Source organism: Mirounga angustirostris, unplaced genomic scaffold, assembly GCF_029215605.1.
Source record: "Mirounga angustirostris isolate CCGP_5_RB_7025 unplaced genomic scaffold, mMirAng1.0.hap1 SCAF_4, whole genome shotgun sequence".
NCBI lineage: Eukaryota > Metazoa > Chordata > Mammalia > Carnivora > Phocidae > Mirounga > Mirounga angustirostris.
Genome location: NW_026991712.1, coordinates 143230633 through 143302721, shown reverse-complemented (window position 1 = coordinate 143302721; position 72089 = coordinate 143230633). Strand labels below are relative to the sequence as shown.

Sequence of the window (72089 nt, the reverse complement as noted above, 5' to 3'; positions counted from 1 at the left end):
GATGGATGAGCATGTCGGAGCACCTCCCTCCCCCAGCTTGCAGTGATAAGAAGACCCAGGAAGTAGAGTGCTAACACCACAGGAGCCTCAGAACTATCCAGCTGACGGCGCACTTTTGATTAGAAAGCGCCACTACGTCATAGCGTTCCCGTGCCACCTGCCTTGGTGATTTTGAGGAAACAGCAGAACACATCTTCTGGAGCAAGCTGCCCTCGCTCACCAGTTGAGTAAGTACCAGAAGCTCGCACTGCTCTTTCCCTAATGAAGACCTGCTGCTTCTCCCAGGCTCTCCGCTGTTGCCCTAACTCGGGGGCTGGTTTTTCCGAAGAGAGTCCTGCTGAAGTTCTCTCCTCCTTTTGGTAGGAAACGAGAAAATCTGGCGTCCGAGTGTAATACAACTGGCCTTCCCCCAAAGGATCTGTCTTCTGTTCTTTTTGTTTTCTGTCATTCATTCAATGATCACACTGCCATTAAATGCCTTCTTAACCTACGCTAGGTATACTGTTAGGCACTGGGGATATACAGTTTTAAACGGCAGGATCCATGCTATTCAGAAGTTCATAGTCCAGTGAAGGCAGCAGAAACATAAAGAGACAAGGAAAAGCCAGTGTGCCCGGGGCCGCAACGGAGGGCTCAGCTGAAGGGATCTAACCCAGTCTGGAGTGGAGAGTCAAGGCAAGCTTCTAGGTGGGAGGGAGGCTTGAATTTTGAAGGTCACACAGAAGACAAGGGTGGAACTAGGGGACGTGTTCCATGCAAAAGCAGAGGAGTGTATAAGCCTGCTGGGCGGAGCTATGTGTGTTAGGAGTCACCAAATAGTTCAGTATGATTAGAGCAAAGAGTGCATGTGTGTGCATGTGTGTATGTTGGAAGGGGAGGAGGACTAGCAAGAGGTGAGACTAGAGAACGGATGAGACACATCCTAAGAGTCTTCTAAGCATCTGTGTTGGATCTGGTGCAGAAAGCTTGGCGAGCCTTTGGAGAATCTTCAGCAGAGTACTTAGATGCTCAGATTTGTGCTCCGTATAGCAAACAAAACAAAACAAAAAACACCCACATCTGGCTGCAGTGTAGAGGGTGGAAGGAGACCTATTGGAAGCAGAGAGATTACTTTTGAAAATGCAAGGTGTTCTTCCTACGAATTCAGTTCTTGGCTTGGTCATAATGGGAAAGACAGAGAACCACGTTGAAGCAAAATTTCTATCTGTAGGTCCATTTCTTCTGTCTAGGTAATAGACTAATAATCCCATGGCTTCACCTACTGTGTTGGGGTATAGCATGGTGCAGGATCTATGAGCACAGGAGTTTTTGGGGTTTCCCAGAGAAGGCAGGGATTCCCATGAGGTGTGATCCAGGAGCACGGGCAATGGGAAGATGGTGATCTTCCCATTCTGGCCTTGACTGAGTCTGTGACTTAGACAAGTCACTTCTCATCTCTGAGTATCAGTTTTCTCGTCCAAAAATGAGGAGATTTGAACTAAATTGTCTCTTAGGTTCTTTCCAGCTTGAAACCAATACTATGATACTTTGGTGAGCTGATTTTAGAATCCTATGGATCTCAGTCTGAATTCTGTATCTGTCACTGCTGGCTGCATGACCTTGGATTAGTTACTTAAACACTCTGAGGCTAAGTTTAAAATGGGGATAATACACTTCTTGCCGGGCTCTTGTGGGGATCAAATGTGATACTGTACATAAAGTGTTTAGCACTGTATTTATCTATAAATGGATGGATGCTATTAGGATAAAATACCTTCACGAATGGAAATGGCCGACCCGGAGAGACCATGAAACAAGGAAACTCACCCCTAGACCACACAACATCAAGGAACTAGACAACAGAATGTTTCACAACGTTCACAAATTCATCTATCTGGGCAGTGTTTTCTGATGGTTGGGCCGGTCAACCTTACAGGGCTGAGATCATCGTGCTCATACACTGTGACAGAGCGCCCTCTGGTGGTCTCGGAGTTAACATTTTCATTAAGATGACTGAAGAGCAACTGTAGTTTTGTGGATTTATAAAGCACACAGCAAGGATTTGGGGGTTCGTTAATTTTAGATCGAGCTAATATAGCTAATCTTAGATAAAGCTAGTAAAGTACCATTAATTATATCCCTTCTAATAGTAATTGTTTAGTCAACTTTTCCATAAAAGTCATGTTCCAGGCGTTTATTAGATCTTGCAGTTCTAAAAGACAAAATTACATTTTAAATTAAAACATAAATTACATCGAACATTTGAATCTCACATAAAATCTTCACAGTAGTTCTTTGTGCCATGAAATTAAAAATAATTTGGCATCACTCAAAAGGATGGTGCAGTAGCCAAACTGGCGTTGGCTCGGGGTAGTCTCGCTACAAAATGGGCTGTGTGACTTTGGGCAAGGTGCTTCATTTCTGGGGACCTGTTTCCTTATATTAGGATATAGGACTCTAAGCTCAAACATTTCCAAGGTCCTTTCCGGCTCTCAGATTCTTTGATTTGAGGAAGATATGTTTTCCAATTTCTTTTACTATTAGGGCTCTGGCTTCAAACAAACCTGATGTCAATTTTTCTTTATGAACTGGTGGGGGGTCTCAAGGTCTCAAGCCCTAGTTTAGGGCCCATTTGAAGATGAGTTTGTAACATTTTATAAAATCAGCTCTAGCTAACTGTAGCAGAAATGGCTGGTCATTAGCCAAGATTCATGTTCTCCTTCCATCGGGTAGAATTTTGTGCAGAAGCAGCTGCCCCATCAGGACTCCGCCGAGCAGTCCCTCTTTGCATCCAGGTGGGACCATATGATTAGTTCTTGACCAAGAAATTATGAGCAAAAATGATGTGTGTCCTCCAAGCTAAGGTAGTTAAATATCAAGTGTGTTCCCCCATTCTTTCTCATTCCCCTTGTCCTCAAAGAGATGACACTTGAGCTACGTGGAGTCACAAGATGACCGAGCCCCATGGGAAAGTACTTGGGTACCTGAATTACCTATTGGAGATGCGCTGCCCAGGAGAGCCACCCAATCAGATCACCTGCAACAGACTTCATGTGAGTGAGGTTTTACTATGTTAAGGCACTGGAAATTAAGGGTGGTTTGGTATAGCAGCTAGCTTTAATTATCTCAACATATTCTCCAGTTGCATGATGCTGAAATCTAATTTGAGGCATTGTATCAGAGCAAACTGATCTCATAAAAGCTCTCTCTCTCTCTGTCTCTGTGGGGGGGGGGATGGGGGGAGGAGAAGGAGTTAGGAAAGACATAGAATTAGTTTACTCAACGTTTTTCTGATTAGGAGAACGGTTCTGTTCTGAAAAAGGTCTTTTCAAGATTTCCTTTGAACTATTTAATTTTGTTACACAAAATGGGCCCGATGTAGACAATCTTTTGGTTATGGATGGGTCTAGACACTGCAATTACTGCTGACTCATATCTGTCAGGTGTTTGGGAACAAAACGAAGTCCAACAATCACTGATCTAGAAAAACTGACTAAGCAGTTAAACTGCTTTCTGAAACTTTCCAGTTCTTCTGAATTTTGAAGTGAAAGGAATCACTGATTATACCCAGTAACAGGTATCAGAGTAATTAATTGATAAGTCTTGTATTTGATAACAGGAAAGATATGGGAAGACAAAAGCAAGGGTTTTTAATTTTTTTTTTAAGTAGGCTCCACACCTACTTAAAAAGGTGGAGCCCAACGCAGGACTCAAAACCACAAGATCAAGACCTGATTGAGAGTCAGATGCTCAAATGACTGAGCCACCCAGGAGCCCCCAAAGCAAGTTTTTTACTTAGCTATATCTCTCTGCAAACACTGACAATATTTTATTTAAGCTAGCACTCTGTGGGAAGATAATTGAGAGTCAGTGATGTAGAAACACATCAGCAACAATAAGAAAACCCATTACAGTACAAATAGGATTATGGGACAATGTTGGTCTGCAGCTATTGGCTGAGCATGATGCTGGTCACAATCAGAAAATTAGAGCAAATGTTTTTAGCAAGCATCCATAACAGCTGCACAAAGGAATGAACTTCCAATGAAATAAATGTCTTGTGGAATTAAAACTCTTAGGGTTTTATTGTACTTTGCCACCTAAATTATATCATTTAGGAGCCTTGAGTTCAAACTGATTCTGTAAACAAAATGATAAATGTGGCTGTATTACTGTGAGGAAAATTAGTTTATAGAAATGGAAGATTTTTCTGCAGATACTAACAACATTTAAAGGGTACATAGATCTTGATCTGGCATCTAAGCTTCTAGGAATCTATTCAGAGAAATATTAAGTGTGTGAAAAAAAGAGAATTATTTTTCATAGAATAATGGAAACCACCTAAAGTTCATCAATTAAAAACTGATTGAATCAGTGATGGCAAATCTGTACTGTCGAATCCTGTATACCTCTTACAAAGAATGAATGGATATTTATGTGCTGTTATAAGAAGTCCTCAGTGAAAGGACAGAAACCGAAGATATTTGGTATGGCCCTGTTGGTCCTTGTTATTTTGTGAATAGGTAGTGTAACTGGGACCCAAGGGTGCAAGAGCACCTGGCTCAGGGGCCCCCAAATACATCAGGTTTGTTTGGCTACTCGCCACTGACAAAATCCAAAGGCAGAGAAATGGGTGGTGGTGAAACAAGAAAGGAATTTATTTCTGTGAGGCCAACACTGGAAAGACAGTGGACTAAAGTCACAAAGACTCTCTCCAAAGTGCTGAAAAGACTTCTAGGTTTATATAAGGAAAATTGGGACAAAGGCAGGTGGGTGCATGCAGCTGAGGCAGTAAAGGTCATGTCGATTGCTGCCTTGGGGTCAATCACATGGGGCCTTGCTGGTGTTGGGGCAGTCCTTATTATATGAGGGGTAGTTTCGGTCCCCATCATGGGATGCTTTGTCCACAAGGTCTTTTGCCTGAGTTAAGAAATGAGCGAGAAAGAAGAACTTCATTAATTAGAAAGTACAGATCAAGGTCAGGATGGAGGGAGTTGATGACGTCTTTCGAGGCCCCACTGTCAAAACACCATTCCATTTCTACAGAAGGAGAAGGGAGGACAACCATGTCTTCTGTAGCTACTTTCTGCTGACTGGGATGACGTAGGGATTTTGGAATGGAAGACTTTGACAGGTAGGAGAACTTCATTTCTTGAGTCTCTCCTGAAATAGACACTAAGGGCATCTCCAAGCTTGTGTGAATAGCTCAGGCTCCCATTTAACAAATACACAAATTCAAACAACCACCGAAAGGAAAAAGAACAAGAAATATAGCAATGCTTAGCAGAGCATATTTCCATTTGGAAAGAATCGAATTTAGCCAACTGCTAAAAGGATCTCGAGCTGGGGCATCTATAGCAGTGATGTGTTTAAATCTTTCATGGCTTCAGTTCCATTTTTCAAGTAATTTGGAATATATACGCAACATTCTGTTTTAATGAGAGCACCGCTTCTTCTTTGGACTGCAGTCAAGATATTGTGGGCCATTTGGTGGTGGAGGACTAGTTTTCGAATTTGTGTGGTTGCCTCATTTTGGAGGGTGACTGTATGCTGGGTTTGATTAAAGGCGGCTACTGGATGCTTGGCTAAAGCCTCTACATTCTACACCAGGAGAGGCGGCTCCTTGGACAAATATGGTTGAGGGATAAGACCATCAAGAAGCCTTCTTTGCCTCCTGTCTAGCTTTTAACAATATCGCATTACAAGGAACCACTGGCAAGTTGGAGATGACTCATCTTGGGGGATATCTTCAGTCTGTACTTTCTAATTAATGAAGTTTATCTCAAGTATACCGTCCAATCCGATCTTCCATTCACTATTTTCATGAGTCCACAGTGAACCCCATAAAGTGGAGGTATGCTCTGAATTTTAAGGAGTGTTTTTGCCATCCCAGCACATAAAATCAGTCAAGGTGACAGCTGAGTTACACCACTGGGGGAGTCGATCTCATAGTCCAGCTATTGAAATAATCATAAGCCCATGGGGTCCTTTTATTATCCCGACAGAGTAACGGAGATCATCTTTACTTGGACTATTGTGGCAATTTCTCTGGAGTTTACCTCAAGTTGTCTAGCTTAGGCAAACAACAAACATTCAAAGACAATTAGAACTAGCATCTGACTTCCACAAAGGTGTGTGTTACTGAAACATTAATTTTTCTCTCTAAAATCACCCTCATTTCTATCAAAAATAGCCAAATTATGACTAATTCGTTGTAAAACAAGTCCAGTTTTAACAAACTTGGCCTAATTATTTACATATCACAGCAAGATTAGTGATTGATGATGTAAGTTCTTTTTAAATATGCTTTGCTGGAACTTTTTATAAGGAATTTCTGATTGAACTTTTAAAAGCCACTCAAAGCCAGAAGCCATGCCAAATGCTTGCCATCAGATTTGCCTGCAATACCTATAGATTTGGGTGAATTCCTCTTCTCGAGGTCCCCCAGAATATCTTGAGGTTCCTGCACCTGCCGGGAAGTGACATTCTTTAGTCACTGGTAGTCACTGCTGGGAACTCTGTAAGCAAGGTATCAGGCCGACATCTCGACAGGGCTCTATTGATTCCATAGAGTCAACCTTAGTTCCTTAAAACTGTCTGGTCATGTCTGTCTATGCACGTCTCTTTCAAATATGACTTTCCAGTCAAAGCCTTGGTAATATAACCAGTGTTTTCAATGGTGTCCTGTTACAAGGAGAACAGATTCTTATTGAACTTAGGCAAATAATTATAACTGTCATGAAAGAATACTCACTGAGAGTTTCTGAATTCTGGAGGGTTCAAGTAGGGAGAAAAGTTAAATGTTTCAATTTGTTTACAAAGGAATATTTTATCATATTTCTGTAAATCATAGATATCTTAAGAGAAAAAGTTTCCTTTAATCTGGAATCTGGGAGAGCAAACATTAGAGAATCAGCAATGTTTCAAACAAGAGTCACAAAAACAATAATCATCTTCCTCAATTCATTCAGTCCCATGTTACTAATTCTTGTTCTGGTTGAATGCAGCTTTCCCTCTAGTTTTGGAAATTCTTACTCAGCTTAGTTTTACCATCTTAAAGGTATCAGAAAACTGTATTTGTCAAAAGTCCTTTTCATGCATCTCCTTGAGGATGAAACAGTTTGCAAGAGCATCAGAACAAGAACTATAAATGACAAAAGACCCAACCATGGGCATGGTTAAAGATCTGATGAGAGTTCATTATAATGCAGTTGACGAGGAAGTCCGCTTACTTCTGTGACACGCATTTCAATATTTAGAATGTCAAGTGACCTTAGATCAGGACCTATTAAAACTTCAGGGATTTCATATACTTTCTAGAACAGTTATAGCATTTACCCATATAATATAACCCAGGAAGGTTTATCACCATTTGTTTAACAATGTTTCCATGTAACTTAACATACCAAATAAACAAGCCTCATTAGTCAAAAAGACTCCCTTTAGAATTTGAAGCTTGGGAAGTTTGTTAAAAACCTCAGAAGGTTTTAAAGCACATGCTTACATAGGATTCAGAGAATTATAAAATTCAATATTTAATTATTTAACCAAGGTGGCAATAAGAGAGAGATTGTAAAGATAAATACAAAAGGTTACACAGTTGTTAGCAAAATGTAGCTCTTTCAATACAGAGACGTTTTAACTTTTTTAAAGGAATTAACAACCTGATAAAGACAACATAGAAACTTTGGTTTTCTAGGCAGATAAAGAAAAAAACTGTTTACAATTTCTTATCAAGAACAGACCAACAATCCAAGAGAACTTTGTCTTTTTAACCGAGAGAAAAACCAAATCCCAGTCTTATACTAGTGTATTTTTAAAAATTCATTCATTTCAAACTCAGTCCTGGCCACACATAAATTTCTTTTCCAGAGATTCCCCTTCACAAACCCTCTACAACATTCTTTTTCATTCAGATTTTGTCCTTTCTATCTCTAAATAACCAGTCTCATTTTAGGACAAAATTACTTTCTTTTCAACAAAAATGTATTCCCGTTCCTCATGCCTTTCTTATCAAAATCATAGCTTACTTTCCTTGCATACAAAGTTGCTTTCTTTATAATTTTCTGGCAGTCTTAATTATGTTTATCAGAATTTTTACTTAGAAACCTTAGTTTCCAGTGAAAACTAAGTAGTGACCGACTGTGTACTATTATACCAGAATTCTTTAGATCAGAAGTTTATGAATACATTTCCTAATTTCTAGAAACATGTGCTTCTCCATAATATAATCTTTCAATTAAGCATAAAGCTGAATGCAGTGTCTTTGGTTTCTCTGTAATAAGAAGCCAAAAGCAGATAAAGCTATGTTTAGTAATGAATGTTTCAGTATTTTATCTTATTTGGAAAAGATTTAGCTATCCACTGAGTTCAAACCAATTTATTATTTAACCTAGCAAATCTTCAAAGTTTTAGGTTACCAAAGATGTTGAAAACTATAAACCTTTTGTCAACCTACTTGCTCTTCACAATTACCCATGAAAGCTTTATGAAACACACAAAGTCAACCATCATTTTAAGTCAAATTGCAACAGATAAAACATGAATTTAGTTCAGGCAGAAGAGAAGTTGATTCTCTGTATTATATTTGATGTTGATAACTCCAAAAGGCATGCCTATTTTAATTAAACCAGCAAAGTTAAATTAGCTTTGATGCTGATTTGTTACACCTGTGTTCAATGCAAGTCAGTCTATTCTCCACTGTGAATTTTACCTGGGGCCCTTGCGGGGTAATCTGAAGTGGGCAGTTTGAGCCCCTGGGCCCCTTCCTGCTGACTTGGGAGGTGCTCCAGTCTGAACCCCATAAGGAGGTGGCCTGACAGCTTGGGGTGCTTTCGCTCCAAAATAGTGATGGCAGGAGGAGCAGGAGTGATCGTGCTGGGGGCACGGAGGATGGCAGAGGGGCCAGCTGTGTGAGAGGCACAGGTAGGGTGCAGACACAGGGCGAGGGGCAAGGGCGCCACTGACAAGGCTGGAGGTAGATTCAAAGTTTGGAGTGACACTCCTTAGTCTGTCTCCTTTCTCTCCCTACTTACTGCTAAAAAGGCTGTTTCTCTCGTTGATTTTAAGCCCTTTGCACCAATTATTCAAAATATGTCCTAATGCACTTTCTTTGGGAACAGAAGGCGTATTCCCCATCTTCCTAGGTAAAAGTTCAGGAAGGACACAGAAGAAACACGATTATGACTAAATGAAGCTCAGAATACCTGTGTTAGCATTCATTCTTCCCCGAAAGTCAGAGCTTCACCAACTGAACCGAACGGCTTCCTAAACAAAATAAGAGAGCCAAACCAACCCTCCCCACCCACCCATTTGGAGGTAACTGAATGAGAGGAAGGAATACCAGAGAGCCTATTCAGTGGCCATCCTTCCTCTGAGGTTCACATACATGGGCCAGGCAGTGTTGCAATAAAAAAATCATCTTCTTAGTCATAGGGTTATAACTAAATGTAGACCAGTCAGCCAGTACTCTCCCCAGAGGGCTTTGGGAGGGGATAGTTAGCATCTCCCATCTTACACACACACACACACACACACACACACACACTCTCTCCAACAGAGATCTGCACACACACACACACACACACACACCCGTTAATCTCCCTCACATCTATTCCTTTTCCCAATGGTACCTTCACAAATTAGAACAGCCCCTGCCACAACTCAAGTGACACAAGCCTGGACAAATAAGTTATGAAAACCCGAAACAAATGGTTCTTTTGAACCAACAGCAGGGAACTAAGGAAGGATGGGATCCAGTGTGCACTTATGGGGGGAACTTACCAGGAGACAAGTTTCTAGGGCCCACTGATTCTTCAACTCGTATCTTCTGCTTCCCCAAATGCAGTGAAGGCAGTCGATGCAGTTCAGGGCAAGCAAGAAAGTCCTCACAACAAAATAGGTTTCAGCAGCTGCCCAGGACTTCCTGTCCTCCGCATCGGGTGGACTCGCCATGAGTAGCTGATTCTGACCTACCACAGCCAATGGCTCCGTAAACAGCTGAGCCCGGCGTGCTGCCAGGACCCACTTACAGAATCCCCAGGGGGCTGGGCAAACTGAAAATACAGCTCCTGGCTGGCTTGCCAAGAATTGCAACTGTGGGGGCGGGGCGCTTGAGTGGCTCAGATGGTTAAGCATCTGCCTTCGGCTCAGGTCATGATCCCAGGGTCCTGGGATCAAGCCCCACGTCGGGCTCACTGCTCAGTGGGGAGTCTGTTTCAGCCTCTCCCTCTGCCTCTCGCCCTGGCTTGTGCTCTAATAAAATCTTTTAAAAGAAAATTGCAACTGGGGCACAGGGGTGCAAGAGCCCTGGTGGTGAAACCAGAAAGGAGTTTATTTCAATGAGGCCACCACGTGGAAGACAGCAGACAAGCGGCTCAAAGTCTGTCTCCAAAGTGCTGAAAATACTTCTAGGTGTCTATCAGGAAAATGTGGAGCAAAGTGGGTAGGTATGAGCAGGTGGGCAGTAAGGGTCAAGACAATCATCATCTTGGGGTCAATCATGTGGGGTCTTGTTGATGTCAGGGCAGTCCCTATTATTTGAGGGGTAGTTTTGGTCCTCATCATGGGATGCTTTACCCACATGGTCTTTTGCCCGAGTTAAGAGATAAGCAATGGGGGCGCCTGGGTGGCTCAGTCGTTAAGCGTCTGCCTTCGGCTCAGGTCATGATCCCAGGGTCCTAGGATCGAGCCCCGCATTGGGCTCCCTGCTCCACGGGAAGCCTGCTTCTCCCTCTCCCATTCCCCCTGCTTGTATTCCCTCTTTCGCTGTGTCTCTCTCTGTCAAATAAATTCTTAAAAAAAAAAAAAAAAAGAGATAAGCAATGAAGGACAACATCAATTAGAAAGTACAGACTGAGGTCAGAATGGAAGTAGTTAAAAGTCCTCCTTCAAGAGGTTTTGTATTTGCTAGGAAAAAAGACTGGAAAGTTAAAGACCAGTCAATGAGTTAATTCTGATTTTAAGGTGAGATTTTCTCTTATTTTATACCTTCTGTATCCTTAGTTGACTCAGTGTGAACTACCTAATGAGCATCTCCATATACTCTACCCTCTGGCCAAAGACTCACCATTCTCAAGTATTTCTCACTCCTTATCTCCATACCTGTGCTAAGGACACTTCTCTCTGGAACATCTCTCTCCAAATGTCACTTAACCAAACCCTGCTAGGATGTTTAAAGGTAGATCTCTTCCAAGAAATCAATCTCACCTCTCACATTCTAGAGAATGATCTCTCATTTGTCTAAACACCTATTCCCAGGGCACCTGGGTGGCTCAGTAGGTTAGGCATCTGTCTTCGGCTCAGGTCATGATCCTGGAGTGCCGGGATGGAGCCCCACGTTGGGCTCCCTGCTCAGAGGGGTGTCTGCTTCTCCTCCTGCCCCTTACCCCGCTCATGTTTTCTCTCTCATTCTGTCTCTATCAAATAAATAAATAAAATCTTTTAAGAGGAAAAAAAAAAAACACCTATTACCCTTGAAGTCTTTTATAGGCATTTATAATCAATTCCAGTTTGTATCTTAGTGTCTTATGTTGGCTTTTATGTGTTTCCCACTTACTTATTAGGTAATGGGCTTCTTGTCGGAAAAAATCAAGATTTACTCATCTTTGTGTCCCCTACAATGCTCAACATAATAGACACTAAACCAATGTTTGAATTAATGGGGCATATTTGCAATTCAGTGTGTATGCTGCTAAAAATTTAGAAAAAGACCAAATGATTCACCACTTTTTTCAAAATTTTATTTATATAGAATCTTCAGAATGTTTCCCTTTAATTTTTACAAGCTAAAATCTCAAAGCTTAAAATCAGATATTTTATGTCATTGTTTAGTACAGGAAGAAGAATTCAACCATTTCAAGGAAAAGCTTTCATAACTGTATAAACATTAATATTTACAATATTCTTTAATATAGATTTAGACAATGTGGCACCATATTTAAATGTACAAAATAGTTTAAGTCATTATATTCCATTACAGAACATTTCAAAATTCAAAGTAATAAAAGAAATCCATAAACACTAATAACATTTGGGGAAAACAACAGCAACAGGTTTATCAATAATCACAGTAAACTTATATACTTATACATAATACACAATTTACAATTTACATGTCAAATCCACAAATTTAAAGATCTATGACCAGTCTATTTAAATCATGCTGGATTCTAAATACTATTTTATAATTCATAGCTCAAAACAAATGTTCTGTGGCAACCTATGAAACAGGAGTACAAACTATGAAATCATATTTAACATTCTTCTTAAATCCTAAGAGACTACTTTAGGGAACTTCAAAGACAGCACATAAGGCATTTTTCCCTGAAATTAAAGTTCTTATGAATATATTCATAAATATATTCAAAGGGAGAAAATACAAAAAAACCCAGATATCATGAGTTAATTTTACCTTCTCGAATTTACTTTGGTATACAACATCTGGTATAATCACAGCTTCTCTGAGAAATTTTTATTTTCTCCTGATTTAGGGGGCTAACATATTTATTCTCTGCCTTGTTCCAGAAAGAATTTAAGGTGGCTTACAAGATTCAGAAAAAGCTGGAAAGCACAAATTACAGGGCAAATGAAAAAACAGAGAAAACAGTTTGGAAGAATAGCACACATAAAACCATTTAAGAAAAGGTCAGGAATTGAGTAAGTTAAAGTATATGACATTATTCTCCACAGTGATTTTCTGAAAGTATTGTAAAATATGATCTTAATTTTTAAGAAAACTATTTAACAGCTGGTAAACTGGGGATACTGATCAAATCTGTTAAATTTTGTATTAATCCTGATAGAGATGATGACCAAAATGTGCTTTTTCCTTTGTGCTTGGAGGAAAAGTTAGAAGTTAACTTTTCCTAAATACCACGATGTATGACTCTGGACTTAAGTCTCTTGTTATTGGTAGAGGACAGTGTAGGTGAAAAAATACAAAATTTGGGTACCCTTACTTAATTTCTGAGAAATTCATCCACCGAATGCCTGTTGCTGACCCGAGGATAGGGAGCTATATGTCAGGTGGTCAGGTGTCCCTAGGTCTCCTTGTCCTTGTGCAAAGCATCAATCCTGGAGCATCCTGCCTACAGCACTTACCCCAAGTCCTCCAGCTCACCTCGTTAGGACCCAGCAAGACAAACAAGAAGGCAAACTGAAGAGCAGGAGGCCTGCTCAGGCTGGCTTGTCGAGGCTGCCATTGCCCTGCTGCCCAGGCAGCTGCGGAGGTTCTGACCCTGATCAGTCTGCACATTACTGACCTCACTCCACTTCGGTGGGGGAGGAGAGTTTTGGAGAAAAGGCTGGGGCAGCATTAATCGACTTCCATAAAATACGAATGGATCTGTTCAACTCTATCCTTCCGGCCTTGCTTTTACTAAATGCTAAATGAACCATCTTGTACCTACATTCTGAGAGGTAAGTAGAGGGAGTGGGGAAAAAGTAGGGAGCGGGGCTTGAGGGAAATGAAAGAATAGGGGTGGTAGGATATGTGGCATGAGTTTCAAAACTATAAATTACGGGTCAGAACAAAAATATCTATCTGAAAGCTAAAACTAATCACTGTCTATCTTTTTTTTTTGAGGATGACTGTTTCCAAGCAACACTCCTAAACTGTGGTCAGGTCAATGAAGAACGAAGTTCAAGTCTAGAGCTCTAAAGCCCCAGGCATTGCAACGTTCTTGGCTGGGGTGGCAAAGCGGTCCTAGGGTTTGTGAGATAGGTTTTACAGGGGACAGGGTCATGACTGCCATTTTTCCAGCGATACCCTTCAGAATACAGGCAGGGCCACCTTGGCTTTCAGACAACGTGCCTCCGGCCCACAATACTTTGAAGGCCCATAAAAATGTTTTCATTTCTTTTAAATTCAGAAGGAAAAAAACACAATAGGAAGTTTTCAGAAGGAAAATATACAATATTAGATTCATTTTATACAAATGCAGTTGTAATGAATTTTTAATATTTTCTGAAAGAAGACATCCAAGAAGGCAAAATTGTCTAAGTCCTACCTAATGTGGCTTTGAAAATAGTTCAAGAAAATAATGGAGGGGTAAGGAGAGTCTGATCTTGTTGATCTTATTCCACTGATTTTTCTTTTTTGAATTACTTTGGGATTAGATTTTTAAAAGAGCTAAGTCTAATATTGGAGAAGTACTAGTGTCAATTTCCACTAGCCAAGCAGGAAAAGAAAAAAAAATTAAGTTCATTATTTTATTATCATTGTGCAATCTTAAGAATCGAATCAGGATGAAGAGATCTGGGTGTTTTCAGGTCCTGTCTCCACTCCTGTAAATAATACCAGAGGTAGGTTTTCCCTTTGGGTCTCTGCCTCCTGAACCTCCTATATTACACTGCCCCTCAGTTCCAGACTTCTGCGCTTCTCCAAGGCCCTAGCTCTGACTACCCTAAGTAGCCCAAGTTGGCAGTGACAGGAATGTGGGCACCTGCAGTGGTAAAAATGTTTTAAGAATACGATAAGAGAAAAAAGGAAACAGGGAGAATGTACAAGGGAGGAGGGGAGGAAAATACCACAGATAAAATTACATGGTCCAAGGGGCACCTGGGTGGCTCAGTTGGTTAAGCGTCTGCCTTGGGCTCAGGTCATGATCCCAGGCTCCCTGCTCAGCGGGGAGTCCGCTTCTCCCTCTGCCCCGCCCCCTGTGTTCATGCTCTTGCACTCTCTCTCTCAAATAAGTAAATAAAATCTTTAAAATTGTGGGGTGCCTGGGTGGCTCAGTCAGTTAAGCGTCTGCCTTCGGCTCAGGTCATGATCTCAGGATCGAGCCCCGCATCAGGCTCCCTGCTCAGTGTGGAGCCTGCTTCTCCCTCTCCCTCTGCCTGCCTCTCTGCCTACTTTGCTCTCTCTCTCTCTCTCGAATAAATAAATAAAATCTTTAAAAAAAAAAAAAATTGCATGGTCCAAGAAAAAAAAAGGGGGAAGAATTTATACTAAAATGTTACCTGTGGTTTTCTAGATAATAAGATTTATATATTTTTATTTATGTTTCTGTTCTTTAAAAAATATTTTGAGATATATCTATCATCAGAAAAAAACACTCAGTAAATATTATTTAGAAAATTGTGCTCTCCAAACTCTAAACTCTGAGGATTACCATCTTTGAGTTCCTCATGGTATGGCTTAGGTTAGTAAATATGGTTAACTACCGGCATGCAGGGGACCCAGATTTGAGAACAGAATTTTTAACAATTTCCATTATTTTCTATCACCCAAATTAATCATTATTATAGGGAAATGTCAATCAAGAGCTAATTCATACCAACTTCTAGGATGTGTTCCTCATGTACAATGAGGAAAACATGTCAAAAGGAAGACTACAAAGGAATCAATTACTACCTTTTACAGAATTGCAGACTTTCTGTGCTTGGAAGGAAAAACGAAGTCATAAAATTTAGACCCGTGGATTACAGGTGAAGAGCCTGAGGTCCAGACAGATTATGTGATGTTATCACTGCTACAGAGCAAAGCTGATAACAAAATTAGGATGAGGATGAGGACTCGGGTTTCCTGATGTTTGGTCTGCAGCTCTTACCACCCCCGGTCCCAAATCCCAAAGGTAATTGTGTTATAAGTTATGTTTCATTGTTTATTCTAACTACATATAGAAGAAATGCATTTTAGACCTGGAAGGTTGTTAGGAAGATAACTTAGACCTCATTTACACAAGAATTTAGGTTCAGAGGTCAACTTATATCCCCTACCCTCCACCCCCACCCCCAAGTCACAGGGTTGAGCCAAGATGTAGGCCATCTAGAACTGGCTCACTGCTCCCTCAGACACTGCCATATTCTTCCATGGCTAATGGTTACAACCAAAAAAGGTAAAAATACAGAATCATATCCAGATAAGGTGTAATAAAACTGTTATTAGTAAGAGTGCTTGGGGAATGGGTGTAAATCAGTTCTATGGCTCACAGAAATAAACTCAAATCTATCTGAGTAAATCAGGCAGCATGACTGCTAATTTTACTTGAAAATATATTTAAATGTAAATCATAATTTTAAGTTTTGTTGTTGTTTGAAGATGATGTAAATAAGGCCTTTCAGTGTCTCAGGTTCATATACCTGAAAATAAATTATAAATGTTTGTAATTCTCTAGAGCAGAGGTTGGAAGATAATGGCCAGCAACCCATTCTCTGTGAGGCTCATGAGGTAATAAGAATGGTTTTACATTTTTAAAGGACTGTAAAAAAGATACAACAAAGAATGTCTGATAGAGACAGTATGTGACCTGCAAAGCCTAAGTTTTTGACTAACTGTCCCTTTACATAAAAAGTTTTGCTCACTTCTATTCTACATTTAGAAAGTCTATGAAACTGGACTATATATGTAATATGTCCTGGAAGGCTTTTTTGTTTTTAAAATTAAATCTCTGATTTAATATTTAAGCATTATTAAAATTTGCCTCTTTCTCCTGATAGCAGGTAGTAGAAAAAAAAAATCTAGTTTGAGAGTTATGATTATCTGTGTTCCAATTAAATGAGGTTTTATCACACATAGTAAGTGGACATATAGTTGAAGCTAATTATTTTATGTATCCAAAATCCATATTAAATGTTTCAGCTAGCTGAGAAAATGGCACAGCCTGTAGTATTATTGCTGTAAAATAAAATGGAAACAAATATCTATAATGAAAAACTGGCAATTTGATTCTCTCCATTGGTCTCTTCTCTATGTTTAAGATTTTCTCCTTAGGCCTCCCCTGGCCTCCTACAGCGTGTTGTTAGATTTATTACACCACTAGTTCTCAACCATGTTCATTACCTCAGTGACCATCCATCCACATCTCATTTGCAACCATAAATAAAATCTCATCAAAAGACATGGAAAAAATGGAAGTGTTCCTAATGAGACACAGATGTGAGGTACCGAGAGTAGAATGACTAGTTTGGGGAGAAATAAATATTAGAGATATTGCATTTATCAACCTGAATACAACAAAAAAGCAGACAGCCCCTCAAAGTCTCCTGCAGCACTCACTGGCTGGTGGCGGGGCGCGGGGGGGGGAAGGACCGCAGACTGCAGCAGACCCTGCTTCACACCACACTCTGACAATCACTGTGTGAAAACAAGTGTCATAGGATTTATGTGGCAAAGTTTGGATTTTGTGAACTAGAGGAAAAATATTAAAGTTGTGCCACTATTAGCTAAATTACAATAATTTCAAGAAGGATCTACTGTGTCAAGATTAAAAGGTCTTCCTTTAAAATAATTACATTAACAATTCCTTTGCACCCACAGCACAGTCCTCTTCAGCTACTCCATTCTCTTGCTTGCTTTTATAATTGGAAAGGAATAAATTTTCTATTTGAGTTAAGAATTCTTCAGCAATGAAGCAGTTAGTCACTTTGCTCAGAGTTTTCCTCAGACACTCCAAAAGCTAGTTGAAAACAAAAATTTTATATTTAAAATACACAAAAAGTATAAGAGGGTTTGCATTACTATCATTATTGTATCCCTTTCCAAATCTCACATTTTCTAATATGCAAATGAGAAAGTCTCCTTAAACGTGGTTTAAGATAAATTTATGATCAATAATCATACAGCCAAAGTGTAGAAGTCACTGTTGAGAAATGTTTAGGCTAGTTCCTTTATGATTTTGTATGAAGACACAAACCTGAGATATTAAGTGTGATGCTTTCTACTTTGGACAAATTTGTGACTTTGCTTCTTTTTTTTTAGTAGTTACATTTACAAAGCAAAATAATCCTGTAGAATAAAAATCTGTGTACATACACAGGACTCTACTATTTCAAAATTAGGATGCGAGATAGAGTCTGTTTCCTAAAAAATATGCATATTAATCTTCCAAAAGAACAAAGAGAAAGTGGCTTTAATAGAAGGGGGTAAAAACTATTAAAAAGAAACTTAGTATGTTTAAATTTTCTATTCTCAAATTGCTACCAAGAAAAAAAAAAGGTGTTGCCATACTGGTCTTTAACTATACTCATGGAAACAAGAAGTGAAATAAAAGAACTCAGGACTCTTATATCCTACCAGAAAGTTCAATAAAATGACTACTTAAATGTAACTATTAGATTTGTAATACTGTTCTTGAAAATGATCAATTGTTAAACCTAAATGGAAACATGGCGCTTCTGAATTTAATAAAATCAGAAAAATGTTCTCCATTGTGTACGTTAATCTGCTAAGAAATTTATCGGCCAACACAAATTTATTCTAGAATAGTATTATTTCTATATGCAAGTGTGGGCAACAAAACGCATTACTAATGATCTCTTAGAAATTAATTTTGGAAAGGAAAAAGCAATAAAGAAATACACAGAAAATGTATCCACAAAGCATCTGGCATCATGGGAAAACACATCAAGATGAATAGCTTTAGAATCCATGAACAATAGAACCAATTAAAATGAAACCAGCTTACTTTCTGCAAACAAGTCAGGTCAGAATCCCGGCGAAAGATTTTATCCATAGGGACACTGCTGTTGGAAGAAATATGAAAACAAACTGATGAAACAAATACTATAAACTGATCAGTTTTGTAATAAACTGTCACTGATGCTATATATCATAATTTTATATTTAACTTGGGTTTTCTCTAAAACCTAATTTAATGAGAAACACTGCAGATGTGCAACCATCTCAAAGCACAGTACATACCTATGGGATAACCGATATTTTTCTATTATCCATCTTGTCTTTTCAAATACTAATCCCCACTGAGGTTCTTCCAGCATCTGTTGTACTTCAAATTTGTAAGGTAAACCTAGAAAAGCATAAAGAAGCAGACTGTCATCAGCTATTTCTTAAGTCCCCAATCTCCTTTTAATTACCTAAAATCCTCATCCCCGCAACTTGGCAGACCAGCTGAACAGCACTTTAAACATAGTGGGCATTCATTAAATATTTACTGCCTGGCTGAACCTGGTCCATCAAACACATTAATGCCAAGCAAGCAATTAATACTAATAAAGAAAAGTAAAAGTACCATTTGCATGACAATTATATATATATATATATATATATAATGTAAGGAACTGAGAGGCAGGGTGATTACATAATTTATATCCAAACCAGGAAACTTTCTGAGTGAAAGGGGGCATTGTTAAAGACTGTGCCAGAACCACGGGCTTAAACTGACACTTAGCTACGCAAAACAAGACATATTTCATCCCAGTGATTTTTATTTTTATACAGATTAAGCTTGCAGCAATGCTATAAGGTAGGCAAGCATTATTCCTATTTAACAAAGAAACTGAGGCTGAGACCAGTGAAACAACCTGTTTAGGCTGGTGAAGTGAAGAGCCTGTGTTTTAAGCCCCAGCAGGTTGGCCTGGCTTCTGAGCTCACATTCACTTTACCACCCTGTAGGTGCTAATCTAACAACAGCCAGGGAATAGGATTAACTCTGAAGAAGCAGCAACTGCACTTCTCTGTCAAGTTAAACTCTGGAGGAAAGGAGCCCAAGGGGTGGATACCATGCACACAGCTACAAAGGAAAAGTATCAAGGATGAGCCTACTTGGAAATTTCTCATGTAAACTTCAAAATCCCCCTGTAACTTTATTTGTAACGTATTAAAAGAAAAGCTCAGCTGATTCATTACCAAAGGTCAATACCATAAAAATAATAGTAAAACTTACATAATGCTTACTACATGGCAGGCTTAAGGTGCTTTATATACGTAAGGCCACTTAAGTGAACTAGCTACCAGTATTGTCCCCCCATTTTGGGGGGGGGAGGGGATAAAGACATAACCTGTTCATCAGCATATATATAATTATGAAGAGGTAGAGCCAGGATCTGAACCCAGGCAGTCTGGCTCGAGTTTCTGTTACTAACTTTACAATATACTGCCTCTCAACTGGGTTTTTGTTAATATAAGGCTTTTCAAGTAAATACAATGCCAGCAAATCAGAAGGCATGAAAAAAATGAAAGGAAAAAACATCACGACTACACTTCCTTACAATATAAGCATACTTTGTCAATATGTTCTAAAAAGGCCTTTACCCCCATTTTTTTCAGGTGGATCTTTTCTTTTTTTTCATTTTTCAATTCTCCTCCATTTCACTTTTTCCCTCCAAAAACTTAAGAAGAGTGACACATTACAGCACACAAGATATTAAGCAAACTCCTTTTGGTGATATCAATAATTTACTTGATATGCTTGGATTACTTAAAAGCACAGACAACAGTATAATCACAACTACCTACTGAAGATCTATTATTTCCTAAGCACCTGACATATATTACCAGCAGTTTTCACAACTCCAAGGTAGTAATTTTTATTAAAGAGAGCGTGAGCGCACGAGTGGTGGGGGCGGGGGGGGGGCATGACAGAGGGAGAGGGAGAAGTAGGGAGAAGTAGACTCCCCGCTGAGTGTGGTGGAGATGACGCAGGTCTCCATCCCAGGACCCTGAGATCATGACCTGAGCCAAAGTCAGATGCTTAACTGACTGAGCCACCCAGGTGCCCCAGCAAGGTAGTAATTTTTTTCACATTTTATAGATGTGGCAAAAGGGAATGAGCAAGGCTAAGTAATATGCCCAAGGTAAAATAACCAATAAATGTCAGAGCTGGGGTCTGAATCCAGGCAAGCAACTCCTACTCTTAATGAAAGCCAAAAATAAGAATAAAGAATAATGCATTTTCAGTCTGTGCTGGTGGAAAACCATGAAAACACACACACGCACATACACAAACTATACAGCTCTGTTTGGTATTAAGAATATTTTTCTAAGTTAAAAAATGGCACTAAAATCAGTACAAATTTCCTTTTGTACTAAATATTTTTAATCCATTAAAATATCAGAAGAAAACTAGTCACTAAGTGTATTTCCTGACTAATACAAGTATAGAAAATGCTTATCCATTAGAGACATTTTAAAGGTAGAATTTGGGTATATACCTAACAGGAAAAAAGAAAGGACAGGCCACGCCAGGAAAGGCGAGGAAGAGAGAACCTAAGTTAAAAGTACAGTAACACAAGACATCCCCTGGTTTCTAGAAAACTTTAATTCTTGAACCAGAATGTTTCCAAGAAGAGCAAAGTGAAGAGCCTAGGACTAAGACCGAGTAAGCAGTGTTAAGAGGCATTTAGGTGACAACTCTGCTCAAAAGAACTTTCTGCAATTATAATACTGAATCCTGTGTGCTGTCCAATCGTAGCTTATGAGAGCGTCCAGTACTGTCCTCTCTCATCCTTTCAAGTGGTTCCTGCCCCTGACTGGGGTACTTTCTTCCTCACATGCACTGGGTCTGTGTTTTCTTGCAATACTAAATTCGTACCTTCGTCAAATCTCCAGAGTCGGGCTCTCCATGTACTTTTCTGCTCTCGGGTCCCTTGTCCTGCAAATTTAGTTGCATTTGTCTGTCTGTCACCTCAACTCAGGCTGCCAGCCTCTGGGTAGGGTTCTCCTCCTTGTGTCATACCTGGAAACTCTGTTAAGTTGGTAAGCAAGCTAGGGTAATTCGGGGGCTCTCCTCATTTGTTTCCCGTCTCTCAGCAATCATATCCCCTCACTGCCTGACGTTATGACCTCAACACCATGGTCTTATACATTTGTCCAGTTTTGTGGTTGTTTCAGGGAGGTTTTGTTACTTCCTTTGGGCCAGAAGAGGAATTCTAGGAACTGAATTTTAAATTTCATTTAATTCTAATTAAATAGTCTTATGTAACTGGTAGCTACTATATTCTCTGTATACTCTGATACCATCAGAGTACAGGCTCACTCCCTAAATCTAGCAGACTGTGAGATTAAAAAGATGACTTAAATTGAGAATAAATTAATTGTGATTACTCCTTTTGTAACTTTTTATATTGGGCTTAAGAATATTGTATACAAATGTTATGTTCAAAATGGGCATTTTGAACTGAAGTCAGTGTCAATACTATTCATTCAATAAAAACCAGTAGAGTGCTGACCACTTCCTAAGTTCAAGGCAATTGATTAGGTGTTGCTGGGGCTACACAGACAAAGACAGTTTGGGCTCTCTGAGGTTCACATTTTAGTGAGACATGCTGAAGAGATACATTAAAGGACAAAAGCACCGTGAAGGCATGAAACAAGTGTTGCAGGTGTACAAAGAGCAGAGCAACTACTTGCAATGACATGGGGATAATGGTAGGGTCTTTACCAAAGAGACGGGGTCTAAGTGACATTATGAAAACCAAAATTAATTTGTTAAACAAACACTCACTCAGTACCTGCTTTATGCCAGGTCTCGTGCTAGAGACCGAGGACAGAAAAACAAGTCTGGTATCACGTCTACCTTTAAGGGTACAGTGTGCAGTGACAGCATCAAGGGAGGACAGAGAACGAGAGCCCTGGTGGTGGACAGAGAAGAGAGAATAAACAGCCTACAGAAGTCACTGTTCCTTCTAGTCTTTTCCATTCTGTGCACACTCGCCTCTTCCTTTCCCCTCCCTTCCCTAGTCTGCCACATCTATTCCCTGTCCAGCCAGAGCTGACTGGACCACAAGTGAACCTAATTCCCAAATGAACCCAACCATACGATGGCCTAAGCCCAAGAAAGCACAGTCTTTCTTGGGACAGAATGGAAACTAAGAGAAGGAAACTAGTCAGGCACTGTTAAGCCTAAAACTGAGAGGCCATGGAGAGCTGGTGACAGGGTGGTCATTTTTCATTTTTTTCCCCATTTGAATGCCATTGCAGAGAAAGTCAGCCTGCATTCATAAGAAATTTCCTGAAAACAGAGACTCTGTGTATTTTGCTTACAGGAGCATCTCTAATACAGGCATACCTCAGGTTATTATGCTTCACTTTACTGCACTTCATTTCACAGCTATTGTTTTTTTCATGAACTGAAGGTCTGTGGCAACCCTACGGTCAAACAAGTCTACCAGCAACATTTTTCCAACAGCATTTGCTGACTTCGTGTCTCTGTGTCACATTTTGGCAATTCGTGCAATATTTAAAAATTTTCATTATTGTTATATTTGTTATGGTGATTTGTGATTAGTGATTATGACTCACTGAAAGCTCAGATGGTTAGCATTTTTTAGCAAAAGTATTTTTTAACCATAGTACAGAGTAAACATAACTTTTATATACACTGGGAAACCAAAAAATTCATCTAACTTTATTGTGATATTTACAACATGGAGCCAAACCTGCAATATCTCGGAGGTAGGCCTGTACTTAACATGGACATTGCTTGGCCCAAACTTTTCTCCACGTTGTAATCCTTTTGCCCAGTGGCCATGGTAACAGAGTAGGGGCTTGAATCTAGAAGGATATCACCAAAGGGAAGAGGATGGCTGCATTACATGGTGTGCAAACAGTGATCCCTAGTTGAGGGTACAAACTTTTCCATCACATAGTTTCGCATAATTATGAATTCTTTAATATGTAAGATTCAAAGAAATGATGGCAGAAATCAGGTGAAGGGGCGCCTGGGTGGCTCAGTTGGTTAAGCGACTGCCTTCGGCTCAGGTCATGATCCCGGAGTCCTGGGATCGAGTCCCGCATCGGGCTCCCTGCTTGGCGGGGAGCCTGCTTCGTCCTCTGACCCTATCGCCTCTCATGTGTTCTCTCTCTCATTCTCTCTCTCTCAAATAAATAAATAAAATCTTTAAAAAAAAAAAAAAAGAAATCAGGTGAAGTTGTTTTTGTTGAAAACTTACGGTAAGAGCCATCTGAGCTAATTTCATCACTTATAACCAGGCAGGTAATCTGGGAATAAGGTAAAGGATTGCTCTGATTATAAGGACTAACAATCATTCCAATGAACTTTGCACCGCCTCTGGAGAAGTAACTCTACAATTAAAAGAAAAATATAATTAGTCTCGACTGCATAAATTTAAAAATCAGTATTTACCCATACCAACATCTTAAACACCTAATGGTTCGGGAAAAAGGGACAAAAGGTGTGTTAAAAACTTCACATCCAAAAAGCAACTAAATGAAATATGTATCATTCCACACTCTAAATTTTTTAGGCCAAAATGTGCTCAACCCAACCAGAAGTGACCAGAAATGACCCCTTTTAAGGGTCATCACCTGGCCTGCAAAATCTCTATTTGCCATGAACATGTTTACAAATTATTTTCACTACGCTTCAGCTATAATCTTTATCAATATGGTAATAATTTATTAACAGCTGCTGACAGCAAAAACATTCATCTATTTAACATAAACTGTTAGAATCAAACAAAACTTCATCTTTCCCAGAGATGTAAAATAGACTGGTAATGATTATTTCACTCATACCCAGTCCCTATCCTAGTTGTTCCCATCAATTTTTTTTTGAAGATTTTATTTACTTTAGAGAGAGAGCGAGAGCTTGAGCAGGGGGAGGTGTTGAGGGGGAAGGAGACAAAGAGGAAAAGAATCCCAAGTAGACTCCACGATGAGGGCGGAGCCTGATGTGGGGCTCATCTGAGGACGCTGAGATCATTACCTGAGCCAAAATCAAGAGCCAGACACTGAACCAACTGAGCTACCCAGGTGCCCAGTTCCCATAAATTTTTAAAGGCTCTGGCAGTACTTATCACTGTTACTTAGATGGTTTGTCTGAACTAAACAAATAGCTGATCTCCCAAATGTTTAAATAAACATGTATTACTCTTGTGATCAGAAAAAATGCAAAGTTATTTCAAAACTCCAGATGTAAATAATATTAGAAATGCAATACTTTGCTAGAAATGTTAAAAATACATTTATTTAATAGAAAGCAATGAAGGAGGAGAAAAAGTACAATTATTTACACACAACGTACACATAAGACCTAGAAGCCCACCTGGTATTTGGCTTGAGTGTCAATATCTCGTAAGGAAGGATTTGGATCAAAGGCAGGATGAGAATGATACCATCCAATAACACTATAACCTCTCACAGCCAAGGTCTCTGAGGCCTGTGTTTGTGAGACAGGATCCATCTCACACTGCAGTCCTGTACTCAGACTGTTACATGGCTCTGCTGCACAGACCTATGAAAAGATTAATCCTTATATGGTTACACTGAAATCCTGTTAATTCTATTACTTAAAGTTTTAGTTCTTCATACGTAGATACAGAAACTTCTTTAAGCTAATGAAAGTACTTGACAGTATCACAAGCAGCCTTTAACCTGCAATGAATGACACCCTAAAAGTGCAGTTGTATATAGAAACTCAGAATCCATGTTTCTACTCAAACAAGGCCATAATAATTGTTAGTTCTCCAAGTTAGCCCATATAATATCTGTACAAACACAGTCTTCCAATGACTCCCATTATTTATGATAATAATTGCAACAGAGAAGTTTCAACTATAGGGTAGGTGCATGTTTCCTGGCTTTAAAGTAGTTGTAGCTTTTTATTGGTGAGGGCAATGAGGAGGCCTGGCTGGCAGTGCTCCCTCTTTCTTGATGGTAAAAGGAAACTGGTGCTCAATATACAGAATGCTAATTTACACCTGGGAATATCTAACCCACATTTGCATAGTCTCATTTATATCACGGGTAAAAGTCTGTATTTTAATTATATCCACTGAAATCTATAAAAATATTTGGTATGGCAGCAGTACTAAATAATTAAAAAAATTTTTTAAAGGTGAGAACTTACTTCAACTATCTTATCAACTTCTGAGTATCTTCCTCCTAATAGACCAATCACTTCTGCCATAGAAACATGAGCATGCTAAAAAGAAATACAAAATAGACTTAGCCCAAACATACAAATCCATCTGACAAAAAAATCAGAATAAAACTCACTTATCACACGAGAGTCATTTATAAGTACGGTAACTATGCTTTTCTAGAATAAAGTAGCATAGTGGAGGAATCAGATGCTAGGCTCAGTGCAAAGAAATTTAGGATTTCAGATTTATCTTCACTGCCAGCTGAGAAGCTTTGAACCAAACATTCAAACACTCCAAGATGCTATTTTTAAATTTACAAAATGAAGATACCATTTGTTTTCCTTACTCAGGAAAGGTATCATAATGGATATAATAGAAGAACGCCCTAAACAGACACAACTGTTGGAGGTCTCTGGAATTTAGTGCAAACAAGGAGCCTCCAAATTGTAGTTGTGCTTTGTTGCAGTTATCTAGAAGGCAGCAGACAAAGGATACCAGGAAATGAATATAGGGTTAATGATGATAAACAGTCTGCAAAACTCACATTAATTTATTTTCTCTAAAATATGGAAACATGCAATTGTTTGGCTTTTCTCCAAAAGAAAAGAGTTATTTTTAGATTCCTTGTAAAAGAGGATAGTTAAGATCCAAAATACACGTCTTCCATACTCTCTCTTAAGCCTGCAATAAAAATACACAAGAATAGAAATCAGAGTAAGTAAGCACAATAGATTATCCTTACCAAATCCATTATTAAAAGTGCTTCTGAAGCCACTTTCACCTGAAATGGCTCCTGAAATATAAAAAAAAAAAAAAAAAAAGGGGGAGCATAAAAATAGAGATTTTGTTCTTCCTCACTGGAATGTCCACCCTTTCCTCCTTCACATGTTACACTAAGTTCTCATCACCACCAAGGCTCAGCATAAACTAGAGATTTTTAAAATATTATCATTTAAAATCCTAGCATGGAGAAATGCTCTTTCATTTCCCATTTGTATCACTCATTTGACCCTTAATGTACCCTGCTTTATCCAATCTTTCATATATATATATATATATATATATGCCTTGCACACACAGAAAAAGAAATACTTCATGTCTGACCGGGGGGCATTATTTATGGCCATTCACTGATGCATAAATAGTACCTGCTTTTCTTCACTGAAAAAATTACAAGGTATCAGTTGGAAGGGATCAAATGAGCTGGAAAAGAAAAAAAAAAAAATCATTTCTAATATAATCTCAATAACAAGATCAGGAAAATCACATTCATTTAAATTAGAAAATGTGCATCAATAATCTAAACCCCAATTCTCAGAAAAATACTAAACTAGGAGAATTTCTTAAGGATGTTCCATACAACCCTTTTGAAAGAAGCACTGTTTTTTTGGACTCAATAAAAGATGGGAAATGACAGGACCTTTGAGAGAAAGTAATTCTGTTGCCTTAATTTCTTTTAACACCCAGAGAAGAATATTCATTATAAGTACCCACACATGTGTCCTACATTGAAAGCAGGTTTCAAAAAGTTTGAAGAAAATGTAACCAACTCCCTGACATGACATGGGTAAGAAAATTCAAGAAAGAGGAAAGTTTCTCAAAAACACTTGTAAGTACCATATTAGCATAGAGTAGGTACTCAATAAATTTTTGCTGAATGAATAAACAAGCAGCAGTTCTGCTAAAGAAATTAATGTATATAAAAAGCTCTATGATAAACTTATTTTAAAATGAAAGAGTTAAAAAAAAAAAAGACAAAAAGAGGGGCACATAAGCAAGGGTAGAATACAAAAGCACGTATAAATCTGAGAGAAATGTTAGAAAGGCTTTTACCAGTGAAGAACTGAGGTTTGAGAAAGATATTAAGAATGATTAATAAGTTTTTTTAGGCTATGTTCAGAGAAAGAAAAAACCCAAACAAACAAGGAATATGTTCATGTTAATAGGACTAGAAAACAGCAGGACTATTCAGTTCCCATTCTACCAGAGACTGTTAGTTCCAAAAGTCAGACACTTTGCATCCCAAGTGCCTAGAACAGTGCCTGATACATAACAAACATTCAGGAATATTTGTTGAATGAAGGGGAAAGATCCTCAAATAAAAAAGTGCATGAATAAAAAGAATAGAAAGACAGTGTATGCATCCCAGAGCACTGAAGAAGCATGATGTGAAACCCCACTGATCTTGTTGGAGGAACTGTACAGAATGGAAAAATTAGTGGAGGACTTTGAATAGGCAATTATTGCAATGGCTTGTTTTCATTTTATTTATTTTTTTAGAGAGAGAAAGAATGTATGCATGTGTGAGTGGTGGAGGGGAGAATCCCAAGCAGGCTCCAAGCCCAGCACGAAGCCCAGTGTGGGGCTCTAACCCGGGGCTCGATCTCATGACCCTGAGATCATGACCTGCCACCCAGGTGCCCTGGGCTTGTTTTCAGAACATACAAAAAAGCAGACTTTAGAAGCAGAGAAATTAGATGTAAATATTGGAAAATTCTGGAAAAGATTATTAAACAGGTGATTTTGAGCCTTTAGCAAGTGAAGAGGTGACTACTAAGAATAATAATAATGGATCTATGAAAATATGTCATGATAAGTAAATCTAAATTTCATTTCTGATACGACTGATCTGCTAGAAACTAGCAGACTCATAAAGATTCAAATATATTCTATCTGAATATAAGCAAGATACCTGCCAAGATTTTTCTTCTGCATAAGATGAAAAAACACAGGTTAATTGTAGCAATGTACAGCTGATTGAACAATGATGTCTGAGGCTTACATTTATCTCATTTAAACATTTTAATCAGTGGTCAATGACAGAAGAGGTAAGCTTATTGAAATGTTGATGATTCAAAGCTACGAAGGCTAATTGGGAAAAGTGGATCTGGATTCAGAAAGATCCTGACAAACTGGAACAAGGACCTGGAAATCACAATAAATATGTCTCACATTTAGATTCAGAAAATCCAATGTCTGGATACTAGATGAGGAGTCCTAGCTTAGGGATGACTATCTTTTTTACATAGTTTATCTCATTTAACTTACTCTCACAACTGTAAGTTTTAATTTTTATTTTATAGAAGTGATATATAATGTAATAGTTAGCAGTATGGATTCTTAAACCTAACTGCCTGGATTTAAATCACAGCTTTGCCACTAACAAGCACGGGGGGCAAGTTGCTCAAGCTCTTTGTGCCTCAGTTTCCTCACCTATAAAATGGGAATGATATTAACTACTGCATAGGGTAGTTATGTGGATTAAATGAGTTAATATACATGAAGTGCTTAAAATTTAGCTAACTAACAGTGTTAGCTATTATAGTTACTATATTATAAATGAGGACTGAAGGCTTAAGGCCTTATGTAACTTACCTGGGGACATACCCCTGGTTAAGCATCAGGGCTCTTTCCACTGAATATGACTTAGTGCCATTCCTAGATATCTTGTTTTAAAAGGGACACTGACAAAACTATAGTCTATTCAATGGGGCATCTGCAGAAAGTAAGGGTCTAGAAAATCAAGACATTTAACTTGGTGACCTTTATTATTACAGGTTATAAATATCAGATTATTCAAAAACAAGAAACCTTGCTAACAATCCACACCAACTAAAGAAAGAACTAGTCATTTCAAGAGGTTATCTATTTATAATGTCTAAGGAGTTGAATGACTACCTGTCATAATTAAGGCCCCTTTACAGCATATGTTGGATCCTATGATCACTAAACCCAAATAAATTTAAAACTTTTGCTCAAGGTCTTCCAAATTGATAATCAGTGAAATAAAACATTTCAAAAATTTTAGTATTTTTCAACTTAATATGAATATAATGTTATATCAGATATTTTTTCCATTCATTTCCTAATCATTTGTGATAAATTAAAAAAATCATAGTTATATAACACTATACCTTTTTGTTGGTCTTGGTACTTTTGAGGATTTAACAGGTTTACATTTTTCCTCTTTTCTTCTTGCCAATTCCTCAGCAGAGAGATGCTAAAACATAAAACACAGGTTGATCAGAGTCCATCAGCCACTGAGAGGCAGAATTAAAACAAAAACAACTCTTTAAACCATATTTAAAGGCATGTGAGAATGAGATCTACTATGTTGATATAGATGTGTCTCCTTCTTTCTACTAACAAATCGAAATCTACAGCCACACCAAACTTAAAATTTATTCCTTCTCTTGTTTTGCCTATTTCAATTAATGGCACCAGTCACCCAGGTTCAAAAACTTCAGAATCACCTGAGTCCCTCCTCTTACTTATTCCCCATTTCTAGTCACCAAGTCCTACTGTGTTAAGAGTTTTCTTTCCCAACCAGGAGACATCGCAACATAATGATAAATGGCACAGATCCTGGAGATAGAATGCCTGGCTCTGCTACTTACTGGGTGACGACCCTGGCCAAGTTACTGAAGCTTTCTGTGCTTTAGTTTCTTACCTTTAACATGGGAACACAAGTAGTAATAACAACAATGTCCTGGTGTTATTGTGATGATTGATTTGATTAATGTTTATAAAACCCTGATAATAGTAAGTACAGAACACATCTTTCATCCCACTTCTACTACCACTCTTATACTCTAGTCCAAATGAACTATGCATCTTTTCCAGAATATGTCTGGTATTTTTCCCCATCTGTACCTTTGTTTATGCCGCTCCCTTAGCCTGGGATGCCCTCATGTACTAATTCTCCTGGCTCATCCTTTATGTCACAGATGAAATATCACATTTTCTGTGATACCTCCTCTAATCACAACCTTTGGGGAAGACCTGACATTTCTTAAGACCAATCTTATGTAACTTATCACAGGTCATCTTTCCTACTAGAAATTAAGTTCCTTCTAGGCAGAAACCAGGCATTAACTAATGTTGTACCTAGATTGGTGCTCAGGTGTAAGGTTGAGGACAGGGAATGGGGAAGAGAAAAAGAGGAGAACCTTTTTTTTTTTTTTTGCACTGAAACCCAGGAGGAAAGTAACATTTACTAATTGGTATATGCAAGGCTTCTTAAGTGTCTAGTACTAGGACCTCCACACATTTTATCCCGTTTACTTCACTTAATTCTCACAATTCTTTGAGAGAGATATTACCCACACTCTATAGATAAAAATCTGAATTTTAGTGAGGTTAAGAAACTGTTCAAGGTAACAAAGCCAATAAGCACCCATTCGCACATTCTTTCCATTCTACTGCACTAGTTGTTCACAAATAGAATACACACACACACACACACACATTCATTGCCTGTTTCTTTTTATAACCAGTTTCTATTAGTAGAAATACTTTAATATTTGTAATTCAATTTATGTCTAATGTGTGGGACAATATTTTAAATGGTCTATCAGAACATCATTCTATAAATGTTTACTGAAATGAATTAGGCATACCAACTTCCTGGCACATTGGCAGATTATTCTTGAGCTAGAGACCAGAATGCAGAGGTAGATAATTAAAATACAAAAAATTAATCAAACTCCTAGTTAAGTGTACCAATGCCTCTATTTTGTTATTTATTGGTGACTTCTAGACAAGCAAATTAACATGAGAAGGATACACACACACACACAAACACAAACGAGTGTAATACATGTGGTATTAAGATATACAAATATAATTAAGAGAACAACTTTCACTAATGAGCTATTTGCAAAGGTCAAAGTTACCTCAAAGGTTTGTCCTTCTAAGTCTTTTGCATCACACCAATTTCCCCATGGGTCTCGGACCCTCCGTCTCCTTGTGCGCTGGGGTAAGATTAAAATAAAGCAAAAGGTAACAAGGTTAACTCGAAGAAATCACAGCACACTAATATACAACACCAAAATGATATTTTTCTAAAAATCAATTAATTTCTTCATTAAAATATAATCTCTGATCGGCAATGCCTGACAAAATTTTATTTTATTAATTTATCTTTAATAGCACTCTGCTCAAAAATAAATCAGTAATGATTTTCTGAATTTTACTTGGATTTCTTCTTGAAGTTTAATTTCTCTTCACCTTTATGAGTTAAACACTAGGACAAAAGATATTTTTAAGACCAAAAGAACCACCAAGAAAATGACTTCCCTTTCAACCACTTGTGGTAGAAAACTTGCAAGAACCCACAGCAAGAGGTAGGTTACTGAAAACTAGAAGCAAATTAATTATTTCTCAGCCTTAGAAAGGGAAAGACTGCCTAGTGGATATAATTAATAAAAAAGTACAAAGTTAGTTGAATTACTAATACCCAGTTTTGTAAACCTCAATACTGAAGCCTTTAAAATGCACTGGCTCAGAAGCCAGCATATAAAAAGCACCCTTTCCAGCAACCATATCTAAAAACATCCTTTTTTACTACAGTAAATCTAGGTAGAAATGGTTTACGGCCTAAATACTCTGAGAAAAATACCCACTCTATTATCGGCACTTTTCTTCATTTGCCTCACCTATTACCAATTTAACCTATTTTATTAGTAAAACCAACAAGAACCCAATATGACTCTGCCCTTTAGAGGACTTGTAGGACTACCCATTTTTAAAATAAGACTCAGGTGGGGCGCCTGGGTGGCTCAGTTGTTAAGTGTTTGCCTTCGGCTCAGGTCATGATCCCAGAGTCCTGGGATCGAACCCCGCGTTGGGCTCCGGGCTCCACGGGAGGCCTGCTTCTCCCTCTCCCACTCCCCCTGCTTGTGTTCCCTCTCTTGCTGTGTCTCTCTGCCAAATAAATAAATAAAATCTTTAAAAAAAAAATAAGACTCATGAATTGTAAGAAATTTTAAAACTCACTAACCTCAAGAATTAACAAAGAAAGCTTACAATAGTTCGAATAGCTATTCCAAAAAGCTGACTCTCAAAGGTAAGACTTTTAAACTAACAAAGTAACTGAGGAGGACAAAAAGAGTTTAACTGTATGGTTATAAAAGACACACTAGATACAGAAACCAGAACCAGCAGTCTAAGACCACGCTAGCAAAGCACAATGCTTCTGTGTCAAGTCGGCCAGTGACCCGTGAGGTTTTTTTGGTTTTTGACTTTTAAACTAACATGGAACTGAATGGGAACCAGGAAAGTGAACGGCTAAGGTGAAATACAAGAGAAAACCAGTTCGTCCACTAAATGTCCACTTGTTAAGCAGCTGGCGAGAAGGAAGCACGCCTCACTTAACAGGGCAAGGAGCAATCTGGAGCGCTGTGTTGGCAAGGGTGGTTGCTTACCGCAGACTGCAGGCGCCGTGCAAGCCGGTACGCTTCCCCTGTAGCTTTTCGGTCTCTGACTCGTCCTTTGTCAACTGGTTGTGGCCTGTTGTACACAGCCTGTTCTATTGGAATTCAGGAAAAACAAAACACTCTATTACTTTCTGAAACTCATTTCTTACCTAGGAAGACACATCTACACTGACTGTAAGTTGTAAGCCAATGTCTAAGTTCTGTTACACCTGAGCATCTATCTTAATCTACAATCACTTGGAAGTTCTCACGTAAAAGACTCTTAAGGAAATCCCAGTAAAATGGGGTATTCGTGAGATGGGTAATTTAATTTCTAATTAACTGAGTGCTAAGGCCACTTTGCCGAATTCAAAGATCTAATACTGAAAACATGATTTTTCTTTTGTGGCTGAGGAAGCTGTGACACCTTAGCTTTCTTGACCAGTCAGTCCCATATACAGTGCTTGCGGAAACAAAGACACTGAAATGAAGGACAGACCACAGGGCAGACTGTGAATTCTCTCTCTCTATGAAATAATCTCTGAAAGGAAACATTCTGGTTAGCTGTCTTCCCATACACATACAATATACAATATACTCCTCTGAAACCATGGGTTACAAAGTTCTAATTACCTTATCACTTTGCAACTACTGTTATCTTTCTTCAAAATGTTTGTGTCACGTTAATTCAATAGAAGTGAAGAAAACATTTAAAATCATGCATATTCATTGACTTTAAATTTGAGAAAAACTAGGGTGAAAGAAACTTTCTTCCATGAAAAATATTTTGGCACTTTTATTACATTTAAGTGTAGGGGCTCATAAATTATTTCCTTTATTTAAACACTGCTAGACAGTATTTCTAGCATTAATACAGATTTTGCAAATTAAATGGGCTATTACTACATTTTTCTTAAAATGACTTTACTTTTACTTGACAAAGAGCAGCACTGTTAAATTATTTCTACTACTTAGACTGCATATTTTTCCCTTTCATACCACCAATTTTCACTGTAGGTTACCGGAAAATATAGTTTAATCAACAGAAATCTGTTTAAAAAAAAAAACCTCAATAATACATTTATTTCATAATGTCATAGCATCTTCCTGAATTCTCTATCTATAGTAAAATCTGCTTGAATTCTAACCATCGAAGAAGTTAATGGGTGCTCTAAAGATAAAAAATGTTGAGTAAAAGATGTTGTTGGGTTTTTATTTTTACCACATCCAAAATTGATTGCTCCTATCAACTCGAGGTATGTATGAATCCGTCCAATACAATTAACATCCCCACAGTTCTTCAGGCCAGGACGTACTGAGGTCTTATTTAAGTATTTCGGTTTGCATATCTCCCTAATTAAGAGATGGAAGTACAGTTATTTTGGATAAATAAAAACATGAAAAAAAGATTTCTGGGGAAAACTTTTAATATTTGAAATATCTTAAAAATTTACCCCCCTCAATCTGTAAATGTGTAGTAAAAACAATGCTAATACATAAAACCCAAATTTTAAATATCTTTAAATGATACAATAACTTATGAGTATAATGTGATTGTTATTATTATTTCTTTCCCATATGAAATGTAATAAATTCCAGTTATTCCAGGATTTTAAAGTTAGAAGCTTTGTCTACAGATCCAAATTCAAGCCTCATCTTTGAATAAAAAGGGCACTCTGATAATATATCTAAAGTATTTAGTATTAGGCTTTCCTTATTTTTTAATATATCACTTAGGTTCATCTACTTTTACTTTGCTGGACAGTATCTTTTAATTATAAGCTACCTTACAAATACTTAAAAGTTTATTGGTTTTTAAACATTAGACCAGTAAATACCAAGTGCTTACTCTCCATGGAAAACAGATATTACAGGGGATTTCAAAGGAATCAAGAAATGCCCAAAGACTATGAAAAAATTAAAAGGTTTACATAATAAAACACATATTTACCGAATATACTTATTGTGCCACAGTAGATACAGGTTAAGAGTAATGGAGAACTTACTCATAGTAGCAAACAATTACTGAACACTTACGCCAGTACTAATAGTTATACAACCTTAATTCTCATAACTCTACAAAGCAGCTTTTATTATTCTTACTTTAGAGATAAGAAAACAAGTCAGGGGGATTAAAGTACTTATTTATGGAAGTTAAAGTCAAGATTTTCATACGGACGTTATAAACCAAGTATTCATATATATCATATAAAAGGTATTTAATCTTTATTTTATTTTACAAACATTTATTTTGCATCCTACACACCAGGCACTGTTTTAGGCACTAAGGATTCAGAGATAAATATAAAGTTCCTGACCTTACATGCTGATAGAATATATATAATGAATTATATGTACATAAAATAAATAATATATATTATAATGGCAGGTAGCAACAAGTGCTAGGAAGAAAAAGTAAGAATAGGGGATAGAGTGAGAGAACTAGGTGCAGACTATTTTAGACAGGGTATTCAGGGAAGGCCTGTCTAAGCAGAAACCAAATTTAAAATCATTAATTCTACAGACATTCAGGGAAGGCAAAAAGTTAACTTGTGATGTTGGAGGGGCACCTGGGTGGCTCAATCGGTTAAGCATCTGACTCTTGGTTTCCACTCAGGTCACCAAGATCTCAAGGTTGTGAGACTGAGTCTCACATTGGCCGGTGCTCAGCAGGGGGTCAGCTTGGGATTCTCTCCCTCTGCCTCTGTCCTTTCCCCCACTCACATGCGCTCTCTAAAATAAATAAATATAATCTTAGGGGAAAAAAAAAGAAATTCCACTGAAAAGTTGAGGTTTCAGTGTTTTTTCACTTCAACTTCAGTGTGAAAGGAAACAAATTGCACAAATGAAGCCAAGAGAACAGGAATAAGCACAGTGTAACCAGCTACCAAAAATTTACAGGAATCTAAAAACTGTACTGATTTAATTAAAGATTACCCAAATCAAAAGTCTTTAAACAGAGCTCAGCACTAGCATGATGCTGAACAAACCTCCAGTCCCCTCTTCTATTTCTGAAGAGAATAGTTTTGAGTTCCTGTTCAAAACATTTCTTTCTGCTTTCATACTGTTTTGCTAAATCACTATATTGAAACAACATTTAACTGGTTTTATGAACTAAGGCAAATGTCATTAGGAAACTACTGCCATATAATTTATATCATCAATATAAGTTATTCTGCCTTATTGAGAATCCAAAATTCAAGTAAGTGAAATTAATTAAAGCACCATTAGGTCACTTATTGATGATTCATAAAGATAAAAAACTTTGAGATATTATTTTGTAGTCCTTCAATTTTGGCCATTCATCCTCTTATTTCCAAAAACAAAATTAGATACCCATAGAGATCTAATTTGATTGATCTTCTTCCATAGTGTGAATGAACAGGCAATGTGAAATAATGGAGAGGGTGATGGACAGAGTCGAGACCTCCACATAGGTCCTTCTGTCAGTAGCTGGTTGTATAATTAAAGGCAGGCCCCTAAACCTCTCCTGGCCGCAGAATCTATCAAACACAGAAAATACCACCTGCCTATTCTATAGGACTGTTGTGAGGAATCAAACAACATAGAAAAGCTTTCCGTAACTGTAAAGCACTATGCAACTATCAGTTGTTCCTTATAATTCTTCTTTCATTTGATACCACCCTTACCCAGAAATTTTACTTTTAGCCATCTCAACCATCAGTCAGTCAAGAACAAGAACAAAAGTCCTTCATTTAGAATAGAGCTATCTTTAAAAGCCAAATTAATATTGTGTGGGCAATGAAGGTTACTGATATAATAAGCCTGGTTATTTGTTTTGCTTGGACAATCTTCCTAAGTTACAGCAAAAGTCCTCTGTAATGGGATACACAATTCAGTATCTCCTGAAGCAGTAACAACAATTATGAATGTTTGATAATGTCTTAATTAAAATGTCATGAAAAATTCAAATTATCTGCAGAGCACTTATGCTAATAAGGTGGGAAGTTTTTTGGTTTGTGCCCTATCCAATGCTAAATAATTCAAATTTTGACAATTTACAAGATAAACTTCACATATCAGAAAATTCCTGCATCCTGAAGCTGGATGAAGGGATTCTTAACACATTATGTTACAAGATCAAAGCTGAAAGAAAGCATTTATAGCAATTTAGAATGGTTTCTGTAATCTAGCCACATTTAATGACAGAAATACCCTTGTCACCAAAATTTTTTTTGTACTTACAAGTACATGATAAACTAGGAAAGACATTCTCCCCCTTTTCCAGTACAGTAGTGTTTTCTGTATCTTCCTAACACTATCCTAAGAAACTGCTTCTTAAAGCAAATTATCCTTTTAATCCAGGACCAAATACTCTTAATGAATAGACAGATGGGCTGAGATAGCTAGAGATAACAATATCTACCAAAGCTTTCAAAGAAAATTTCACTGTGAGAAATTTTAAGTCTTGCCTATTAAAATATATTCATATGTTCAAGCTCTCTGCATCACTAGCAATGTAAAACACTAAATTCTGCATAGGCCTAATTAAAATACTCTAGAGCATCGTAAGTTTTACAACAGTATCTAAAATATAATTCTTCCTTACCACTGATCCAAAATGTAATTCCTAATTTTCAAATAGCGTTCTGGTGTTTTAGCTTGGCGCCCCTCAAAGAACTCAGGAATTGCTTGTTTTTCTTCTTCTTGAACGGTATTTCTATCTATTTCTACTTCTTGTTCTGGTGGCTTCAGCTCTTCTTCCTCATGGCTCTCCTCCATTTGACAGGAAGAATGAAAAAGCACTTCAGTATCACTCAAGTCTTCCTGAACTTCACAAGGCTCTGGAGAAGGCAACGGCCTGGCAGCATCTATTATTCCATTTCCATCATGTTTTTCAGAGTTTTTCATCAGTTTATTACATTTCTGATCATTTAACTCAGCTGATTTTTTGTCACTAACACTCTGTTTTTCAGTCCAAAATTTACTTCCTGAGCTTGAAAGTGCTTCCATTTCTCCCTGCTTTATATTCTGAAAATACTCCTTGGAAGATTCAGGTACAGAATCTTCCTGGTTGGAAGCAATAAATTCCCCTTGACTGGTTTCATGACTTTTACTATTAGGAATGTTTAATAAGACATCATTGCTAGGATTCTTTTGGGGAGCTTGAGAAGTCAACTCATCTGCCTCATCTGTGATGTCTACTTCTTCATCATCAGATAACTTTTCAATTTTTACAGCATTCAAGTTGGGATCAGCACGTCCCCTTAAACCTGATGGCGTCCATGCCTTTGTGCCTTCATCTTCATTTTTAATCTGAAGGTCACTGCTGCTCTTCTCATTTGGTGTTTCCTTCTCTGGACCATCTAATTTTACCTTATTAAAAATCAAGATAAAATCCCCATATTAACATTTAAAAATTTAACCACTGGCACACATATAATAAATACTGTATTATTAAACTGAGTACACATCAATGGTGTATTACACCTTTATTGTGCTTTTCTTCTAAGGATTTACAACTGCATTTTAAATGTAAAATGTCATCATTTCAAATTTCTATCACTATATTTGACTCATTCATGGTATTAATCAAATAATCATGACCTATGACATTGTACAACTGCTATTTGTTTTTCAGTATTGTTTAAAACAGGTCTGTCTCAGATCAACCACAGAGAATGAACCAACAACTATCATACTAAGGTATTCTTTAAGATATTAAAATATTTTTAATGGCTAATTTCTTAGAATGTAGATACCTCAGATGATTATTTTTTATAATGCGAAACAGCCCATTATTTAAGGGAATCTATGTCACGTATCTTTATTTAGTAAATTAAATTCATTTTTCATTTAAATAAAGATATAACAGAAACAAACTATTTTGCAAAGGTTCATTTAATGTAGCTCCAATATTATACAGCTTATAATTTAAGGCATGACATTATCTTCCATAGGTACTATTATAAGCATAAATATCTAGTCATGGAGAAGAAAATGACTATCAATGAATATAAATGATTTGAAATAAAATCTTCACATACACGGTTTTTGAAAAATTTTGTACGTGACTGGCATACCCAAGGGATGACAGCTCTTAAAAAGAGCTTACTTATGGATCCTGTATCACAACAGAATCCTAGGATCTAGTATTTGAGGTTAATTGGCTTATTATGTAGAGAAGAAAGGGTAGCAGGAGAGAAAAGGAGATTTGGACATATGACCTGGAATAGCCTTTAACAACCTTGCTATTTACTTGAAGTCTCTTGTTTTTACCTTAAAAATTCAGATAAGATTTCATATTATATTTCATATGAATGTCTCTTTTAACATCATGATGTATCCTTTCACCCCAAGTCTTTGAGTAAAACTGACACCCCAAGATGCTCTGCATGTTCCAGTCTGAGAAGCATGGGGACAGGAATAACCAAGTTAAGCTTTATTCTCTTCCAGAATACCTTAACCTTGCCAGGCTGCCTTGAAAATACGTTTGCTTGGTTAAAAGGGGAGCAGATGATTGATGTATAATGAATCCATTCCATTCTTTACTTCCTATACTCAAATGACACAAAGTTCTATAAATCTTGTATGCAGGATAAAACCCATTATTTGCATTGAAAGAAAATAGCGTATTTCACTTAAGACCCTGTCAAATTCTATATAATTATGTTCCCAGAACTCAAGCAGAGAACATTAAAAATTACTAAATATCAAAACTACATGGTTGAACACAGCACAGATTACTAGAAAGATTAAAGAACTAGACCATAACTATGCTTTTCTGAACACTGCAACTCACTGAAGTTTTCATATAATTCCTCATAAAAATTATAAGTTTCATTGTTATTAAACAGATTTTAGCATCATGTTAGCATTTATGGTCCCTAAGCTCTAATCATTCCTAAAAGCTACAATGCAAATCTTTGGACAGAAGTTCTGAGGCTACCATGATGTCCTGGGTGCCTGCAGGAGGAGGCCCAGCAGAGAAGTAGGCTAGAGCCACAGACCGTGGAGTCCTGAGAATGTAGTGGAAGCTGCCGCCATGAGAATGGAGCAGGAACAAAACAGAGCAGGAGCCAGTCCAAGCTTCTGGAACATCCAGTGTCAATTTTGCTATGAGCTTTAAACCTCCAAGTAAAATCCAGAAACTTCCCCAACCTCTCTTGCAGCAAGGACAGAGGTAAGCTCTGTGCCCAACATGGGGCTTGAACTCATGACCGCGAGATCAGGAGTAGCACACTCTGCCAACTGAGCCAGTCAGGCACCCTAACAATGTGCATTTTCAAACACACCATTCTAGAGCTCATGGGCTTGTTTTTCTGGACCGGGTCTTGTACTCACATATTGAAAAGACTGGTTTTTAAGTCAAACTCTTCTCAGAATTTACAAATAGGCATCTTGCTAATAAAAGAAATAGTAATAAAAACAAAAAAAGCTACAATGCAAATCTTTAAAAAGAAAAGATATTTTCCAGGAAACAATGACCTCTAATCGCAATACTCAAAACACTTAAGCTATGCTTTGAGATTTTTGAGGATAAACATGTGTTGAGTACTTTATGAATATAAAATACTTTCACTATGAAAACTTTGAAAATTGACATTAATGCCCAAATTAAAGCACTATTTTTGCTTCCTAATTTTATTTATTGCAAATATTATTATTAACTAGGATATTTATATCCTGCTTACCTTATTTTTAAAGTATTGCCTGGCATAACTCTTAACTTGTAAAACAGTGCGACTTCCAATTAGCTTTGCAATTTTGGTCCACCTTCGGCCAAATTTAGCCTAGTTATCAAAATGGAAAAGAAATTGATTTTGATTAACTTACTCGTTAATAGTCCAAGCAACTGCACATTAAAAAAAAACCTAAAAGAACAACCCATCTTTATTTATTTTCTAAAGTACACAATGAAGCCACATATATAAGCTAAGACTCTTAAAAGCAAAGCCCATACTCTTTTGGATTCTCGACGTCTGAAAACTGACCAAAATGATTTAGGAATTAGTTTTCTTTTTACAGCTATCTAAATGAAGATCCACAACTTTTATGGATTCCTAACCGTATGTATTCATATTGCACATTATGATGTTCCAAATCTAAAAAAACAAGTGCCTGAAAAAGAGGCAGGTTCCATTTTCCATTTATAGAACGAACTGATTACATTCTGACACTAATTTCAAAATATCTTTTTTTACCCAGATTCCATCTGGCACAATATCCATTACCTGTCCCATAGCAGATACTTTTACTCTACACAGGTATCACAGAAAACCGACTTCGAAGAACAAATGAATCACAAATGAAGCAACCTGCAACCAACACCTTCCTATACCCCTGTACTGTTAAAGGCTTATGCCCGCTAATGACAAAGCTGTGGTGGGGAAAAAACTGAAACCCTGAGGGAGCTCTGGTGTTTTCTGAAGTATAGAAAGGAATGCAATATAATTTTAAAGCTAAAAGGAATTTTTGGGTATCAAGTCTACTATTTGATACATAAATCTTCACCATATCTCCACAACTCAGGGAAGCTGATCCCAGGGCCAGATTTACACGACAGGTTATGACATTTACAGGTTACAGTGGCAAATCATCTTCAAAACCTGACCCAAATGATAAATTAATTATACACTTATTTCTGAGATTCATGAGAATATCTGACATGAGAACAATTTCTTAAAACTGAAAGCATTTCTAGGAAAATTCTTAGTAAATATAAATTAATTAAGATTGTTATTAACTAACACCTAGCTAAGATCAACTTACTGAACAATTATATTCATTGTGGGATGAAGGCAAATGAGTAACTTCATAGGATGGAGCACTTTTGGACACATCAAAGATCTGGACAAAGTATAACCAGTTGGGATTATAGGGGCTTGAGCATTATGAAAATTGGAGCGGGTACACTAACAAGAGGAGCAAAGAAAACACTCACCAATTTCAAAATAGAGCAAAGAGACAATTCTATGCCAAAAGGGAAGGAAAAATTTTCCTTCATCATTCGGTACCAGATAATTCCTTTCTCTAAAGCCTGAGAGAACTCAGTGTATAAGCAAAATATATCAGTAAGTTAAAAAGGCTGGGAATACACATATGATCTCACTGATATGAGGAATTCATCTCAGGAAACAAACTGAGGGTTGCTGGAGTGGTGGGGGGTGGGAGGGATGGGGTGGCTGGGTGATAGACATTGGGGAGGGTATGTGCTATGGTGAGCAGTGTGAATTGTGTTAAGACTGTTGAATCACAGACCTGTACCTCTGAAGCAAATAATACATTATATGTTAAAAAAAAAAAAAAAAAAAAAAAAAAGAAGGTAGTAGGAAGGGAAAAATGAAGGGGGGGAAATTGGAGGGGGAGACGAACCATGAGAGACTATGGACTCTTGAGAAACAAACTGAGGGTTCTAGAGGGGAGGGGGGTGGGGGGATGGGTTAGCCCAGTGATGGGTATTAAAGAGGGCACGTATTGAATGGAGCACTGGGTGTTATACGCAAACAATGAATCATGGAACACTACGTCAAAAACTAATGATGTAATGTATGGTGATTAACATAACATAATAAAATTTAAAAATTAAAAAAAAAAGGCTGGAAATACAACCAACAGTTCCTTCTAGTTTTGTGGGAAAACATTCTAGGTTTAAAATATCTGTTTATGTATATAGATACCTACATATGTATATAAATAAATACATATTGGCATATACAGGGACAAATATCTTTGGAAGGACACGCAGAGAACAGATAACAATGGTTACCTGAGGCAAAGAGAACTGAAGGCACAGACTGGAATGACAGGGAGACTTAACACCTATAACTTTAAATACCCTTTGAAGTTTGAGCCATGCAGATGTAGCCCCATCATTCCAAGTGTCAACAATAACCTAAAAATTCACAACCCACTTTTGTATGTGTGTGTACACACACACACACACACACAGATAGCCTTTGGTAAGGGGCAAAACACCAAAGTAGTAAGTAATCTTAAGTAAGTGACTGGTTAATTAAAGTTAGGTTATAAAAATGACAATCATGCAACAGAGTGAAATACCAATATAAAAAACATCAACAGTACAGGAGAAAAACCTGAGGAGGAGATAAAACCTTCAAGATAGTTTATTTATATAAAGACATCACAGAATATATAGATGTCATGGCGATATCTATAAAAATACAAATACATTTTATTTCCCATCATCTGTAAGAAATGTTAACAATGACATTTCGATTTGCATTCATAAAACCCACATAAATATTATATAAATATCCTATATGTAATATATAAATTATATGTAATTTCAAAATTAATTAGTGTAATACTGGGTAACATGTACCTTACAGGAAAAGATATAACCTACTCCTAATAATTAGAAAAAAAAATTCTGAATATTTTCTTAAAAGTTTCTTCATATTAATAGGAGAATTTTCAGAATTACAAACGGGCGCACGTTTTTTTTTCTATTACGTAACTTATGGATATTTAAATAGATCTCAGTGAAACATTCATGCAAAAGAAATGTTTCTGGTTTTCAACTATATCCACTAAAAAAATATTCAGACTGTGTGCACAATGCCAAATATCTGAATAAAAAAGAACTCAGCTGATTATGCAGACAGTTCCAAATATCAAGGGTTTTTTTTCCAAGAGAAAACATCAGATAACTAAATAATTTTGCCTTTTAATCCAGGTAGTTGATGTATACAGACAGAGCTTAATATCTTGGGTTTTATTATTCCCAAAAAAGGGGGGGGGATGAAAATTATCTAAAATATTGATCCAAATGTATTTTAATCTTTTAGTAACTTAGATATGAGTTAAAAGGAATTCTCTTGTACTACAAACATCATTACTACAGAAAACCTGAAGATGTGATCATTAAAAGAAATTTCTGGTCTCCACAAATTAACCTTATAATTCTATCAATACTGGCTTCTAGAATTATTTTACTATAAATTAAAAATTGCTCTATTTACCAGCCCTTGTTCAAACAGCTCTTTTTCTTCTATCTTCCACTTTACTGAGTAACTGGCTGTTTTTGTAGGAGAGTGTGCCCTGAGGGGAAAAAAAGGAATTGCAAAAAAAAAGTCTGAAATGGAACATTCCGTATTTATGCAGCTAAAGGTTATAGATAGCCATAGGCTGAATTCAATACTGTGAGTCTAAGAGTTAAAAAAGAAGAAAAGGCTGCAGCCTCTACCCGGGGGACAGATTTACCCTGTCTTGTATACTTCTCTAGCTCAGGATGATAGGAGCCCCAAATGACATAATCCTTGGGTCTGAGTGAAGATAACACTAAAAGACATCAAAGGAAGTCAGTGTGATAACAAACAAATAGGCTTCCTTAGACTGGACACAACGCGGCAGATGTTAATACATTTCCAAATCCTGAAAGGCATGTTAAGTGTTTAAGTTGGCTCCAGAAATATTATCTGATTCTTCCGTATAATCTATGTTAAATATCAAGCCAAAAAAGAAGTAAAGAAACTATGGCATTATGTTTATTACTTTTGAAATGCAGTCCTTATGAAATTAAAATAGTGATGAAGCTCATTAATTTAATTCAAGCAAACCATTACTCTTCTCATTAACTTGTTTGCTGTTATTTATTCAGCAAAATGCAAAAGCCAAAGTCTGCCCACTGCTCAAACCCTTGGCAATGGTAAATCTGTAAGTCTACCCTTTGAAGGATCATAAACATGAAAGTTTATTAACACTAAATAACATCAAATTTTCTTCAATTATAGGGAAAGGATATTTATAAAATAGTTAATACTTGATTTCTCTAGATAATTTTTGAAAGCCACAAATTCAAATTAAATTTGTTTGAAATGTGTGAAAATTAACTGACAAGGTAATAGAAATCAAGCCAATTCCTAATATATTAGATAGCAGCTTTAAAAAATTTCCCCACAAATCCTTAGGAAGCCATCTTTTCCATAATCCAGTGGAATAGCTTATATAGGACCACAAAAGAAATTCTGACATATAAATAATGTCATAAAATTATCTTGTGGCATTCCAACAACTGTATAAGAAATTTTGATTTTATATTTTTGTACAACCCAAGGTCAAGAGTTTTTCCACAGGCCAACTATAATTTTTTAATTCTCCTATAATTTTAAAATATAAAACATATAAGTACATACATGATTTTTGCTGTTTTCTGTAGACTGCACCACATGAAAAAGAAAATAAGGAAACTTGTGAACAAGTTTTTAAAAATATAGTTCAGACTTCTAAAAGTATTAAAAATTGATTTTACCTCTTCATGTATTTTTTATCATCTTCCTTTTGATCAAGCCAGAATTTTTCTGGAAGTGATTTTTTAGATAAGTAATACCTGTGTAATTATTAAAGAAACTTTTAAAATAATAATTAAATCCTATCATTTTTATGTGACTTATATTAAGTAGGCACTCACATCCATGAAAATCATACTTGAATCCTAGCTAAACTAATTCTTCTTAAAACCTTTTCCAGATCTGCAAAAATTATGATAAAAATATTTATACCTCACATGGCTGTTATATGGATTAAATATTACAGGTGAAATCACATGAACACAGCACCTGCACAGAATGTGTGCTACATAAATGTTAGCTTTTCCTGTATTCCCTACTAGAAGTGGTTAAAAGAAATAGTCTGTGTTTCATTTAAATCATCTTTCCTAAAACATGGGGAATGTAGTAGATGAACTTGATTGGCTGTCCAGGATTAACTGGGGAGTATGTTTTCCTAGTTCTAAAGGTAATAGAGTTCAGGGTGTTCCCTACATTAATATAAATAACTCAGGTCAAATCTACCACAGAGCTTCCCTCTCCCAACTTCTTAAAACTAGCCTACTGCAATACTCTTTAATTAGTCTCACATGTTCTTCCCTTAACAAATATTGACTATATATTGTGTATGTCAGATAATATGCTACGTACGAGGAGCTGAGGACAAAGATATAAGAAAAGATCCCCGTCCTCTAAGAGCTCACAAAGCTCTTACTTCATTATTTCTGCTTCTAAATCTGGAAGTGAACCCGTTACTACTTAAGTATTCATTAGTTGAGACTTGCACTGTTCAATGTATTCGCCAATACCACATGTAAACAAAGAATGTAAAATACCTCAATAATGTCTATCAATTAAATGTTGAAATATTATTTTAAATATACTGGGTTAAATAAACTATCTTATTAAAATTAATTCCACCTGTTTTAAATGTGGCTACCAGAAAATTTTAAATGATATATGAGTCTTGCACTATTTTTCTATTGAAAAGCAGGCTATAGCTGTATGTTTGGGGAAAGAGAGTAAGAAAGCCTTTAAAAAGAGTTAACCTGTGACAAAGGTACACAGACACTCTGAAATCAACATAGCAATAACTGGGAATAAAGGGAACAGAGAAGTTCTGGCTTAAAAAGGAGGTAGAGAGCCATAAAATACAGATGAGAGAGCTAAAATAAACCACTATTTATTAGACTATTACTAATAATCTTTAAAAAAAATCATAAAATCAGAAATCATTTTGTTCAATCCTTTCATTTTATATACAAGAAAATGGAATCCCAAAGAGGTTAAGTTGCCATCATCAAACAGATGAAAGAAACAAGGACAAGAAGCTAGTGATTAAACTGTGGATAAATTGTGTCCCTGGGTAAATTAACCATCTCTGGGATTTAGCTTCTATAACTGTAGATGGAGGCTCAGACTAAATGATCTTGGATATGGACTAAAGGTTCTCACTGATTTAAAACATTCTATAGGGCGCCTGGGTGGCTCAGTCGTTAAGTGTCTGCCTTCGGCTCAGGTCATGATCCCGGGGTCCTGGGATCAAGTCCCACATCGGGCTCCCTGCTCGGCAGGAAGCCTGCTTCTCCCTCTCCCACTCCCCCTGCTTGTGTTCCTGCTCTCGCTGTCTCTGTCAAATAAATAAATAAAATCTTTAAAAAAAATAAATAAATAAAACAAAACATTCTATAATTTCTACTCAACATTCAGACAGTATAGAGGTGGCTGAAAAAAGAAACTCAAACATATTGAGTTAGATCTTAGACTGTGCAGTAAAACAGAAACAGAGGAATAAAATGCTGCTTTTTTCATAGGTAGCTAACACGTTATGTAATTGCAGTCTGGGGCCAAATAAGGCCCATCTAGTAAGAACAATGATCTCTTTTTTTTTTAAGATTTTATTTATTTATTTGAGAGAAAGAGAGAATAAGAGACAGCATGAGAGGTAGGAGGGTCAGAGGGAGAAGCAGACTCCCTGCCAAGCAGGGAGCCCGATGAGGGACTCGATCCCGGGACTCCAGGATCATGACCTGAGCTGAAGGCAGTCGCTTAACCAACTGAGCCACCCAGGCACCCTAGAACAATGATCTCTTTTGTAAGTCTTGCACTTAATAGATTTTTCACCCTGAAATCTTTACTTTCCTCATAATCATTAAAGGATACTCTTCTTCCAACAACATCTTCTCAATGACAGCTCTGTTCTCTTCACTGATGGTGCTATCCAGAGTCCAAGGCTATTAAAAAAGAATGTATATTTTTTTTATTTACTGCTTTTTGAAATTATCTTCTATGTTTTATCAAATGAAATACATGATACAATGATTATGAATAATAAAGCTACCATTTACTATGCCCAGACATATCTGATTGCCAGGATAACACTGTGGGACAGGGGTTATTGCTTCACCGATGCAGCCATAGCACCGCAAGTGTTTCAAAGGGAGGAGGAGAGACTTGACACACAAGACTGCTGGATTCCAAGGCTCAGGCTCCTACCCACGATAAAGTCATAATGGCTAGCATGTATGAAACCTATCAGGTAGCAAGCATGTTGCTAGATATTTCACCTATTTCCAAAACTCACCACACTTCTTTTTCCCTTTAAGCCACAATCTCTCCTTAAATGATCATACTCATTTTCAACTCTCAAAACTTAAAAATGTTCAGCTCAGGTGTCTTCTCTAAGCTCTATCTAGACTGTTTTTTCCAATTGCCCACTCCTCCATGTCCACTTGGATATCCAGTAGGCTTCTCAAAGTTAACATATTCAAAACTCACTAACACATACCTTCACCTGTTTCTCCCTGTGCTTCCACCTTTGTAAATAGCATTATGAGTCACCTAGTTATTCCACCTAGAAACCTAGGAATCATCTGGATTCCTCCCTTTTTTCTCAATCCTACATCCAATCTACCAAGCAATTCTACATCCAAAATATAATTAAAATCTATCCATCTCTGCCAAAACCTCTGGCCAATCTACCACCAACTCTTGCTTAGATTACCACAAATGTTTCCTAACTGGACTCTTTGATTCTGCTCTTGCTTCATACAAGCATGACAGAGCTCTGGTCTGCCTCTCCAACCCTGTCACAGCTGCCACTCCCCACTTTCCCACTATATTCTAGACACTGGCTTTCAAACAGAGCCTTTGTGCTGCTATTCCTTCTGCCTAGAATGTTTTTCCTCAGCTTTTCACATATCTACTCCTCTCTATTACTTTTCAACTGAACTGTCACCTTCTATTTCCCTCAATGACAACTTTATCTAAAATAGGTTCCCCACCCTGTTACTCTGAGCCAGCATCTTGGGTTCTTCATGGTCTATACTTAATTTGTCTACCTGATTCCCTTTTAGCATATAAGCAACTTGAGAGCAAGCCTATGTCTGTCTCGATTGTAGCTGTATCCCCCAAACCTGGGTCCAGCATCTGACGCACAGTAAGAATTCAATAAATAATCACTAAATGAAAGAAATGAACCCTGCAATGATCCCCGTCTTTTAGATGAAGAAACAAAGGTTCACAAATCTGATAAGTCGTAGAGCAAGGATTTGTACCTAAATCTAGCTGGCTCCAAAGCTGTTTCCCAACAGACCATTTCAAAGTCAAAAGAAATAAGTTTCTTTTATTTTTAAAGTAAGAAAAATGTTTCCAGTATATTACCTCTGTAACTGCTGAGAACTAGCACCAAGTAAAAAAGAGGTACTCCAGGCAATAAGTAATAGCTTATGCACCTGATTATTTTCATAAAATACTTACAATAAGACCATTCTCAGTTCTCCACGATGAATCAAGATAGTGATCTTGTAAAACAGATGCTGTATTTTCATCACTTCTGTAATAATTAAGAAAATGGGTAAAAAGTGGTATTATACCAATTAATAAATAGCATTCACACAACACAGGAACTGGCAGGGTATGGATGTTAAGCAAATGTTTCATTTCCTTCTTCCCTTAACAGACTTAACATTGCAGAAATGCCTACTCTATTTCTTTAACCTATGGAATATAGAGTAGCTTTAAGCCACCCTTTTTAGCTCACCCGATCTCAACTGCAACCAGCCAGTCTGTTCACTTCTTTTGTTCCCCAAGAATAAATAACTTCATGAGGAAAAAAGTACCCCAAAGCAGCAACCATACATGCTCTACGGCCATGAACCAACACTTCAGAGCTTTTTATTTTTTTATTTTTTATAAAGATTTTTATTTATTTATTTGAGAGAGAATGAGAGGGAGAGCACATGAGAGGGGGGAGGGTCAGAGGGAGGAGCAGACTCCCTGCCGAGCAGGGAGCCCGATGCGGGACTCCATCCCGGGACTCCGGGATCATGACCTGAGCCGAAGGCAGTCGCTTAACCAACTGAGCCACCCAGGCGCCCCCAGAGCTTTTTTGATGAGCATCCATATGTATATAGGAATTCCACTTTATAATCAATTCTTTTAGTTATATCTAAAGCATAAAAGCCATCAATAACAGCAATGCCCTCAAAATGGAAAAAAAAAAAAATAGATCGAAGAGTCAAATTGGAAAATACTCGACAGTAAAGTAAAAAGAAAATCTGATGTTTTAATAACAATTTGTCTAATAAAAAAATTAACTTGGGTTATTTGGGGCCTTTCTATGTCCATGGGGGATTAAACTTTGTTAATTCTCATTCTTTTCACTGAACTAATAAAAACTCTCTAAAGTCACGCTGCTCACTACTCACATAAAAAAGCTGAACAGTTAAGTTTTGGAAGGCTGAATTAATGATATAGTTAAATTCAATATTTGCTTTTTTATATCTTGAAGTTATAAAGTTTCCTAGAAAATTACTGACTTTTCCCAGACCTAGTCTAGTGGTAAGAATTTTGTACCTCTTAGACTGCAAAAAGATTTATACTTTTGAATCTTCAATTAGTTCTACAGTGGTTATAATAAATTGTGGACTATCTACAATAAACTAAAAGCAGTAATTTCTCTCAGCTGCTGATGGCAAAAAGCTTTTAATTCATGTGTTAACTCTGATTTGGTAGAGGCTGCCAGGAATGCTAAATAAAGGATTCTGAGACTTGCACAGGCAGAAGGAAACCTTTGCTTATGGAGAGGTCTGCCAAGAGTGCAGAGGGGGACTAGTACCACTTCAGGTATGTTTTGTTTTCTTTTGTTTTAAGATTTTATTTATTTACTTGAGTGGGGGTGGGAACACAGACGGAGAGGGAGAGGCTGACTCCCTGCTGAGCAGAGAGCCCGACATGGGTCTTGATTCCAGGACCCCAAGATCATGACCTAAGCAGAAGGCAGACACTTAACTGACTGAGCCACCTGGGCGCCTCTCACTTCGGGTTTAATGTCTTTTTATAGTGTTCCTCAATAAGGATTAGCAACTTCCACACCTCTGGTGTATGCACCTGGACACCTACCTGAATCTCCACAGGCGGCATAAATTAACATGTTTAAACCTTAGCTGAGAAATTCCTCTCAAATCTGCTATTCTTCCATTGTTCCCCATCTCAGACAAAGAATATGCATCCCCCTAGCTGCCCAAGCCAGAAATGTGGGCCTGCCCTTATTTTCCTCACAATGTACATTCAATTGGTTGCCAATTCTGTGGCTTCCTCACTTTTCAAATCCAGTCCTTCCACTATATCCATGCTGACCTCTGAAGTCCTGTAGTTTCAGAGCCACTTTTCCAAGATAAAGCTAACATGCCATCCACTTTCCCTTCTTTATCTTTTTCCACTTACCCCCATCTGGCCCATTGTAAGTTTTACTGTGTCTTACGCAATAAGAATGTTAGTTCTATGAGAGCAAGGAGTTAGTTTGATAACTGCTATATACCCAGGCCTTGGCACAGAAAAGGTGCTCATCAACATTTGTTTAATGATTAAATGAACAAGGTAGGTGGGACATGGATCATCCAGGTCTGTAGGAGGAATGAGGATTTTCTCATAAAGCAAATCGGGGATTGAAGGGAATAACATGATGAGATATGGATGTAAGAAAGGCTGGTCTAACTTCAGTAAAGAATAGAAGGGGGCCAAAGAGATAAGGAGCAGTTAAGAGGAAGTGATTATATAAATACTAGAGAGGTGACAGTAACTTAGACCCAGGGAACAAGCAGTGTAAACAGGAAGAAGTGAATACATTTGAGAGGATACTTAGAATCAATAGACCTTTAGCAACTTATAGAAGGGGTGGAAGGAGAGAGGTAAGGAAAAGGGATAAAGTCTCTATCTGTGCCTTGAGTTACTGGGTGGATGGTGCCATCTATTGAACTAGGGAACTTGAAGGCAGATGGCAGGTGTGGTGGGAAGTTTATAAGCTGAGACTGAGGTGCTTGTGGAACATCCAAGAACAGACAGATTCAGAGAATTAGATAAATGGATCTAAAGCTCAGGAGAGAGATTTGGGTTGGTGAAAGATATGGAAAACATCAGTATGTATTAGGTGGAATTTTAGGAAACTGCCATTTTTCTTATGGTCAAAATGGTTGAACATTGGCAAAATTGTATATGATCCAGCCTAACAGATAGAAATTTAAATCTTGAGAGATGGTATAACCAGGGACTGTGTGGTTAGTTAGAAGTCTTATGACAAACCCCTTGGAACACGGATTTAAAGGACAAGCAGGAGAAAAGGAAGATGAGGAGGAAAGGTAGAAGTGAAAGGGAAACCAAAGTTTCAATGCCACCTTCTAACTTTGGTACCTAGAACTTAGCAAGTACTTAAAAGTGTGCTTTCAGTTAATCCTCAACGTTTCCACAGATGTTATCATTAGCTCTACCTACACACACTTCAGGGGGCACCATTCACCAGAATATAATGTTAATGATGCTCCTTGGAGTTGGGTAAGGCAAAGGCTCTGACCATCAGGAACCAATAACCTTTGTAATCCAGCTTGCATGAGTGTTAGATGATCATAGGTATCACCTGTAGACCTAAGGCTTCAGTACAATAGTAAGAGAAAGGAAAGAAAAAGAGAAGGCAAAAAAAAAAAAAATTAAACACGATCAGAAAAATAAAGAACCACCTATGGAAAAGGGGCAGAGCCAATGCTCGCAGATGATCTTCTGTGTTTCCAGAGCCAACTCACTTCTCTCTGGACTCCAGGTAAGCATCCCTGCCTACTTAACACATAGACTTATTGTGAAAAGTAAATTAAATCATGCATGTAAGAGCACTTAGTCAAGATTAACTTGGTAACTTGATCTACACAAATGTGAACAACGATTGTTAATAAAAGTTCCCTACTCATCTGTATAGCTTTGGACTGCTTTGTCTAAAGGTCTGGGAGAGAACGACTAAATGAATTTAATTACTCCTCACATTTTTATAGTGCTTTAGAGTTCAGTAGAACTTTAAACCCACTATCTTAATCCCTCAGGGCAGGGTGGGTACTGTTCTCCATAATTTACAGAGTCCCTAACATTAGGTTGGACTGTATGAAATTGCCATTTTGTAAGTTAAAAATGGTCTAAGATGGGCAATTCCACATGGTTCATTCAACCTAACAGACTTCTAAAGAGGTTGTTCATATTTATAAGCACCATAACTGGCTAAGTTTAGAACTAAGGTCTTTTGATTCCTGACCAGTCTAGGCCTCTTCCAATTCTAAAAGGTGACTGGGGAAGCACATTTTAAAAATAGTAGGTATCAATTTCTTATTTGGAAAGCAAGCAGTCAAAGGGCTAGATCTCTCAAACTGGAGGATGCTGCCTGAAACCACACTGGCCTGTTCTGCAGGAATCTGTATTAAATAAACTGTGACCCCTCACTAGGTCTTCACAATAATCTCCACGAGGGTAAGGAGATGGTGAAAAACGGAACATTTACCTAGCTCCTACTGTATGCTATAGCACATCCCATAATTACTTCATTTGATGTTCACAATAACCATGACTGTCAGTTTTCTATGAGCGGTCTGAAGCTCAGGTAAATTACCTGTCTGATCCAAGGTCACACTGCTAGTAACGGACAAGGCCGGCCAATGCTGGAGAACCCAGAGCTGTCCAACTCTAAAGTCCTGTCCCTCTCCTTTAAGTCAAGCTGACTCTCAGGAAGTTTTTCACAACTAACCCCATGTGGAATAAGAAACCTGTCAGTAGGGATGAAACGACACGCCCAAGGTCACACGGCTTACAAGCGATGGAACAAGGATCCCTGAGCTCAGGTCCGTTCGGAGGCCGCTCTTGTTCCAGTTACTGTCCGGAGGGGGCAAAGGGGAGGGGGATTCTGGGGTTGAGATTATCGAAGAAGGAATCTAATTGTTGGATAGAGTGCAATGTGCTCGGCGAAGTCGGCGCTCTCAGAACATCCTGGTAAAAGGTGAAACAGCCATCCGACACCAGCCTCGGGTACCTACGCCCCCTGGGCTCGGGAGTAGCTTACAACAGGATGGGCGCGGCACCTCCCCGGCCACCAGGAGACCCTGGCCCAGCGGATGTGCTGCCTCTCCCCTGTTCCTTGCTGAACCCGCAGCCTTTCCAAGGTACTTTCCTCGCACCCGCACTCCTCCCCATCCCTGTGAGACTCGGTCTCTACGCCTCACCCTGGCTGTGCGGCGGCTGGCACCACGTCCCCTTCGATATCCACATCCGCTTCTTCAGCCGCCATGATGGGACCTAATCCCATCCGTCCTCCCGAGAGATCCCGCGAGAGGTGGAAGACTTGGGGGCGGGGTCGCATGAGTCACGGGGCGGAGTTGAAGCCTAGTACAGCCCCTTCCGCGAGGGGGAGGCGGGGCTTTCCGAGAAAAGATCACAGCGGTCTTCTGAGGCTTGGTAAAGACCTTGGGAAGTTTCCCGGGCTTGGGCTTTGACGAGATCGTGCTCTTGGACAGATTCTTGGCTCTTCACTTCTCTCATTGATAAAATGGGGATAATGGTAAATCTCTACCTGGAGTGCTGAAAAGATCAAAGCCAGACCTGCTTTGGACTGAAAGGTGGCTGGTTTTCTTTTCTCTTTCTTTCTTTGCTTTCTTTTCTTTCTTTTCTTTTTCTTTCTTTCTTTCTCTCTTCCTTCCTTCCTTCCTTCCTTCATGTTTTAAGGAAGGAAAAGGATCATTCAGCGATTATGTGAAGTACTAAACAAGTTCTATTTTAAAATTCAAAAAACATTTAAGTATGTGACTTACTTCAGGAGATCTTTGCAATTAATTAAAAATTCACTCTCATGACCTTTGATCTTTACAATAACCCAGTGAGGACTGTTATCATCAGTCACACTTTACAGATGAGGAAACTGAGGCTCAGAAAACTGAAATGACTATCAAAGGATATATAGCTAGTCAAAGAACTGGGACCAGAATCTGGGTCTTTTGCCCGTACTGAGTGCTCACCCTCTACAAATCATGTTGGCAGGATAAACACCATTTCTCTCAAAGAATTTATGACTTCTCAAGAAATTAGATATTGGCCTTGAGTAGCATATGCTAGCATTTATTGCTCACATTATTGCAACTGTTCATTCACTTGTCTGCCTCCACCGTGAGACTGTGAATTCTTTAAGGACAAAGGCTCTGTCTGGTAGTCCTTATACTAGTCCTCATTCCAGCAACATTCAGCATGGTGTCTGACACGTCAGAGGTGCTCAATAAATATTGAACTGATGAATGAATGAAACAATTTAAGTGTGCTCATACAGGCTTCTGTCTCAGGCAGCCTTTCCAGTGTTATACCTCCTCACATGACTTTTTGCTAAATTATACAAAGAACAGAGGACAAAATGACGAAATTTAACTGAGATATCTATACAATTTCATAGTATGTTCAGACGAGATCAAGTGCGTTCAGGGTGGTATGGCCGTAGACTCATAGTATGTTCAAAGGAGTTTTCAAGTGATCATATGTTTAGATTTTTTCCCACCAAAATGAACTTTCATAAATTCCTAGTCCCTTTAAATTTAGTTATTTATAATACCTAACAAAAATTTTAATTCATGATGGTGCTCTGCTTTCCATAAACAAACTGAATGAATGTCAGAATAATTTTAGAGCAGAAAGGGAGGAAGATGAATTACAAACAGAGAGGATGGGTCAGGGCTAATATGAGCACCTGTCATATCCTGGATATTATATAAGGTAGAATCCCTTTTGGACCTCCCAAGAATCATGCAAAGTAAGTATTAGCAACCCACCCCATCCCACATTTTAGAGGTAAGGAAACCAAAATTCAGAAAGTTACAGTTAGATAGCTGAGTACTAGAAGTGCAATTCCAACCCAAGTCTTTATTCCTCTATACTTACTCTATTATATTTTAATTCACAACAAAAGGAATAGGGTCTTTCGCAATACTACATGAATTGGTATTTTTCTCATTTGGTGTAAGAGTAAATCATAATCAGATAATTTTCTGATCTCTTTGAGGTGCTTAAATCTAGAAATAAGTAGAAAGTGTATTTCAAAGGTTGGAAACTTATCTTGGGTTTACAAATTCCTTCTCGGTCCCCCATTAATACACTTTATTTCCTTCATTGATCCTAAAACAGAATTTGCAAGAGGTGCCATACCTGTAAATCCTCACGAATGTTGATAGAGGAACATTCAGTCAAGAAAGTGTCTGACTCACATTTTAACTGCACTGTGTATGAATCCACTGGAGAGGCAGTTTATTCATTTCATTTCTCCCTATTTCTGGTGAAAAAAGATCACTGCATTTTTATTGAAAAAGCAAAGTATAATTGCAGTATTAATCCATAAAAAGCTGGCATGTTAGCGTTCATGCTAATTAGCTCAGATTTGTAAAGTGCTTTAAAAGCAGGAACTGTCACACAACTGCTCACTAATGTTATTGTTACATTATGATCCAAACTGTCAGCTAAATGATTGCCGGGGATTCAAGAGTTCCCATTTTAAAAATAAAATGGCCAGCGAGTGGGGAGGAAAACCACTTTTATCTATGCAGAGGTGAGATAATAGATGAATGCAGACATAGACTTAGGGGCTACACTTGGCACGCCTTGGCTGTGGCTTGAATTGTTCCAGGAGAACAAGCTGCATTTTATTTTATTTTCCCTCCCCAGTTCCCTGAAATCACATAAAGTAGCTACTGAAAAAGCTGTTCTCAATATGTTGTAAGGAATGTCTGCCAATGCACTTCTTACATTTTAATTACAGTAATGCTACATCCATCTGACATTATGCGGAAGGGAAAGAAAAGATGCCAACATTAATGAGCTCCTACTGTGTGCCAGGCATTTTACAGACTATTTCTTTACAGCCCTTTGAGGTAAGGGATTGTTATTTTCACTTACAGATGTGGTAACTGAGGTTCAGAACAGTTAAGCGATTTACCCAAGGAACTGTAGCTGATCGTTGTTTTCCTTACATCATGCTGTCTTAGCTTAGGTTCTAATAGCATCATTCAGAATTGCATTGCTTCTCGGCAACCCCCAGTGGAAGGATTAGGCCTCTTTCTCAAGAGCTCCAGGAGGATGGGTGTTGGTGGCCGGGCTTGGGTCACATGCCATCCAAGAAGCCAGGTGGACTCAGTTCCACCAGCACCACGTGGAAGATGGAGATGTGATGGCTCCCCAGAGCAAAATAAGGGTACTGTTTCCAGAGGGAGGAAGAATGGATGCTGGGTGAGGAAAACAACAGATGCCCCGTTGTACTGTTCTATGTTGCCATTTCTCTCTGTTCCCCCAGGCCTTTAGTATAATCCATTAACAGCTACGGGCTCCTGTTAGCACTGCACCAGGCACATTACTCAACCCCTGTAGATGGCCGCTTCTTCACTTGGAAAATGACCTATGAAATAATCTCCTCCAGAGGTAAAATTCTTTGATCATGTTCTTGTTCATGTCGCAGACATTTCTGAACACTGTCACGGGCAAAACGGGGATGGAATTGTCGACGTTTGCATGGGTTTGTATATGGTTGGCTGCTTAGTGAAGTATGGGCCATAAATAAAATATTCCTTGTGCTTGGAATGTGCAACACTTCCCATGTTCCAGGCCCCTCCACGTTTAGAGGCGCTCTGCCTTCCGTGCTCCTTTCCCCTCCTCTTGTTCCCTCTGAAAGGGCTGGTTCTGACTCAGCTGTGGTCAACTGTTGCCAATTTGGATCTCAGGCTCAGAGTGGCCAGGTCTTTTGATTTTTCTTTTAAGACAAGCCAGAAATCAGGATTAATTTGTAAAAAACCATTCAAAGTTTTAAAAAACACTGTTGAGGGCGCCTGGGTGGCTCAGATGGTTAAGCGTCTGCCTTGGCTCAAGTCATGATCCCAGGGTCCTGGGATCGAGTCCCGCATCAGGCTCCCCGCTCCGCGGGAAGCTTGCTTCTCCCTCTGCGTCTCTCTCTCTCTCTGTCTCTCATGAATAAATAAATAAAATCTTTAAAAAAACGAACAAACACTGTTGAACTGAACACACAATTATGTGGGCTACATCTGACCTGCAGTTCGGGACTATTGCCCTAAATCCTTCTCTCCTACTACATGTAACACTTCCATGTTCTTAGTTTTTCACAGTTCTGCCTACGGCACTACTGAAGTCTTCTTCAGGGCAGGGAACGTGTTTCTGTTCCTCTGTGTATCCACAGCATCTAGCTACAATGCCTGGTACATTATAATCACTTAATAATTGTTCGTCGAGGGCGCCTGGGTGGCTCAGTTGGTTAAGTGACTGCCTTCGGCTCAGGTCATGATCCTGGAGTCCCTGGATCGAGTCCCACATCGGGCTCCCTGCTCGGCAGCGAGCCTGCTTCTTCCTCTGACCCTCCCCCCTCATGTGCTCTCGCTCTCTCTCTCTCATTCTGTCTCAAATAAATAAATAAAATCTTAAAAAAAAAATTTATAAAAAAAAATAATTGTTCGTCGAAGGAATGAGTGGATCAACTAGAAAAAAATAAAGCCAGTTTTTTTTTAATTGAGTATAGAAAACTTACTTTATAAACACATAATCAATGGATATTTTAAATGATAACTATATAAATATAAATATAAATATACACACATGTATATAACAGTTGCATTATGATCCTGACAAAAAATACACAACCCAATAGAGAAAGGAACAATTACAAACCTAAATAGAGTCCCAAAGTCCCTTCTCATTAGTGAAGGAGAGATGTATGATGTTTTTTTGCCTGCCTCTTTATTGTTTTGGAGGGGATTCAGGGGAGGCAGAAGACAAGTCTCCAACTTGAGGGAAAAATTCAGTCTGTATTGATTCTGAAGGGCTGTGTAAGACGAAATGTAAACCTGCGCTGACTCTCAGTTCTAGAGCTCACACATGATCGAGTATGTATGCACAAAATCCTGCCCAGTGTCCTTCCCTTTGTTGTCTAGGTAGCTCCCTTTCTATGTGAAAAGTCAGCTTCAGCATTGTGCCCTTGCTTATCTTCCTGCCCATTCGCACAAACCCCCTTCTCTGCAACCCTAGAGCCACAGTGCATGCTTATGTCAGAGAGCCCAACACTGGCCGGTAATTGCCTCCACACTAGCCTGGGACCTCCTTGAGGACAGGGATCATGTCCATGTTATCCACATCTAGCACGTAGTAGATGCCTTAACCAATGTTTGGATGAACAATATGTCCTCTATATTAGGAAGCATATTATCTCAAAGCTTCAAGACATTTCGTTCAGTTCAATAAGTGTTTACTGAGTACCTACTATAGAGCAGGATATGGATCCCGAGAATTCAGAGTGGTGGAGGGGTGCAGGTTTTAAAAAGGGGGCTCAGCATAGGACTTGTTGGGAAGGTGGCATTTGAGCAGAGTCTTGCCAAGCTGAGGGAGTTGCCAAGCTGATGTCAGGAGAAAGTGTTCAGGTGGAAGAAACAACCAGTGTAAAGGCTCTGGGTGGGAGTGTGTCTGTTGGTGGCCAGCACGGTGGAGGAAGGTGAGCAGAGGGAGAGCAGGAGGGGAGGAGGCCAGACAGGTAACAGGACCACAGTTTGTAGAGCTTGAGGTGTCATTGTAAGGACTTTAGTTTTCATTCTGAGTGAATCAGGGAGTCATTGCCGGGAATCCGTTGAGATTAAAGGTAGATATTAGCAATACGAGTTCACTGAAACTTATTTAGGATTATATACCGAGTGGTTGATAACATGACCCATATGATGTTTCTTTTTGTCAGGTTTCCTGAGGAAAAAAATCCCACAAAAGAGAACTGATACTTTTGTTAAAATAATTCCTTTTCCCCAGTATGGTGGATGAGTACATCTTTGTCTACTCTGGTTTTTGTGTTGAATTCACCTGACATATTTCTCCTTTTTTCACACTGCATCCTAACTTCTCATTTGAACAGTCATATCGACTACTTGAGAAATAGACTGGCTGCCATAACATTTCCCATTCATTTAAAACGTGTGTTTTTGCCACATTGAGGGGTCCTAAGTCCATATGCTGCTTGCTGTTGACTCTGCTGGGTTCAGTAGCCTCTGATGTGAACAAGATCTTGTCACCACTGATAAGGAATTCATACTCAAGGGGCGCCTGGGTGGTTCAGTCATTAAGTGTCTGCCTTCAGCTCGGGTCATGATCCCAGGGTCCTGGGATCGAGCTTCGCATCGGGCTCCCTGCTCAGTCGGGAGCCTGCTTCTCCCTCTCCCACTCCCCCTGCTTGTGTTCCTTCTCTCGCTTTGTCTTTCTCTGTCAAATAAAATAAAATCTTAAAAAAAAAAAAGAAATTCATACTCAATATATAAATGGATCATTAGAAGCAACAGAACAAAGGCCGTGAAGCAGAGGTCTGTGCCTGGCACCATGGAGGACTGATGGGGCAAGGCTAATTCTGTGCCCCTCTTATGCTCTGCCTTTCATCCTCTCTAGGTCACCTTTTGCTCCAGTGATTGCCATGGCAACCAGCTTCACGCAGGTGTAACCTGACAGCACCACACGTCTCCTACTTTCTGCAGCAGAAAGTGCATTCGTGCACAATCTGGGAAAGCAAGGGTGTTAACACCCCACAAGACAATGGATGACCAATGGGGAGCAAATTCCTGTAGCATGGAGCCCCTTTGTTCACAGAATGGAATAAAGCAATAACTTACTCTTGAATTGACTTTCCCTCCTTTACTGGCATGCTCTTTCCATTCCTCCTTCATAATCCTTGGGACTACTTCCCAAATAAATTAGTGTCTGAAGCCCTGGTCTCAGACCCTTCTTCCCTGGGGAAGCCTAAGATAAGACAGTGAGGTTAGACTTGGGTTTTGAAAGTTGAACGAGACCTTTCCAAGTGTAGAGAGAGGGAAAGTGCATTCCAGGCCAAAAAAAAAAAACAAAAACGCAGCAGCAAAGACAATGAGGCATGGACAGCATAAGGCAGGGCTGGGGATTTGCAGCGACCTTCTGTGGCTGAAGCATAGGATATATGGACGATATGAGGAGGAGAAAACTAGTGGGAAGGTTTGTTCATTGAGAAATACCTGTCAGATACACTAAGCTGAAAATATTGAAAAAATCTTCCCCCAAAGTTTTGTTTGTTGTTTGTTTCTCATCATAAACATTCACATTGTTTTAGGGGCACCTGGCTGGCTCAGCCACTAAAGCATGCAACTCTTGATCTCAGGATCATGAATTCAAGCCCCACATTGGGCACGAAGCCTACTTAAAAATAAAATAAAATGCTATTAAAAAAATAAGCATTCACATTGTTCTTCATTTCTGGGAAATCAATGTCCCATGGACTGAGTAGTAACTGTGAGCCATGCACTCAAGACGAAATTGAATATTTGGGTGAAAGACCAAATTCTGGAAAACAAAACTGCTCTTAGTGTGCATATTATCAGCAGGTATGTAAAACAAAATTTATAGTGACCAGAAGAGAGGAAGCAAAGTAAATAGAAATGAACTATATAATATCCATTACTATTAATTAAAGTTATATAAAATAGCAGTGCATTTTCAGTGTTTTATTATTATGAACAAAATAATTTGTAAGTGCTTTTGTGTAATCATTCCTACCTTATTTACCATTACCCATTAAGGACTTAAGTTCTGAAGGGATGGTATGTTTAGGTTTGAAAGGAAATTTTGGACCTCTTTGTTTTAGCACTATGTTCTGTCTTACACAATAATTACCATAGTTCATTGAATCTAAACTTCATTTACATGGATAGTAAGTTATTCCATTATTTTATGTGCCATTAAAAAAGAAAAAGTGCTGCCAATTACATTTTGACATGTTGTTGATTGTAAGATGCATCCTGTTTTCAGAGCTTTGAGAAAATATATCACTTGAAATTGATGCCTGCAATTTCATCTCCCCCCCACCGGCCCCCCGCAACAGCTCTGGAGTAGGGGGAGTGGGAAATAGTTCAACTTTGACTCTTTCTAATACTTGATAGAGTTCCTGGTACATGTATGGTTGATAATGTGTTCAGCTAATGTTTGTTGAATTAAACTGAACAGATTTCTATGTATCTTCACCCGCTTTGACATAGGATATTTCATGGGATAAGAATTTCATAATCCATTTCAGAACCCTGCAAAGTATCATGAAATAGACCCACTATAGTTAAGTATCAACAAAAATATCATATTACCGTCATTTTGTTCATACTGACTGGAGAACTTATCGTGTGTGATTTTCCACAATGTGTTTCATCTATGTGTGTTTCCATGCCATGGATTATTTTCTATCACATTCATAAGAAAACCAAGGACCTTTTTAAAAAAATTGTTTAGTTAAACGTGGTGGTAAAATAATTTTGACAGTACAGATATTGCATTAATTATTTACATGTAAGGGTGTGTTTGAAAGGCCACATGCTGTCCCTAACTCTTCTAACACTTTGAAAAGATTTACTTTGTTAGAAAAAAATTGGACATCAAGGAATTATTCATATACATTTGCTGTGGTTTTCATTTAAGACAGGAAGGGGTTTTTCAAGGTTTTCCATGCTTTTATTTGATTTAATTTCATGCTCACTAGAGCCCATTTCCATCACAGTCACCAACACCTTGAACTTGCTGTGATTTTCCTCTGTTAAGCAGCCCAGATGATACTCAGTAAGATTCTTGGACTCTAACCCCCACGTCTTGGAAACAGACCTCACTGAATTAGTGAAGATTCCAGGGCATTCTTCTTACTGAGCTGGTTAAGCCTTTGAAAATATACTATGGCCACTAGGATTTGCAGGCTTAGTGGACCTGCCATAAAAGGTTTCAGAGACCTTGGATGGCTCCAGTGCCTGGGGTGCAGTGGTTACACCTCATTAGCCCCAGAGCAGGGGCTGTCTTCCCCATGGTTCCCTGTGGTCTACATCTTCCCATTCTGGCTGTGGGGCCTCAGGAAGGCAGCCCAGAGTCACTGAGGTGCTTCCCAGGAGAGTACAGAGAGATGCACACCCACCCTGTGCTCCCCTCCACAGGGATTTTGTCTTTATTTCTCCTTTGTCTGCTCACTGAAGAGTTTAGGTGGATTCTCTGAATGGCAGAGGTGATGTTTGCTGGAGTAGACAGTGAACGGTAGAGTTAGAAAGTGAACAGGAGGAAATTGCAGCTTTGCATTTACTAGCATGGTGCATCTGAAAGGTACTTGTTACCGGGTCCCCGTTTCGCCATCTGTAATGGTGGGTAAAGATCCCTACCTCAGAGGGCTGCTGGATGGATGAAATGATCTGAAACAAAATGAAATAAAGATAAAGGAAGTGACCCGCCTCGCCAGAGTCTGGCATGTGGTAGGTACTTAACAAATCTTGCTACCTCAGGCTACAGCTGGTCGAGGTTATCGCGCACTCCATACACACTGGACTGGTTTTGACCCTAGCATCTGCTGTAGGTCTGTGTTCAAAACACCTCCTCCTTCAAATGGGCACTAGCCTGCCTTCGAGGTGTGCCTAAGACCAGCAGGGACCAGCCTTGGCCACCGGCCCAGGGAGGAGGGCTCTGTGATTTCTGGTCATCAAGATTCTGTGCTGTCGGTTGCAGCCTGAGATGAATATCATGGTCTTGTTGCTTACTTTACATCATGCGGCCCTGCCCACATCCTCCTCACTAAATAAGTAAGGCAGGCAAACTTTAAAGCTGCAGAATGATTAAAAAAATAATTTGGGGTCTAATAATTCCCTTGCAGGTTGTGCAAGCAGGAAGGGTTTAAATCACACAAGAAGGATTTAACGGAAAAAGGCATACTCGTTTCTATTCCCAGCAAACATAAGCAGCTAGTGGGTCTGGTTTTCTTAAACGATCTTTACTTGTAGAAGGATCCATCACCCAGAGAGAGTATCTGTGTCCAGAATCTGCCAGCGGGAAAGTGACTCAGAGCAGCTCTGGGGTTCAGAGAGCTGAGAGGCCAGCTTTTGATGTGCCTTTAGCATATCGCTGGGTGCCACCCCAGGAATCCAAGTGAGGAAATCCTTAGTTCCTTTGTTTCCTTCCCTTCAGGCAATATGTCCCCATCAATGGGTAAGGTCTCTGCTTATACCCCATCTTCTCCCTTTCTCTATTTTCCCTCAGCTCTCAATCCCCTTTCTCCATCTTGCTCCTGCCCCCTTTCTTCTTTGGGTAAAATCTGGAAGCAAAGTGTCACCTCAGAGGACATAGCTTTCTGACTTTATCTCTTATGACCTGGAGCAAGTCACTTAACATCTTGGTATGTTCTTGAATATCTTGAAAATAGGGGAACCATATTTTTCTCATATCCAAGCATTTGCAAATGCATTTATTTTTTTAATTTTTTTTTAAAGATTTTATTTATTTATTTGACAGATAGAGACACAGCGAGATAGGGAAAACAAGCAGGGGAAGTGGGGGAGGGAGAAGCAGGCTTCCAGCCCAGCAGGGAGCCCGATGCCAGCCTCGATCCCAGGACCCTAGGATCATGACCTGAGCTGAAGGCAGATGCTTAACGACTGTCCCGGCGCCCCTATTTTTTTAATTTTTAAAAGGATTTTATTTATTTATTTGAGACAGAGAGAGAGAGAGACAGAGCACAAGCAGGGGGAGCAGCAGAGGGAGAGGGTGAAGCAGACACCCCACTTAGCAGGGAGTGGGATGCGGGACTCGATCCCAGGACCCAGGGATCATGACCTGAGCCGAAGGCAGACACTCAACTGACTGAGCCACCCAGGTGCCCTGCAAATGTATTTATTAATCAGATATCTACTAAACACATTTGGATGTTAGACCCTGGACTGAAGACACAGAGGATGTGGATACAAAAATGATTAAAACACAGTCCCTACCCACTGGGTGATCACAATAAAGTGGAGAATAATACTCTACTCACAGTGTTGTTTCAAGAATTAAAAAAAGTAGTGTAGTTAAAAGTATTTTGTGAAGGCATAGAATTGTCACACCACTATGTTGTAAACCTGAGATGAATATAACATCGTATGTCAACTATTATTCAAATAAAAAAAAAAACATTTTGTGAATGACATAGTTCATTATGAGAAGTAAGGTATTCACACTTCCAACTTCCTTTTTGTAACTTCTAAAAGGTTTAATTTCTGCCATTACAATATTTCCCTTGGGTTGGCCTAGACTTTCATGTGCAAGATAAAGTCCTGTTGACACGTGTGAGATAAAGATCACACATCCATGCTCTTAGGTGTGGTGGACATTGACCTCTTGTGCAGAGATTTAAAGTAAAAGGGCTCAGATATGCAGCAGTGTCTTCCTTTCTCATGTCACAAGAAGCCACGCATGGGCAGACTGGGACTGCTATGAAAGCTCCTCCCTGGGTCACTCCCTGGCTCCCTTGGGGGGATCCAAGATGGCAACGTGCAAGATGGCTACCAGTATTACAGCTGACTGTTGCCAGCAAGGAGAGGTAAGAGGCAAAGCGGAGGGTATGCCCCTTCCTTTAAGAAGTTGTCCACCTCCTTTTGCTTATGTCCCAAGAGCCAAAACTTAGAATTAGATGACTCTACCTACCATCGGGAGAGACTGGAAAATGAAGTCTTTATCCCAGGCATCTGTCATACCCCACATCCAGTCTGTCAAATGTGTCCAGATTCTACCCCTTCTCACCATTTTACTGCTTTCACTATGGTCCAAGTCACCATTAATCTCCTTTGGAGGACTTTGGTAGCTGTTTAACTGGTCCCTCCTTCTACTCCTGCCCTCCCTTGAAATCTTCACTCAACACAGAATGATTCTTTTAGAAGTCAGATTTTTTCCAATGGCCCATGAGGCTCTCTAGGATGGGCCTCCTGCTCCCTGTGACCTCTTCCTCTCTTCCCTCACCCACGCCAGTCACTCTTGCTCTTTTGCTGGTCCTGCAGATGGCAGACACACTCTTGCGTGGGGCTTTTTCACTAGCCATTCCCTCAGCCTGGATGGCCCACCAGCTCAGATATTCACATGGCTTGCTTCCTCACCTCCCAATCTTTGCTTGAACAATACCTTCTCATTGAAGGCTATTCCATTTAAAATTTCATACCCCTTCCCTCTCTCTACAGTACCAATCTGCCTTATCTTGCTCTACATTGTCTATTATACAGTATACCTTCCTTGTTTACTATCTTTACTGGTCTTTGTGTATCTTCCTTTGCTAGAATGACAACTCCATGAAGGCAAGAATTTCTATCTTTTTTCTTCTTAACCGATACATCCCAACACCTAGAACAGTACCTGGTATCTACTAGATACTCCATAAATATTCTTTGTATATAAGATTGAATGAAAAGATGGAGTCAAACCCAGTTCTTTTTTTTTTTTTTAAAGATTTTATTTATTTATTTGACAGAGAGATAGCCTGAGAGGGAACACAAGCAGGGGGAGTGGGAGAGGGAGAAGCAGGCTCCCCGGCGAGCAGGGAGCCCGATGTGGGCTCGATCCCAGGACCCTGGGACCATGACCCGAGCCGAAGGCAGATGCCCAACCGACTGAGCCACCCAGGCGCCCCTCGAACCCAGTTCTGATGACACCATTTGAGTGCTGGACCTATTGTGTCTGAAGCAAGACCAATTCTAGACTTCTCAGTGCCTTAGGCCAAAAATTCCTTTTTTGTTTATTGATCCAAGAAAAAAAAAACTAATTAAATTGGTGAAAGTTTGTTTTTTGTTGTTTGCAAGAGAAGAGCCCTGGCCTCTACAGGGAGCTAATGTAGGTTGGGAAATTATGGAAGACCTCTCTGAGGAAGGGACATTTAAGCTGACATTTGGAGAATGAATAGGAACCAGCCAAACAAAGATCAGGAAAGGAGATGGGTTGTTCAGGGGGAATATGCCAGGATGGTGGGTGATGAGAGTCCCAAGGCAGGCAGGAATGAAAGCTGTCTGTTGACATTGAAATATGATGAATGAGGTGAAGAGTGGTGCAAGTTGAAGCCAAGAGGTGTCTGGGGCCATCATAGGGGCCTTGGAAGTATCAGGGAGGATTTTTAATGATATTATGAAGGCAATGGAAAGCCATCTATGGATTTTAAGCAGGAAAGTGATATGACCTAGCATATTTTTCTAAAAGATCACTTTGGGTATTAGATGGTTAATGGATTGTGGTGTGTGTGTGTGTGTGTGTTTCTGTGTGTGCATGTCTGTGTTTGGGGGGAGTATTGTGAAAGTGGGGGAGATCAGGGGTCCAGATGGGAAATGATAGTTGTTTGGACATGAGTAGATGATAGAAGTAGATGAAACTGAGATATATTTTGGAGGTATAATCAACAGGATTTGGTGGCAGATTGTCTGTGGGGGTGAGGAAGAAGGAGGCAACAAGAATAACTCCTAGGTTTTTGGCTTGAGCAATGCTAGGATGCAGGTGCTGTTTGCTGAGATGTGGAAGACTGGAGCAGAAGATAACTGAAGAAGTACCTGTGGTCAGAGGCAGCTGGGCCTGACGCTAGATGCTTCTTGGCCGAGTATCAGCAACGTTCTCTGCCACAGTTAGATGCTAATATGTCTTGAATGTGCTGGACAAGCAGTTTACTGCGGCACATTGAAACTGTTTTTCTATGAGAACGAAGTAAGGACAGCATTGTATTCACTTTATTTTTCTCTGCAGATAATGAGGTTGTTGTAAATTCCCTCAAAGCAAAAGCACAGTCCCAGCAAAGAGCTGGATCAGCTGGATCGTGGTGTTAATGGCCACATTGCCCTGGAGCCATATTCAAGGGACAGTTAAGAGTACCCCTTGCTGGGGAGTTTAAAGAGTCCTCCAGCCTCACATGGGGCATTTGACCAGATGGGCTCTGTGGTCCTTCCAACCTGGGGGTTCTGTGATTCAACAGGTCAGCCAGTGAGAAGGCTAACAGAAAGCAAAAGCTGGAAAGGATGAAGGAGGCCCCAGGGATGAAACAAGTTACTAAGTAGTCTTTAAGAATTCATTCATGTCCTCAAAGTAAGGAATTTACTGCCTCAGGTGGTCTGGACTTTTGAGCCATTTCTGCAGGCTTATTGTCTTCCCAGGATCAAAATATGAATACACAAATGAAGGTTAATGTTTTGCAGTAGCATAACATTTTTGGAGTCTATGTTTAGGGTGAAGCTGAGGAAGAATATAAAGTTTATTGCTGTCAGAACTTAAAAGTGGAAGTTAGCTGTAGAACCATAGTCTGAATACTTACTCTGTCGTTTACCAGATGTGTGATCTTTAACAAATGATTTAACTTCTCTTTGGCCTCACTTTCCCCATATGTAAAATAGAGGACGTTGTAGATCTTGCCCCATATGATTGTTGTGAGGACCAACTGAAATTATGGATCCTGGCATGGAGTTAAGTGCTCAATAAACATTAGCCTATGAGCAATTGGAGCTCATATGAGCCGTTTTATAAACATTTTAGAAAATATAGAAAAGTTTGAGAAAAGTATTTTTATCACTTAGAGAGAACAGAGTTAACATCTTAAGGCTTTTTTTCTTTTTTCTTTTTGTTTTGTACATTTGTGCTACATAGTTATGATTATATTGAATTTCATATTCTGTTGCAATGGTCTGCTTGGGCTGTTATAACAAAATACCATAGACTGAGTGGCTTAAACAACAGACATTTATTTCTCACAGTTCTAGAGGCTGGGAAATCCAAGATCAAGGTCTGGCAGATTTGGTCACTGGGAGAGCCACCTTCTCCTTGTGTCTTCATATGGCCTTTCCTTGGTGTGTATATTCCTGGAGAGAGAGGAGAAAGAAAGAGAGAGAGAGAGATCCGTCTTTCTCTCTTCCTTATCTCATGAAAGTACTAATCCCATCATGAGGGTCCCACCCTCTGACCTCATATAAACCTAATCACCAGCTAAAGGCTCCACCTCAAATACCATCATACTGGGGGCTAGGACTTCAACTTGAGAGTTTTGGGAGGACACATTCAGCCCATAACACCTGCTTTTTGTCTCAATATTATTAGACCACTAACATTCTTCCTATTGCTTTTTGTTATTGTTTCCCCAATAAGGGTTTTATTATTTTTTAATGACAAAATGTGAGTGGTGGAGTTGCTCTTTCCGTAGATATTTTTCTATTGCACAATACGATAGAGGATGGAACTGGACTCATACAAACCTGTTTTCATAGTTTGTTTCTGCAAAGGCAAGTTACTTAACCTGTAGCAGTCTCTATACAACAGATACGATAGGCCTCCTCACGGGGCTGTGGTGGGGCTTAACTAAGATAATGTATGTTGCAATCACTATGTTAATAATATTCCGGTTATTAGACACTGATTTTCCATCTCCAACAATTCTGTTGCATAAGATTTTGTAAATGAGGTGCATGAAGGACACAAAATGCAATGGTGAAATTCATCCATGGGCTAGTCACAAAAAATGTCAAATTTTGTGCTTAAACTTGAATACTCAAAGGAGTTGGGTATTGGAGGATGGTGTCCTCAGTGCCTCTGCTTTCTTCCCTCAGAAGAATGTGTATGTGTATATGTATTCCATGTTGGGACACTCATTACACAGCATTGCTATTGTCTGCTGAATTGCTCCATCACTAGATGCACTCCCTTTGAGGAAGGGGCCTGCAAGTATCTCACTTACACTTAAATGTCCAGGACTCAGCACAGGTCTCGGTTCAGAGAAGGCTCCCAATAAAGACATGCTGAGTGAATGACTGGATGGTTGGATGAATGGATGAATTAACATTGTCATGGAGAGGGGGTAGAAAAACACAGTATTTGTCACCTTAACAGGATTTCTATTCTCCTTCTATGACCTGAGCAAGAAGAATGATTGGAAGCAATAAAACAATAACTAAAAAAAATAATGAAGGCCCAACAGAATTTTTTTTTTTTAAAGACTTTATTTATTTATTTGAGAGAGAGAATGAGAGAGAGAGCATGAGAGGGGTGAGGGTCAGAGGGAGAAGCAGACCCCCTGCTGAGCAGGGAGCCCGATGCGGGACTCGATCCCGGGACTCCAGGATCATGACCTGAGCTGAAGGCAGTCGCTTAACCGACTGAGCCACCCAGGCGCCCGGCCCAACAGAATTTAATAAAGTAGATGCACGCTGTCATCTTTCCAGGGGCTGAGGAAATTAGAAGTCATGTTTGAGTCGTGTACAGGATATGATGGCAGTCTCCAGGGCTCTGTTTATCAGCTTGGCTTTGGTAGAAAGTTTTTGTCATGATCTTTGTGAGAAGTCATGTAACCAAACCATCAAAAGTGTCAAGATAAAACCAGAAACTTACTAACCATGATTATAATTGCTTTAGCTTGTTTGTAAGTTTGAGGAAATTAAACACGTTATTAACAATGTATGCAAGAGTTCCATATAAGCAAGGGTACAGGGCAAGTTAGGAACCTGCCTAGTACCTAACTATCTGCTTTACAGAATGTCAGAAGTGTAAGGGAGATTGGGGTCTCTCTGAGGTGCCAGTCCCAACACTCCCCACTATTGGTTCTGAAACAGTTGAGTCAAAGAGAAGGACATCAAAATCTCAGATCTAGACTGGAGAAAGTCACCTCAATATGAAGCCAAATTGGCTTCCTCCCACTTACCTACCCAGTCACAGGCAAGATCAATGAAGCAAGTAGCCTCCTCCCCCGCATCCCGGGAAGAACCACCCCTGTCACAGAGGAGAAGGAGAAGAATGCTCACAGATTAAAAAATGGGAAACAAAGGCAGGCCATGTGGCAACAGCAACTTGAGTACCTTACTCCTGGCCAGTACAGGATTGTGAGCTAATGGAGTTTAAACTTTTGGCAAACCATCAATCACTCGTATGTTAGTAAGGGGTGGAAAGACCAGAAATTTTGCTCTAGCAGAATGTTCTAGCTGTTTACTGCTGCTTAACAAACCACTCCACACTGCAGTATTTTTTTTTTTAAAGATTTTATTTATTCATTTGAGACACAGAGATAGAGAGAGAGAGCACGAGCAGGGGGAGAGGCAGAGGGAGAGGGAGAGGGAGAGGCAGGCTTCCCCCTGAGTCAGGAGCCCAATGTGGGGCTCGATCCCAGACCCTGGATCATGACCTGAGCTGAAGGCAGACACTTAACCATCTGAGCCACCCAGGCACCCCGGCAGTATTTTTTTCTTACAGTTCTGTCTGTTGACTCTCAGCTGGGTGGTTCTTGCTTAGGGTCCTTCAGGTGGCTATTGTCAGAGATAGCTGCTGGCATTGGAATTATCTGAGGACTTCTTCATGTCTGGCACCTGGGCCAGATGACTGGCCAGTTGGAAACTGGCTGGGACATTTCTCCTCCACTGCCTTCTCTACTTTTGTAGCTTGGGCTTCCTCAAAGCATGGAGGGCAGAATAACCAGATACTTCACTGCACATGGCTTCCCCCATGGCAAGTTTTCCAAGAAACCTCGGTGAAAACTGCAAGGTTTCCTATGACCTAGCTTTGCAAGTCCTAGAACATGACTTCTGCTATATTCTATGGTCATGCAAGTGACCAAGCCCAGCTCAGATTCAAGGGGAGGGGAACTAGATTCTGCCTCTCAGTGAGAAGAATAGCTACGTATTTGTGACCATCTTTAATTTTTACTTCTCAGAAGTTCCTTCATGGAAACATGAGAGCAGGGAAATGGCAGCTAACAATTACTGAAATACTCTATGTCAAGGGTACACGGCAAGCATCACTGCTCATTCTCACAAAGACCCTGTAAGGTAAGTGTTACTATCCCCATTTTACTAGTGAGGAAGCTGAGGCCCAGAGATATTAAGTGACTTGTTTATCAATTGGTGGCAGAATGAAAGATCAAACCCAGTTATGCCTGATTCTGAAGTTTTTGTTCCTTCTGCTACATTACACTATCATACATCTATTTTGAATCTCTCATTTTATGGAGGAGAAAAGTAAGGGCACCTTAAATGCCTGTGAGCTGGTAGATTCTCTTTTTTCTTTTCTTTTTCTTTCTTTTTTTTTTTTTAAAGATTTTATTTATTTATTTGACAGAGAGATAGCCTGAGAGGGAACACAAGCAGGGGGAGTGGGAGAGGGAGAAGCAGGCTTCCCGCTGAGCAGGGAGCCCGATGCGGGGCTCGATCCCAGGACCCTGGGATCATGACCTGAGCCGAAGGCAGACGCTTAACCATCTGAGCCACCCAGGCGCCCCTTTTCTTTTCTTTTTTTCAAGATTTATTTATTTATTTTTAGAGCGAGGCCGAGAGAAAGTGTGAGCAGGGGGAGGGGCAGAGGGAGAAGGAGAGAATTCTCAAGCAGACTCCCTTCCGAGTGCAGAGCCTGACAAAGGGCTCAATCTCATAACTCTGAGATCATGACCTAAGCCGAAATCAAAAGTCAGACGTTCAACCAACTGAGCCATCCAGGCACTCCAAACTGGTAGATTTTAAAATAATCACTTTTATGACAGTTTCCCTGGCCCAGTATTTGCTCTTGTCTAAAATTAGTGAGTTGATATTGAGCAGAGCCCATATTCTACCTTATTAAATGTGCTATAAGATGGGAAAGACTACTTTCAACCCAGAGCTCATCAAGAGGGCTTTTCCAATGGCAGAACCAAGGAGGAGGGCCTACCATGGTATCACATTGCTGGAGGATGAGATTTCATAGAAGCCCCTCCCTCACCATGTTGCCAGGGTTCCCACTTAGAATCCTAAGTCTCTCTCACTGTGTCTTGGAATCAAATCCCAAATCCTTATGTTTACTATAGTTCTACATCAGTGGTTCTTAACTCTACAACACCCACTTTTAATAATAAACATTTTAACTATCTTTTTTTTTTAAAAATCCTGAAATGGAAATCATACTACTGACCCATGAAACTCAAAGATAAGCATAGAGGAGAAGTAAAAGGAAGGTCTTTATAACAAAATGA

The 72089-nt window shown here is 39.0% G+C and overlaps 1 protein-coding gene and 1 long non-coding RNA gene across 8 annotated transcripts; one reads left to right on the top strand and one right to left on the bottom strand.

Annotated features, from left to right (window-relative positions):
• Window positions 1-11860: 11860 nt before the first annotated feature.
• Window positions 11861-53623, bottom strand: MYSM1 (Myb like, SWIRM and MPN domains 1). 7 transcript variants are annotated; one of them, XM_045897589.3, is made up of 20 exons: window positions 53524-53623; window positions 48752-48827; window positions 47156-47226; window positions 44977-45054; window positions 44861-44884; window positions 43688-43766; window positions 40397-40495; window positions 37312-38078; window positions 33964-34094; window positions 32751-32854; window positions 31221-31298; window positions 29460-29545; window positions 26694-26748; window positions 26288-26338; window positions 25530-25604; window positions 24726-24914; window positions 23611-23743; window positions 18623-18728; window positions 18387-18444; window positions 11861-17378 (listed from the first exon to the last, which is right to left on the bottom strand). In XM_045897589.3, the coding sequence occupies exons 1-20, from the start codon at window positions 53604-53606 to the stop codon at window positions 17211-17213; spliced, it is 2511 nt and encodes an 836-aa protein (XP_045753545.2). In that variant the 5' UTR covers window positions 53607-53623; the 3' UTR covers window positions 11861-17210. The 7 variants fall into 7 exon arrangements, 3 of the variants coding, with proteins under 3 accessions (XP_045753545.2, XP_045753546.2, XP_054368826.2); XM_045897590.3 differs by having other exon boundaries at window positions 18387-18441; XR_008507831.2 differs by lacking the exon at window positions 11861-17378 and adding an exon at window positions 23098-23212.
• LOC135364172 (uncharacterized) lies at window positions 53230-60279 on the top strand. Its single transcript, XR_010410928.1, has 4 exons — window positions 53230-53463; window positions 56091-56202; window positions 56622-56746; window positions 59750-60279. It is a non-coding gene; the product is annotated as an uncharacterized LOC135364172 (long non-coding RNA).
• The last annotated feature ends 11810 nt before the right edge of the window (window positions 60280-72089 follow it).

Coding starts and splice junctions, on each gene's coding strand:
- MYSM1 (XM_045897589.3), bottom strand. CDS start 53,606: ATGGGATTAGGTCCCATCATGGCGGCTGAAGAAGCGGATGTGGATATC. Junction 26,749..29,459: donor GTACCAAGACCAACAAAAAG/GTATAGTGTTAT, acceptor TTTCTTTTCCAG/CTCATTTGATCCCTTCCAAC. Junction 25,605..26,287: donor CACTTTTAATAATGGATTTG/GTAAGGATAATC, acceptor ATTTCTTTTTAG/CATGCTCATGTTTCTATGGC.